The sequence below is a fragment of the Castor canadensis genome, chromosome 7 (assembly GCF_047511655.1).
Source record: "Castor canadensis chromosome 7, mCasCan1.hap1v2, whole genome shotgun sequence".
Lineage (NCBI taxonomy): Eukaryota > Metazoa > Chordata > Mammalia > Rodentia > Castoridae > Castor > Castor canadensis.
In genome coordinates this window covers 28,441,556-28,513,644 of record NC_133392.1, presented here as the reverse complement: position 1 = coordinate 28,513,644, position 72,089 = coordinate 28,441,556, and the positions used below count along the sequence as shown (strand labels likewise).

The 72,089-nt window shown below is 37.8% G+C and overlaps 1 protein-coding gene and 1 long non-coding RNA gene across 6 annotated transcripts; one reads left to right on the top strand and one right to left on the bottom strand.

Annotated features, from left to right (window-relative positions):
- Window positions 1–12,389: 12,389 nt before the first annotated feature.
- Window positions 12,390–67,074, top strand: Slf2 (SMC5-SMC6 complex localization factor 2). Of its 5 annotated transcripts, none has more exons than XM_074078507.1 (20): window positions 12,390–12,499; window positions 26,788–26,831; window positions 27,304–28,040; window positions 29,750–29,807; window positions 34,083–35,050; window positions 36,118–36,188; window positions 38,627–38,749; window positions 39,131–39,298; window positions 40,556–40,658; window positions 46,346–46,421; window positions 47,511–47,652; window positions 52,035–52,137; window positions 52,739–52,915; window positions 54,087–54,184; window positions 54,783–54,870; window positions 56,142–56,273; window positions 56,443–56,520; window positions 59,349–59,435; window positions 60,825–60,896; window positions 63,785–67,074. In XM_074078507.1, exons 3-20 carry the CDS (start codon window positions 27,312–27,314, stop codon window positions 63,818–63,820), a joined length of 3,309 nt encoding a protein of 1,102 aa, XP_073934608.1. In that variant the 5' UTR covers window positions 12,390–12,499; window positions 26,788–26,831; window positions 27,304–27,311; the 3' UTR covers window positions 63,821–67,074. The 5 variants fall into 5 exon arrangements, with proteins under 5 accessions (XP_073934608.1, XP_073934607.1, XP_073934606.1 ...); XM_074078506.1 differs by lacking the exon at window positions 12,390–12,499 and adding an exon at window positions 24,161–24,300 and having other exon boundaries at window positions 34,086–35,050; window positions 60,825–60,893; XM_074078505.1 differs by lacking the exon at window positions 12,390–12,499 and adding an exon at window positions 24,161–24,300 and having other exon boundaries at window positions 34,086–35,050.
- Window positions 21,991–24,211, bottom strand: LOC141424755 (uncharacterized). Its single transcript, XR_012449652.1, has 3 exons — window positions 24,080–24,211; window positions 22,263–22,415; window positions 21,991–22,167 (listed from the first exon to the last, which is right to left on the bottom strand). It is a non-coding gene; the product is annotated as an uncharacterized lncRNA (long non-coding RNA).
- Window positions 67,075–72,089: the final 5,015 nt, after the last annotated feature.

Genomic DNA, 72,089 nt, shown 5'->3' with positions numbered 1-72,089 from the left:
TGAATCCCATGTATCCTGATTGGATTCCAGCCACAAGTAGTCATGGTTTAGCAGCTGGGTGTAATCCCTTCTTCCCAGCCCCATCACACCCCAAGTGCTGCTCAGCTTTCCAGGTGAACACCTTTCAGCTTCCAAGATAAGAGCCCCAGGTCTGATTAACACTTCTGATACAGTCCCTTCCCATTGTTTATAGTCCTGGGGGTCATCACTTTTTTAACTTGTTTGTTGACTTTTGAGTAAAGCAGGGTGGAGAGAGCTGGAACCCCCCACCCCAGTCTCTATGATGGAAGAGCCCAGGTGGGAAGAGCTTAACAACTGCAGCTGCTCCCATTTCTCTCTCTCTCTCTCTCTTTCTCAATCTCTTCCTCTCTTGAGATTTCACCTCTTTCTGCCCTGGCTCCACCAGTTATTTCCTGCAAATTCATCCGAGACAGCTGCAGGCCCCACCATGCTAAATTTCCAGGGGCCCTGGAACCCCTTGGCTGTCTTGGCCCAAATGTAGGCAAATCTCCAGCATTTAGACAAGGCTGAAATTGTTCAAAAAGCACTTCACTAGGAAACTGGGGGGAAAGCCAAAAAAGTAAATTATAACAGCAGAGAAACAGACAATTTACGGAGCACAGATTGCTTCCCTAGAATAACTCACATCTAGTACCAGAAAAGTTTGTTGTAAGAATAAGAGACTAAGAAGGGAGGGAAGAAAGGAAGGAAAGTAGAGCTTGTTGGACACCCAGACCTCCATGCTCCTCACTCTTTTCTCATTTCCTTAGGTCTTAGTTATAGAATCAACATGCTTGCACTTTACCCCAAGATAGAGGTAAACCCTATTGTCATGCCTAATTGAGCTCTTAGTAGCTTTCAGAACCCCTGTCTGCATCCAGTTCCCAGACCTGAACAATGCTGCATGTCTGCTCTGCCCACTGATTGGGAGGGACCTGACCAGGTCTTGGGATGGGTAAGCTATTCTACCTACCTTCTTCATACACAGGATCCAGTGTGCTTCTTCCAGAGAGCTCAAAAACTCTAGTTCACCCACAAACATGCCACCTCCTCTCCAAGGCTGCTTCACTTTTCCTTAAAGCCAATGTCTTGGGGCTCTTGGGTTGGTGGATGCCTGGCAAGATTGTGGTTAATCCATCTTCCCTTTTGCTCAGAGCCCATAGCCCTGGCAATTCTCTTGAATACTAGTCCTACCCCATTCAAATACCTACTCAGGCCAAGTGAACTTCCAGTATTCTTCCACTCCAGTGGGATTAACAAGCACAAATATTTACCAATTGTAGCAAGAACTCAGAATCCCTTCTCTCAGAGCACCTTCAGGAAACTGAAGCATACACTAGGCATACACTAGCCTATACACTGTAGCCTATACACTAGCTATAGGCTCAGCCAAGTTCCACTTCCACATCTCCCACTGTTCATAGGAATTCCCATCTGACTGATTCACCAGCACCTCACATCCATTATCCAAATTGCCTCCAACCATCTTACCAATGTCAGGTAGCTGGGATTTATTACTCAACTATGAGCTTTGAATTCAAATCCTGATTCTGTCACCTAATAGCTAGATGGCCTCAATTAAGTCTTTTTACCTGAACTGCTTTTCTTGTGAAAATGGGGTTAAGTGCTTCATAACTCTCTCATAGTTGATATGAGGAATTAATAAAATGACATCTGTGCATCATCTAGCATTTTACCAGGCAATAGTAAGAATGTTAAAAAAAAAATAGATATGGATATACAAAGGATATATAAACTTCCTTTGGTAATATAAACAGGTGTCCCATACCAACTCCAATATGGGAGAAACAATGATGCCTCCATAGAGCAAAGGTGATGCCTGCAGGATTATCCCAGATCCATGCAATAGACTTCTCATTATAAATTAATAAATTCAGTCTTCCAAGATTGATTAATATGCTCTTGCCACTAGGACAAGGATCTGTTTCTGGTTCCACAAAAAATGAGTTTTCTGGGCCCATTAGGCTGAGGGGCAGACCTTGCACCAGGAAAATATTCTCCAAGTTAATGGCTGTCCCCTGAGAAACCTCCCAGGAGATGGCCTGCCCATCATCCCTATAACACTGGTCACCACCTCTGTATCTGACACCCCTGGATTTGCTGCCTTTTGTCCCATTTGGAATTGTTTTATGCTGGACCTAGAGTATACAGATAATAGGTGTTAAGCGCCTACTTGTTTTGTCAGATGGGTGAGTGGATGGTTGAGTGGGTCACTGGAAATTTGTAACTGTTTTTGAGGCAGGGAAGAAGCAGTGGTGGCCTAGCAACAAGGGAATCTGCCTAGCAACAAGGGTAGGAGGCAGTGTCTGCTGGAATCAGTTAAAGTGACTGATGAATAGGCAGAAGGAAAAGACACCTTTCTGGATTTTGTCAAGCTGGGATCTCAGACCAAAAAAGAGAAGGGAGAACCCTAGGGATCATGAAAGAAGTGTGGGAGGCAGAGCAAACACAGACAGCATATTCGCAGACATTACAAACCCAGATTGGAAAAAGCCTAGTGCCTTTTCCAAACTGTGCTTAAGCAAAGAGGTGTCCTTCCTACCTCCTACCAGAGTGAGCTGATGCCCTAGAGCGGACACATTTGAAATCTCCCAGCTTTCTTGCACTTCAGTTTGCAAGGGTTCAACAGGATATACTTTCTCATGTGCTGCTGAGTTTGGAATTTGTTCAAATCAGAAAGCCCCAATCCCTCGGAAAAGTTAAAGATCCACATTCACTTAAAATGAACACACAGACTGACTAAGTGACTTTGTAACACAGTCCATCTAGGACAAGAAACCATTAAGAACTGGTCTGGCTTGAATCGATTGCCTCCTTCCCTCCTTTCCTTCTATCACAGGACAAGAGCCTGGACACACCTCCTGTGAACTCTCAAGAACCTCCCCTGAAGAGAAGAAAAATTGTCATCAGCCTTTGACCTTATTAATAATTAAAACTGCTGAGTTTGAGCTGCCCCTAACTGCGAGGTGCCCCAAAACCCCAGCAAACTTTAACAAATAACCAGCCCGCTCAGGGGAGAGAGGAAGCTTTTTTCACTAGACAAACTGACAATTAGCCGCTATTCAAATCCCCCTCTAGTCTTAGCATATTGGTTCTCCTTTGAAAGTGGCTCGGCATGGGGTTGAATTTTTGGCCTTGAGTTGAGAACTACTGTGCATAAAATCAAAGCAAGGAAGCCAGTAGTTGAGAGAATAGAGGCTATTTGGGGATTAGTGATTTCAGAGTTAGATTTCTAATAACTTTGTGAGTGGTGGGTTAGGAATGTCCTCCAGGAGCATCAGGCACTCAATACCGTGGGACATGTCCTCACACTGAACTGGAAAGCAATGAGTCACTACCCTAGAGAGCGGAAATACAAAATGGCATGAAATAACTGCAACTCAGCAGCACCACATGGTAATCTGCCTTTTGTAACTGCTGCAGGCTACAGCCCATGCTTATAATCTTGGGGTTACATGTGAGGCCCCAAGTTGAGATACAAGTTTCCTCCCCAAAGAGCCACAAATATATACACCCCCACATTAGGGAACACACTGATGAAGAACAACGGGAGGAGAGTGGATGAGATGGGAGAAGGGAGAAGGAGGGGGCAGGCATTCAAACTGCTCATTTTCCCCTAGGAAGCATAAGGCCCAGCCACTACGGTGGGTGAGCAAAGCAAATTGGTAATGGGTGATCCAGATTGCATTGCAGAGTCTTGCCTGCTTTCCAGACACTTACTAAACTTTATAACTCTTTTGGGGGTAAGGCGAAAGAGTTGGAGAGAGGGAGTCTGAGCAGGCTGGTCCAGTTCTGTTGATTCTCCACAAGATTATACCGTAGTTCATCAAGAGATTTTTTTTTTTTAACTGAGCTTTTTAAAGGTTGGGGAGGGGCTAGAAAATCATGACATGATCAGCAGCTGCAGTAACTTCAAGATTGCAATATTCCAGCCTCAAAAACACTAGAAAAGTGTTTTTCAGAGATGGAGGCGGGCAGAAGGCAGACTCACACATAGCCACTCATCCTAGGCACCTTGAAGGGCAAGGAAGCAGTTTTGTGAGCGTAAGTTTCCCTTTTATTCTTTTTTGTTTTGATTGAAGTATAACGTACAAACAGTAAAATGGACAATTCATAAGTGTATGGCTTGATGAATACATATATATATATATATATATATACACACATATATAGGTATACAAACACACTCATGTAATCACTAGCCACATTTCACACTAGTCATATGAAACATGACCACTAGCCTAAAAGGTGTCCTTGTGTCTCTTCAGTCTCCAAAGTAGCCACTATTTAACCCTAAATCTCCCAATGACTTTCACCTGATTTTGAACTTCATGTAAGCAAAATCATTTAGCATGTGCCTTCTTATGCCCAACATATCTGTGAGATTTATCTATGTTATTGTGGGTATATGAATAGTTCATTTTTTTTTCACTGCTGTGTGGTTTCTCACTGACAAATATACCACAATTTATTTATCCATTCTATTGTTGAGATATTTGTGTTACTTACCATTTTTGTCTATTATTCATAAAGCAGCTATGAGTATTCTTGTACTGTCTTGGGGTGGACATCAACACTCATTTATTTTGGCTTATATATGCAATGGGCCATTTATTTATAAAAGTGAACTCAAAGAGGACAGAGACCATGTCTGTCTGCTTCACTGCTTTATCCTCAGGGCTTATCACAAAGTTGGTACTCAGTCAATATATTGGGAAAGAATAAAAGAATATTGATAAAAATGTCAATTTTTCCAAAATTAATGTACACATCTGATGCAATTCTAATTGGATAATAACAAATTTTTACTTGGAGGGAAAATTAAGTAAAATGATATTAAAATTATGCAGAAGAAATTCTTTAGAATGGCAAATAAAAATGTGAAAAAGAAGAATAAAGGGTAAGACTTGTCTTCCACAGATATCAGACTATACTATAAAATCACTGTAATTAAATCAATTTGGTATTGGCATGGGGATAAATGGATCAGCAAAATAAAATAGAGAACTCAGAAACAGACTGAACATATATATATACATATACATATATATACACACTCATATATACATATATATGTATATGAATTTACTATATGATACAGTTGGTATTTCGATTCTATGAAAAAAGAGATTATTTAATAAATGGTGCCAAGACAACTCCCATCTGGAAAAAAATAAAACTGGACTTCTATTTCATACTACATACAAATTTAAACTCCACATAGATTAATGACAAATGTAAAAAATAAGACAATAACAATCTTGAAAATTTAGGAGGCTACATGTTCAATATAGAGGCAGGGAGGGAGTGCTTTATAAACCAAGATTGGAAATCCAGAAGCTATAAAAGAAAATATAGACATATTTTCCCTTGTAACAATTTTTAAACAGTTTTATATGGCAAAAGATAAACAAAGTCAATAGACAAACAATAGATTTTTACAGGACAGATGAATAATTAAAAACAACAATAAACAAAAAGGTTTTATGACTAGGAAAAAGGAAAACAAACAACCCAATAGAAAAATGATCAGAGGATCTCAGAGGCATTTCATAAAAGAACATACTTAAATGAGCAACATGCATAGGAAAAGAAGCTCAAAATTATTAATATTCAGAGAAATGCAAATTAAAACATGAGATATTATTTTATACCTTACACACTAGTAAAAATTAAAATGAGGGTAATTTCCATTGCTGGTGGGGATGAAGGAAAGACAGTATTTTACATTGTTGGCAGAAATGTAAATTTCTACAACCCTTTGTAATATGGCAGCATCTTTAGAAATTGAAAATATGTATTCCTTTGATTTATCAATCCCACTCTTATATACCATAGAAATGAAAACTCAGTATATAAGTACATATCTATATATGTATATATCAGTATTGTTTGTACTGATCATTCTCCCCACTATCACCCTGGAAAATAAATAGTAATAAATTAAACTCTACTTTTAGGAACTAAGTGGTGTGCTAGTTAAAACCAGGAAAAATGTTAGCATTTAAGAGATTTCTATGGTGTAAATACACGCACCATGCCCAATTTCAAGCTACTAGCCTGATGTCACTGAATACGGTTCTAAAAAATTAGGCTCCAACATATTCACACTTTAAATAAATTATAGCGCAGCCACACCTCTGTTAGTCAGCTGTTAACAAGAATGAGATGTTCCTGTAGAAGTCTATTTGGATCCTGGTGCTGGTGGCTAACATCTGTAAGTCTAGCCATTTGGGAGGCTGAGACTGAGAAGATCATGGTTCAAAGCCAGCCTGGGAATATACTTCAAGAGACCTCCATCTTCAAAATAACTAGAGCAAAATGGACTGGAAGTGTGGCTCAAGCACTAGAATGCTTGCTTTGCAAGCTCAAAGCCCTGAATTCAAACTCTAGTCTTACCAAAAAAACAAAAAAAAGTCTACATGGTACATTTCCAAGACATACTGTTGAGAGAAAAAAGAGAAAAGTTTGTAAAACAATGTAATCATATTTTTGTAAAATATACATTGACAAAGCCTATATGTGTGTCCATCATTTGCATATGATTATATAAATTTGAGAAGAGGAAGAAGAGAGAGCCAAGGGAAAACAGTCAACAAAAAAGGCACATTTATGCATTATATGCATGTGTACATAGAAGTAAAACTTTTTAATTGAAAAAAGAAAGAAAAATATATTGAGCTTCTGGTACAGTTCTGTATCAGGCTGTTCTGTGCCAGGAACCTGGGAATATAGGAGCATGTGAGACATGGTTTCATTCTTTGATTCAGCTGGAAATATACAATCAGAGGGCAATTTATTACCTCCAAGTAGGTATCAATTAAGCACCACAACAGAAGGACTACTAAAATCAAGGGAGGACTTTTTGTTGGTTTGTTTGTTTTAACTAAGCCCCACAAAGCCTTCCTTGCCCCAAGCTTGTTGCCAGGTCAGATGCTTCCATATTCTTGCAAGAGGCCTCAGAACCAGTCTGCTTTCTTCTCCTTGGTGAGGTGACTTTGCCAGCCTTCCCAGCAATTTGTCCCTTGCTTCCCCCAAAGACGAACACATTTTATTTTAAAGCTTTTCCTGCTTTTATTCCTACTGGTTAACTGCTAATCACCATGGAAACAGATGTGGAAAATATAAAGAACACAATTGAGGAGTTACACATGGTGAAGAATCTTCTGGTTGACACAAGGTTTGGTTCCAGGGCCTGGCTCTTGACTCCTTTCTAATATGGTTACTGGAAGTCCTCACTGGACTCCAGTATACTCCCCTTTCACGGTCTCTCTCAGACAGTCTCTCCTTCCATCTTTTCTCTCTCTCTCCCTACTCTCTCCTGCCTCTCTCCTCCCATACCTACTCCCTCCTCCCTTTCTCCATCTCTTCTCCTTTCTTCTCTCTCTGCTTTGGTGACCAACAATTCATCAAGCAAGGCCTGCTCTGAGTTGTCACCAGCTTTCCCTTGGGAAGGCTCCTTTCGCCTCAGAGGGCTTCAGTTCTCATAGGCCTCACTTTTATTGAGTCTTTGTCCTTGAATAGCACACCAATCAATAGGTCAGACAGGTAATCTGTGTGTCTCCAAACCAAAGATTAGCTAATACCCAGTAAATCCCAGTTGGCCCTAACTGCTTTTGTCTCCAGGTAGCTTCCTCCCCTGATGAATTCTCTACCCAGAGAAACCTCTCAGCTGGTCAAACATGCAGTCTCCTCACTGCCAGAGGGCCACCTTCTGTCTAGTTCCAGTTATTTAGCCTTCGTCCCTACAATGTCAGGAAATTGATGAGCATCCTCCACCCTGAAGAGGATGGCTTATTACAAGTTTAAACACAGATTTTTGAAAACTATCCATGTTCAATAGCTTTCAATGATCATATCCAGGTTTTACATTTATATAGCTTCGCAGAACATTTACATAAAGTATGAAATCACACAAGAAAGTAGTTCAGAAGGCCTATTTACATAGGAAAAAGAAGTGGTTTCATTAGCAGGTTAGAAGTAATATCAATTTCAGGGAATCAGGACAAACTGGAAAAGAGAAAAACAGAATTTCGAGTCTTTTTCTGTTTTCCTTTCCTTCTTCCTCTTTCCTTCCTTACTCACTCTTCTTTTTCTTTGTTTTCTTTCTTTCCTTTTTCCCTCCCTTCCTCCTTCTCTTCCTTCTCTTCTTCCCTCCCTCCCTCCCTCTCTCCCTCTCCCTCTCCCACTGCTTCTCCCTCTCCTTGATGTGGTCTCACTATATTGCTGGCCATAAACTACATAGCAATCTTCCTTCCTCAACCTTGAGTTACTTGGACTGTAAACATATTTGCCCAGCTCAAAACTTGAAATCTTAATAGTCAGATGAATGCCTACTGAGCCTAGCTGGACTTGAGGGGAGTGCTGAGGGAGACAGGCAGAGTGTGGCCAGAAGAAGGAGGTGGCAGCAGGGAGAGCACAGAGGAATCAGAGGATACTGCCATGAATCAAGGGTGAACTTTTAGGTGGGGCTGTGGAAAACATTTCATCCCTGTATTTGGAGGGAGTATCTCGGTAGCCTATAAGCAGAGGTGAGATCACACATATCCTCCTGATATTCCTGGACAATACCTAATTGCCCACTGCTGACACTTTATCTTTTATCTTGATTTTAATCTTCAGTTTTCCTGCTTACAAAAGTAACTCATATGCATTGTAAATGTGAAAAATTACAAAAATATGCAAGATGGAAATGAAAATTCTACCCCTCAGAGACATAAACACTTAGAAGATGAGGTGCATGCTCTAGATTGCTTTCTCTGCAGATATGAACATTTAATATATATGCATTGTATATATAAAGTTTTACAAAATTACTATCATAAAGTCATGGCCACTTACAACCTAAAAATTGTTACTATGTTTCCTTGCTTCATCCATGTGTAATTTAAAATAAAAGTACTAAATAATAAAACAAGCAACAAGTCATAGTTTTCATTTTTCCTTTAATAATTATTTCAGTGCTTTTAAAAGAGAATGCATTCTTGAAAAAAATTCTTTTTCTTTCCTGGTGCCTAAAGCATAATCCTGGTTTGCAAATGAGATAACCTAACAATGCATACAATACAAACTGCCTTGCAACTTTTTTTCCTCACATAAGATTTCTTGGGCATCTGTCGATGTCAATATCTAAGCATTACTGTGACTAGCAGGTGTGGGTTCCTCTCCAGAGAAAAAATAGGGTTCTTTGAATGCCAGTGCCTATAGCCAGGAGTTAGGCTCTTAGAGGAATTTTCATGGCTTTAATAAACTAATGTTATAACCACTGGCAATGAGGGTTTCTCCAGATTCAAAATTTCATTCACAAGCAACTGAACTGCCTTCAAAACTTCATGGAAAGAGGTGAGATATAAATGAACTTGTCCATGTAGTCATGGGTACTTCAACCCAGGAGCAGTGAATATTCTCATTATAATTAGGGGGGAAGGTGAAAGCCAGAGAAAACTCATTATTACTAGTTCCTTTGTTATCTCTGTTAGAGTCTTTAGAATTGGATTGTATCTTAACATTGCTTGTTTAACTATTACTTTAATATGATACTTTGCCAATGATTACTAATTTTATTGTTTTGTGAACAGAAAATATTATTTGTATGCTGCCAGTTTATTGGTATCTCATCAAATACTGCTATGGCTTAGAATATGATCATCCTTTGTAAATACTCTACATGTGCATAGAAAGATGTAAACTAATACTGCAATTTTGTCCACGATCCTCAATGAAGGAAAAAAAAATCAGAAAACTAAAGTTCATATTCTTGTTTGAAATTAGGACTAGGACTATAGCTCAGTGGTAGAGCACTTGCCTAGCACGTATGCGGCCTTGGGTTCACCCAGCACTACAAAAAGAAAGCATTGGCAGACAATGGTTTCTCAGAATCTCTGAGAGACTGCTTCCAGGGTCCCTCTCAGATACCAGTACCTGTGGATGCTCAAGTCTCTTGTATTATTTACATATACCTTATGCAATCCTCCTATATACTTTAAATTCTCTCTAGACTACTTATAATACTTAATATAATGTAAATGCGCTGTAAATAGTTGTACAGTTTAGAGAAAAACAAGAAAAAAGTCTGTACATGTTTCAAACACACACCAAGTTTTTTCCCCCAAATCTTTTCAGTCCACGGTTGATTGAATCCACAGATATGGAGGGCCAACTGTATTAATCCTAAAACTCACTACATTGAAAACATCAAAGGCTCTTACAAAAAAAACCTTTTTTTTAAACTACAAATGGAAGCTGAGGGCAGGCTCAAGTGGTAGAATGCCTGCCTTACAAGTACAAGGCTCTGAGTTCAAACTCCAGTACCACTGAAAATAAACAAATATGTAAATAAACATAAAAAATAAACAAGTAAATAAATAGTTCCTAAAACTTTCAGGACAAATAACAGATTATGAAGTTGGAAGCAATAATTCCCTGATGCCTCACTTATATCCTAATCTTAGAGGACTGGGTAGAGTGAAGCACTATTAACAGTTGGTGTGCAAACAGTTCCTGACTCACACTGGTTGCACTTAACAATTCTTCAACTTCATGATACTATGAAAACAACACACATGTGGTAGAAATCATACTTTGTGTTTTGAGTTTTGATCTTCTCCAGGCTAGCAGTACGCTGTATGATACTCTCTAGTGAATGCTGGGCAGTAGCAGTGAGCTGCAGATCCTAGTCAGTTATGAGGGGAAACAACCAATACTCTAGAGTGTACTGTGTTGCTAGCCTATGATGTCCAGTGGGTAAGGGTACTGAATGCATTTTTCACCTAACTGTATTTTCAACTTAGGATCAGTTTATCAGGATGTAACCCCATTGTAAATCAAGGAGCATTTGTAGTTCTTACGGACATTGTCTATGTACATACAAGAATATATAAGTCAATATCACATGTCTAGCCTTAAGAAAACCCACATACAAAAGGGATTTCACTATATGCATGATTTTGTGTACTTTGCTCTTTTCACATTATGTATCTCAGGTATCTCTTCATATCAACATATTTATATCCTCTCCAATCTTTTAAATGATTGTGTAGTATTCCATCATAAAGTCATTCCATACTTTATTTAATAATCCCCTTTGATAGACACTTGGATTATTTCTAGTTTGGCTATTACAGACAATACAGACCAGCAACTTTCATTCACACATGAACTTTGCAGTTGCTTGCCCAATCCTTTCTGAGGATCACCCACTACCTCTCAGCATACCTCACTCAAACCTTTCCTCTTCCTCCTTTGTGCAGCTCCAGGTACTCAACTTGGTTCCCCTCCTTTGGAGGCTGCCATTAATCCTTTGGCATACTCTGCATCTAAGCCTGGCAAAGAGCAGCCTATGGCAACCTGAGTTCCCGTGTTCCTGCCCATCAACACACAGGACATTTTGGTGTTAAATGTTTTTTGCCATCACTCCATGATGCAAACAGGGAATCATAATAAGAACAAATGAGATGGGGCACAAAACTTACAAAGTTTTTTACACTAGTAGTCCCTTGCTCTACTTTCTGTCTACCTTATGAAATAGTAAACAAAATGCCTACTTTCCAAAGTTCATCAACCCCATTCATAATTCTAATACAGGAAAGTCAGGTCAATTCTTTCTTCCATAATATACTTTCTTTCTCAGCCTGAAAATGTCTTTGTATTTTAAGACAGCACTTTATGACTCTGAAGACACTAGCCTTAGGATTCTCATTCAACAGGTCTCAATCCTGTCAATCCTGGTTGCCCTGAGCATTTGCTTAAACCAATACATACTTTTTAATTACTAGGCAAGAAGGTAGGCTGCAATGTTCTGTGACTAACAAACAACCTGAAAATGTCAGAACTTTGAGTCCCGAAGCCAGCTAATCCTGGGTGAATCACACATAACCTCCTGGCACCTGTAACATAAGGCCAGCAGAATCCATAATTTCCTGAGCCCTGGGGAGACTGGGTAGTGAGGGCCACACAAAGTGAGGCCGGATTTCATAAGAGAATTCAGTCCCCAAACTGAGCTTTGGGTATGAGTGCCTCATGGGTCAGTACATCTGTGGACACCTGTTGTTTTGTCATTTGTTCTGCTGAATTGGAGACACTCAGAATCCCTAAGGCTGATCTCTTGACTTCCCACCTGTCCACATCTGAATTTTTCATTTGTGATCTAAGCCAACAGCACTCTAAGGGCCTCTAGAAAATCAGGCGTGGCACTTCCTGGCTATGCTCTACAAAACAAAAACAAAGCACATTTTTCTGCCCCTGACTACCCAGTAGAGGGTGGTTTTGCTCTGATCATAAAAGAACACAAAATGAGAATTTTGTGCTTGGGAGAGTTCAGAAACAGAACATTAAAGTAAGGAGCATGTGAGGCCGCAGCATAGGAAACTAGCTTCTGGGGGAATCTTGGCGCAGATGGTTCGGGTTTACCACACGTTGATACCCCAGACTGAAGCCTGCTTTAAGAGTGAAGAGAAGAAAGAAAGAAAAGCCAGATTTGGTGAGTGGCCTGGAGAGGACTGGGGTAGAAGTAGCCGAGTGGCTGCTCAGGGCCTTTACAATGCAAAGAAAGTTTCTCAGGTTCATTTGATGCAATATATTTTTCTCTGTCTCCAATTACTTCTTATAGGGAAGCTAAGTACCTGGAATAGAGGGCTGGGGAAAGACAGGAAAGAAAGCACTGTGGATCAAGACCAAAACAGGGAGTACGTGGTCAGTGGGTACTCCTGAAACTTTAGTTGGGGATGTCCAGGTGTCACGTAGGCTAACACCATTCCTGTACCATGTACACCCCTTGCCAAGTCCCTACTATAACGGTATGAATAAATGATAGTTATTAGTAACCAGCTAATAAAGAGATTGTCAGAATGAACATTGAGTACCTACTAGATGCTAGACACTATTTGATGACTTTATATGTATTCACTGAATTAATACAAGCCAATGAGATTGGCACTATTTTACAAATGAGGAATCTGAGGCATAGAGGGGTTAAATAACTCCCAAAGGAAGCCAGCACTGGTGGCTCATGCCTGTAATCCCAGCTACTTGGGAGGCTGGGATCTGGAGGATTGCAGTTTCAGGCCAGCCAGGGGCAAAAAGTTTGTGAGAACCCCATCTCCAAAATAACCAGACCAAAATGGACTGGGGGTGTGGCTCAAGCAGTAAAGTGCCTGCGTTGTAAGCACAAATCCCTGAGTTCAAACCCCAGTCCACTGAAAACAAAAACAAAACAACAACAAAAAAACCTCCAAAAGAATAACTGAGCTAAGATTCAAACCCAGACAGTCTGGCTTCAGATTGCTACCCTGCCTTTTAAGATTAGTTGTTAGAGGCTTTTCCAACTAAAGCTTTCATTCTAGAGAGAAATTTATATATATAGTATTTATATATAGCTTTTAAATTTCTAAAAAGAATCAAAAAGGAGTGTGTGTGTGTGTGTGTGTGTGTGTGTGTGTGTCTGTAAAAAAGAAGAAACAATACAAGTGCTTCTTAGAGTACAAAGTCAGTAAGACTTAGTGACTGATAACACATGGGTACTGAGGTTGACAGAGGAAGGGGTTAGGCAGTGAGGCACACTTAACCACAACACATCCCGTGTATCTAACTAAGACTTTCTAACTGCATGATATTCTCCTGTGTTGATACATTACCATTTATTTGACCAGTTCCCTACTACTGGATTAGTTAGTTTCCTTTCAGTTTTTTGCTACTGACAATACTTCAATGAATACTTTTACATCCATCTTTGTGAACATAGAAGTATATCTCAAAGACACATCAGAAAGCAAATTGCTAGTTTAGAGGATATATGCATTTTTCATTTTTGATAGATATTAGCCACTGGTCCTTTTTAGATGCCCATAGGTACTGATTATAGATAATACAGGGTAATTTCTTTAAGTAAGAACACTTGAGTAAGAATCTTGCCTACTCCCTATAACACCAAAAGCACACATTATTTTTTCCTCTTTTGGCTCCAAGAGACAATTGCTTTAAGAGAACATGGTCTCATAGTTGTATAGAAATAAACAAATGTTAGGGTATATGTCAAAACATGGAGTGGCTGCGTGCTTTTATTGCAGGTCTGTCATGTCTCACTCCATTCCTCCCCAGGGTTTGTGGCTGACAGGAGAGGAGACAGGCCTGCATTCCTACATGGAAATTATGGTCCAGAGAGGCTGCCCCCATTTAGTTAGGAATGTGCCCTCCAATTCTTCCAGTCCCACCTCCCTCCACACTGAAGTTGTGTACCAGGCACCACTATCATCATGCTTGTATAGACAGTGGACAAAGGCCACTGTTTTCTAATTTGTGGGAATGTGGTGATTAAATGGGTCAGTATTCAAAACTGCTTAGAATAGTGCTTGGCCATGGAAACGTCCAATATGTGTTTGTAATCGACTCTTGTTAAGAAATATTCTCTGACTACAACTCTATAAGAGGTAGGCAAATGGACTGATTCACTTATATTACCTACCTAGTCCCTGTAGACTTAACTGTGTGACCCTTAACTGTACCAAAGCTAGAAATCTAGAATTTTGTGTGAATTCTTTTGATTTATAAATGTTGCTCTCTCTTTAAAAAATTCTATAGGGCTGCTAGGCGCTGATGGCTCACTCCTGTAATCCTAGCTACTTTGGAGGCTGAGATCAGGAGGATCATGGTTTGAGGCCAACCTGGGCAGTTTGTGAGACCCCCCATCTCCAAATTACCAGAGCAAAATGGGTTGAAGATGTGGCTCAAGAAGTAGATCATCTTGCTTTGCAAGTGTGAAGGCCTGAGTTTAAATCCCAGTCCCACCAAAAATATATATATATATTATTTGGGACTTGGCATGGTAGTAGATAACTGCAATTCCAGAATTCAGGAAGCTGAGGAAAGGGGATCATGAGTTTGAGGCCAGCCTATGTTACATATCCTGACTGCTTCTCAAAAAGATAAAGACTAAAACAAAAATAAACAAAAAATTTCTGTGGGGCTAAAATGTACATATCTTCAGGAGACCATCTTATCAGGACTGATGGCTTAAGAGGCTCAGCATTTTGGTGTTGTTGAAGAATTAAAGCTTGAAGGCAGGGACTGTAGGCAGTGACCCTGCCTGAAAGAAAGGCCACTTGGGCTGTGGATGTAGCTAAGTGGTAGAAAGCTTGCCTAGGCATGTGTGAGGCCCTGGGTTTGATCCCTGGCACCACAAAAAATAAAACAAAATAGTAACAGCAAAATGCATAATGATAATTATGTACTGAATCCTGGTATAAACTATCAAAGATACAAGATCAAATGTACTTTGGATTTTTTTTCTTTTGGCAGTAATGGGGTGGGGGAGTGAACTCAGCACCTTGTACTTATGAGGCAGGTGCTCTACTACTTGAGCCACTCTGCCAGTCTGCAAGACCAAATGTATCATCCCTAAAGTCTCTCTCCATTTCTAGCAAGTAGTTTTATGTGAGATGCAGGTTGAACAAAAAATATGAGGTCTTTCATTTTCTGCCTCTTTTGTATCATTCTTCCTTTTCTCTCATTTCTCACCTATAGTCCCTAGATTACTGATGACACGCTGGAACCTGAGAGGGTCACCTTAGACACTCCTCCCCATCTAGAAGCTATTACATCATGGGAAGGGAAAAAGCAAGTTAACAGGGAAAAAAAACAAACAAACTCAGTTTCTCCTACTATACTCTCAAAACACAGAGTATAAATGTATAAGAATTGTGTATCAATTCTACAGAGATACCAACTGGGTCCCCTATCCCTAACTCAAATCAATTCTGCCACTAGCACCAGATCCCACAGATTGAGAGCTCAGTCCCCTAAGACTGCCCCCCCCAACCCGGTTAGAGGCCAGTCAAAAGTCTGAGCCTCTAGAACTTCTAACCCACAAGGTATAAATAAGTTTCTGGGCCAGGTGTGTTGGCTCATGTCTGTAACCCCAGCTACTTGGGAGGCAGAGATAGAAAGATTGCAATTCAAGGCCAATCCAAGCAAAAAAAAAAAAAAGTTAACAACACCCTACCTCAAGCTGGGTGTTGTGATACATACTTATAATCCCCTAGCTACATGGGAGGCATAGGTAGAAGGATATCTGTCTGAGGCCTTCCCAGGCAAAGAGCCTGAGACCCTACTCCAGTACCAGAAAAAAAATCAGAGTTCTGTCCTTGGATTCTATTAATTTGCTAGGGTAGCTAACAGAACTCACAGAAACACATTTACTGGTTTATAAAGGATATTTTAAGGGATATGAATAAAACACCAGATGAACAGATACATAAGGGTGAGGTCTGGAAGGGTCCAGAGTGCAGACTTTCCATCTCTGTGGAATTGCCCCTTGGTATCCAAAGGGGATTGGTTCCAAGATTCCCAGGGATACAAAATCTGCACATGCTCAAATTCCTTACATAAAATAACATAGTATTTGCATATAACTTATACAGCACCCTCTACACTTTATTTTTTTAAATCTTTATTATATTCATATGTGCATACAATGCTTGGGTCATTTCTCCCCCCAGTCCCCACCCCCTCCCTCCCCCGCAACTCCCTCGATACCCGGCAGAAACTATTTTGCCCTTATCTCTAATTTTGTTGAAGAAAGAGTATAAGCAATAATAGGAAGGACCAAGGGTTTTTGCTGGTTGAGATAAAGATAGCTATACAGGGAGTTGACTCGCATTGATTTCCTGTGCATGTGTGTTACCTTCTAAGTTAATTCTTCTTGAACTAACCTTTTCTCTAGTTCCTGGTCCCCTTCTCCTATTGGCCTCAGTTGCTTTAAAGTATCTGCTTTAGTTTCTCTGCGTTGAGGGCAACAAATGCTATCTAGTTTTTTAGGTGTCTTACCTATCCTCATATCTCCCTTGTGTGCTCTCACTTTATCATGTGATCAAAGTCCAATCCCCTTGTTGTGTTTGCCCTTGATCTAATGTCCACATATGAGGGAGAACATACGATTTTTGGTCCTTTGGGCCAGGCTAACCTCACTCAGAATGATGTTCTCCAATTCCATCCATTTACCAGCGAATGATAACATTTCGTTCTTCTTCATGGCTGCATAAAATTCCATTGTGTATAAATACCACATTTTCTTAATCCATTAGTCAGTAGTGGGGCATCTTGGCTGTTTCCATAACTTGGCTATTGTGAATAGTGCTGCAATAAACATGGGTGTGCAGGTGCCTCTGGAGTAGCCTGTGTCACATTCTTTTGGGTATATCCCCAAGAGTGGTATTGCTGGATCATATGGTAGATCAATGTTTAGCTTTTTAAGTAGCCTCCAAATTTTTTTCCACAGTGGTTGTACTAGTTTACATTCCCACCAGCAGTGTAAGAGGGTTCCTTTTTCCCCCGAATCCTTGCCAACACCTGTTGTTCGTGGTGTTGCTAAAGATGGCTATTCTAACAGGGGTGAGGTGGAATCTTAGTGTGGTTTTAATTTGCATTTCCTTTATTGCTAAAGATGGTGAGCATTTTTTCATGTGTTTTTTGCCATTTGAATTTCTTCTTTTGAGAAAGTTCTGTTTAGTTCACTTGCGCATTTTTTTATTGGTTCATTAATTTTGGAGGAATTTAGTTTTTTAAGTTCCCTATATATTCTAGTTATCAGTCCTTTGTCTGATGTGTAGCTGGCAAATATTTTCTCCCACTCAAATATTTTCTCTTCACTTTTAGAGACCATTTCTTTCGTTGAGCAGAAGCTTTTGTTTTATGAAGTCCCATTTATCTATGCTATCTCTTAGTTGCTGTGCTGCTGGGGTTCCATTGAGAAAATTCTTTCCTATACCTATTAATTTTAGAGTATTTTCTACTCTTTCCTGTACCAACTTTAGAGTTTGGGGTCTGATATTAAGATCCTTGATCCATTTTGAGTTAATATTGGTATACCCTCTATACTTTAAATCAGCTGTAGATTACTTATAATATCTAACACACTATAAATGCTATATACTCATCATTCTGCTATCAATTAGGGAACCATGACAAGAAAAAAAGTCTGGACATATTTAATACAGACACAACTACTATAGGCCTAACTACATGGCACATGCAAGAGATGAGAGGCAAATAATGCCTGGAGAGACATGCATCATGGCTGGAGGCTACAGCAGGTATGCCCACACATCACTTCATTCACATCGATTTAGTGTAGTGCTTGCTTGGAGTGTGGTGGATTCAAGTTTTACTTTTGGGAACTTTCTAAAACCTTTTTGGGAATATTTTAAATCCATGATTGGTTTTAGAACTTGCAGATATGGAGGGCAGATTGTACATTATATTATCATGGGAATCTTCCTTGGATAGGCTGGGTAGTCATGATTTTCCTTCCCCAAGTCTTCCTGCTCCAGGAGGGTATGGTCATAAAAGGGCAGAAAGAGCACCCAAGTTATGCCCATTTGCCCCACCAGCTGGAGTGACCAAATGAAGCCCAGCTCTTTCTCCAAAACAGCTTACACCATTCAGCGCCACTCAAACATGGAAGTATGAAACATCAATATGAGTTACAGTAATAACTTTCATTTTGATCAGCCTACAGCAGGGACTACAGAAATGCCTTTTGCATAAGTCATGGAAACTACATACATAACAAGAAAGAAAACTTCTGTAAAACGATACATACATGCTTATATCTTATGTGCAGTGCACCGATATTCTCTATTCCATTGTGGGGTTTGTTGTTGCTTTTTAATGTGGTCAGTGACCCATTACATCAATTTCAAAACTTTTTAATGGGACTGGAGGTGTGGCTCAAGCAGTAGAGTGCCTACATTGCAAGCATGAAATCCTAAGTTCAAACCACAGTCCCACCAAAAAAAAAAAAAAAAAGAACCAAAATCCTGCAGTGGCTTGCTAAAACCAAAGTGTGAAAAACACCTGACTGCAGGCTGGCATCCCTCATACCAATATTTCCCAAAGAGTCTCTTAGATTTTAGATGCACAAGTGATATCTATGCCTACCACCACTGATAAACAAGATGACTACATAATTCTATAAATCACAAGGGAAAAAAACCTTACAATAACTTTGTTAATATATGGGTTTGCGTGTAGTGTATATGCACATATTTAAAATGAGAAAAGCAAGCTGGGCGCTGGTGGCTCATGACTGTAGCTAGGATTACAGGAATCCTAGGAGGCAGAGATCAGGAGGATCACAGCTCAAAACTAACTTAAACAAATAGTTCATGAGACCCTATCTTAAAAAAAACCATCAGAAAGGGCTGGTGAAATGGCTCAAGATATAAGCCGAGTTCAAACCTCAATACTGGAAATAAATTTAATTAAATTAAAAATAAAGTGGGAAAGCAGTAGAAACACAAAATAGAGATTAAACTCTATTTCAGAGGACGAAGAGCCTTTGAGGCTCCCTGCCATTCTCGCTAATATATTGAATGTAAGTATATTGCAACTCAAACCTGTACGTACACACACACACACACACACACACACACGCACACAAAGTATATATATTCTCTCTCTCTCTTCTCCCTATCTCTATGTCCATCTGAGTGAGCCAGGAATGGTGGTGTATGGGACCTAAGTACCAGCACTCAGGAGGCTGACACAGGAGGATTCCAAGATATAATACTTTTACTAGTCACTCATTATTTCGTTATATATTACTTACAGTTATCTTAAATTTTAGGAACGTGATATTGATTTTTCACTTTGGAAATGCCTTAAATTTTTCTTTTAAATTAAATGTTTAAGTTTTAGAAGTTACTTAAAAATAGAACCAGGCATGGTGGTATACACCTGTAATACTGGCACTTGGGAGGAGCAGGCAGAAGGACCAGGAGTTTGAGGCCACTCTGGGCTACATAGTATGACCCTGTTTCAAAAAAAGAAACCTAAGGTTTGGGGATGAGTGCTTGCCTAGCAGTAACAAAGTTCTGGGTTTGATTCCCCATCACTGAAAAGAAAAAGTAATTAAATAATAGTATAGGAACTCATCAGATATGCCAAAAATCACAAATATGTTTCTGGTGTGTCTAGGTGTGCAAAACTGTCTTTCACCATTCCATAATGAAATAACAACCGTCTTTCCTTAACAAGTCAAATCTGCTTTTGCAGTTTTACTAAGTACTCCCAGGAAGTTTGGATTGCATGACGATTACATTGTATTATACTTGGCTTTCCCAGTAACCTTTGAAACTAAGCTGGTGCTTTTCTCAAGCATTTGTTCAGCAGTTTTGAGTTCAACATCTGTTTGTAAAGTTTTTTTTTTTTGAATCTTGAGCTTACCTTCCATTCTTGAGACCCCCGTGTGGTCTTTCTTTCTCTGTCCAGCTTTCAAGTTAATTATTTCCTGTTTTTCTGTGCCTGTTCCTTATCCCTCCTCTCAGGCCACCCTGCACATACTCTTGCCCCTGCCCCGGAGCCCCACAGCAAATGGGCCTTTGTCTCTTGGTCTGCCCTAGAGTAGTACCCTCCAAAACCCTTGAACTTCATTACATTCTGTAGCAATCTAACAAAATATTTGCCATTCTTGTAAATTACTTTTTGAGTTCCCAGCAGTTTTAGTACCTTTCTTTGTAACTTTTCTTTGTAACTTACTGTCCTTTTGTTCCCTGAGTGTTCAAGATATTGTGTAAGCCAATGTGCCCAAGATGTTTTCTCTCTTTGTGACTGCTTAGGTTCTCTGGCATCAGTTATACTGTTACTTCTCTCAGAACTCCCTCCCACCTTGAACTTGACTCTTCCAGCAAACTTAATCTGTTGTTCATGTAACAACATTGTTTCAGCAGCTGTCCCATTGTGTCTCTTCAAGGCCAGAGCCCAATGACTTGTTTTTCACAACTTCAAGGTGCTAAACTGAGCTGAGCTATACCCTATGAAACTTTCATGCACTGAAGCCATTCCAATCTTTGCTTCCTTATCCCCATTCCCAGAAATCTTCCCAAACTAACTTAAGGTCATCCAGTCTTAATCACTCCAAATTATTTTTCCAACCCTGGCTGGGGTTTCATGTTAACCCTTTAACTCAGTTTTGCTTACATTATTCATCATCCTTTCCCTCCAGCCCTACCTCAGTTTTTCTCCCCCCTTTAGTCTTCCCAAGTGAACACAACACATGCTCTTTGACATCTTTTACCTAGTGCCCAGTTTTCTCACCATTTATTTCCAGTCTACTATAAACTAGAGCATAAAAATCTCTTATAGGGCTGGGGTGTCACTTAGCAGTAGCATGCTTGCCTAGCATGAGCAAGGCCCTGGGTTCCATTCCCAGCACTGCAAAGAAAAAAAAAAAGCCCTTACAGTAACTGTGTTAGTGTTTGTGTGTGTGTGTGTGTGTGTGTGTGTGTGTGATGTATGTGCACATTTAAAGTGGGAAATGGAGACAAAATAGAGATCTCTATTTGAGGGGAAGAACCTTTAGAGGCTCTCAGCCAGTCCAGTTTGTATGTTGAACTTATCTCGCCCAAATCTGCATCATTTTCTTGCACAGCTTAAACAAAAAAAAGCCTTGATGCTTATTGAGGATTTAGATAACTACTTTCCTGTTAAGAAGAGATTTTTAAAATTGTGTTTTCATTATGACTCCATCTCCATTTATTGATCAAGAGATTTCTTGCCTCACTAAACTCCATAATCTGTTGCCCAGATTAAGAAAATATGAAAACTATTGTTTGGTAGCATGAGTACATTCTTGAAGTAATACCTTGGGAGGATGGATAATTCAAGTGCTATAATCCAAGAAAAACAACTAACTGATCAGGCAGAACACATTTTTTATACATTACTCTTTTTATGGATTGAGAATGCAATGAAATCGGATTAAATGTTTTGTAGATATGCTCTGTTATAGAAGCAAGAACTTCGTAATGTAGAAACATAAAACACAAAGCACTAAGTCAAAGGATAGGAAATAATGCGTTAAAAAAGGCCTTAACAAACAAATGTAGAACTCATTATTCATTTCAACACATTTTCAGCATTATGTTCTTTTTTTTCTTATATAAGGAACAATGTTCATATAAAAACCGTAAGTCTCAGTTATTAGAAGCAGAAAAATTATCCTTTATTTCAGTATTACCTTTCTTGCATTATTACTACTTAGAAAATCTCTGTGCATGTAAGTTTTCTGAATGAATGGAGAGATGTATGTTCACCATTTACCTTCTTCCCTCTACTGTTGTCCACTTTATTCTCATTAATTCTTCTTCCTGAGGGCTGTCAGGGAAGAGAAAGGAGGTAAACTTTAGGTCAGTCTGGAAGGCTTAGCAACAGGAACAGTTTGATTTCAGTACAACAAACTTGAGACTTGCCCAAATTCTTTTGTCATTTAAGGTTTTGTCCAAACCAACTGATTGAACATCTCTGTTAATTAATACTTGGACATCCTCAAGATTGATATTTTGGTCCTGGCTGGAGGTGTGGCTCAAATGGTAGATCACTTGCCTTGAGTTCAAACCCCAGTACTGCCAAAATAAAAAATAAATAGCAGCTATTAATAGTTATTATAACAGTATTTTCTCTGTCTCTGGAAGGTCTTATTTTGAATTTTGTTTGTTTTTGAGGCAGGGTCTCATTATATAGGTCAAGCTGGCCTCCAAATATTTACCCCTCCTGTCTCACTCTTTTAAGTGCTAGTGTAGCAGGAAGCAGGACCAGAAAAGAAACAAGCAAGTCTGTGTTCTGATAATGCTGGGGGGGGGGGTGCGGTGGAGGGGATGACATAGCAGGTAGAGAAAACTTCAGACTCTAAACGTGAAGGTCACATATCACTGGGGAGTGAAGTAGCCAATAGAGTTGCATGCATCTATATATGGGTTAAACCTTGCTTCTTGCTTCTGTAACCTGCTTGCAAGAGTATATAAGGTAAGGCCCCTTGATTCTCAGGGCTCAGCCTTTGGATATGAATCCGCTGAGTCTATGACAGCACAATAAAACATTGCCTCCTGCTGAACTGCCTTGGTGTCCATGTCCCATTTCCCTGCTTGAATATCCTGCAACAGTAAGATTACAGGCCTGTGCCACCACAACTTGTCTGGAAGATTTTTATAAGACGTTAAATTCACTGCAAGAGTCTATCTGGAGAACAAAGAAAAGGCAATCATAATTTTCTGAGTACCAATTACAAAAGAGAATTGAATTCTGTATTTACATTGCTTATTTCTTTTATAATTTATGATTACCCATAAAAGTAAGCAATATACCCATTGAATAGACGTGGAAACTGAGGCTCAGAGACATTCTGATGAGTCATTTATAAGAAAAACCCAACCTAACAGTCTCTAAAGCACAGGCCCTTTCCAAAGGACTGGGGACTGCTGGCAGCTTTTACAGGCATATGCTGTCCCCCTTAATGTGGGTAATTGAATGCTGACCCTATGTTTCTTCCAAAAGTCTCCAAGGAAGCATGCTGCGGGAACTTCATGAATAACTCGTGGGAAACAAAACGCTTCTGTGCGATGAAAACTGTCTTTATTTCTATGGGTTTTTTTCCCTTCTAAAAGGAAAGACAATCCCTACCACTACCACTTAACGAAAGCCGTCCGAGTCTTCAAATTGGCCCAACAGAGTACTGAGGAAATAGTGACAGCACTATGGCACTTTGACCTAAGATGCTCAAATGTCGATGTAACGGACAGCTGGGGATTTCTGAAGTACAACTGTGACACAGGAGACCAACTGTTGGCCATCCTTATTGAGGGCAGCTGCAGCCTCGAGTCTGCTTCTGTAAACGCATCCCTAGCCTTCGATCAGGCGGGTGTCGCCAGCTGCCACAGCGCCCACGGTGGCCCGGTCTTCCCTCCCTCTCCCCACCACGCACCCGCCAAGGCTGACCCTGCCGCGACGCGAAGGCGCGCGCCCTAGGCGCACGTGACGGCTGGGGAGGGCAGTTTTCTTCATCCCCACCCCCTTCAAGAAACCCCGCCTCCTCCTGAGAGGCTACAGCTTCCTATTGCACCTCCACCAGAGTGGCCTCCATGTCATCCAATCAGAACGCGAGCCCTCACGTAAGACCCGCCTCCTGCTGGTCCTCAGGTTCCTTCCCGCTCACACCGGAGTCACTTCCGAAGAGAGAGAACCGCCATGAAGAGAGAAGGGGGTGCCGCCCACCTCTGCTCCGACAGCCTACCCGAGTCTCAGCAGCAAGACGGCAACCACGCACCCAACTTCTCCAGCCACAGCTCATGCCGCCGTCGCCAGCGGCGCCGACATGACAAGGCGCTGCATGCTCGCTAGGCCAGGTTTCCCCTCGTCCCCAGCCCCGGGGTCGTCGCCCCCGCGCTGCCATCTGAGACCCGGTAGTACCGCCCCTGCTGCAGCGAGAAAGAGAGCAGAGAGTCCCGGGGACAGGTACCGTGCAGTGGGGTTCAGAAGGGGCCGGGTCGCGGGGGCAAGGGTACGAGGGGAGGACTGTGGACCGCCGCTCTTCAGTTCCCGCCATCCTCCGCGAGCTCAGGCCTTGGGTTCCGGGGCCTGCAAGCCCTCGCCCCGCCTCCGCGCGGGGCTTCTGGGAGTTGAAGTTTCTTTTTCTATAGCCTAAGAGCTGCTCTGGTTCTGCTGACCACGGCCTGGGTGGCCATGGAGAGCTCACTTTAGGTGGAACGTGATTTTTTTTTTTTTTGTCCTCTTGGAGAGCTTTACCTGGGGCCCTTCGTTCTTGATGCATATTTAGATTGTTTTCTGTACATTTTCAGTTCTGATCCTAGGGGTTTAGTAGTGTGAACCTTTTCTAAATGGTAGGTCAAATTACGTAAGATGTAATGCGGGAAACACATGAATTACTTAAAAGTTTAATGTCCTTGATAACTCATACATAAAAGAACGTGCAGACTTAAACTATGATTGTTTTCTCTTGCAGTAACTTTATGCCTCTCCAAGAGCCCAGGGGTTTTTTTGTTGTTTTTTGTACAGACTTTTGTGGGGGCTATGTAATGAGATGGGGCGTTTCATCAAACTATATCATCTTACAATAAAACATGTTTAAATTCTCTACTCACTTGGTACTGTCTTTTATTTTAAGTTTAAATGCTTGTAACATGTAAATTCATGTTCTAATATTGTGGGTGCAGGTCCACAATCCTTTATCTTAATTCTGAAAGCCAGGAAGCTATGAAAGCCAAACGTTTTCAGTAAATTTAGCACAAGTTTTGTAGGAGAAATATTAATATGTTTGATTACAGGTTGCAGTACCAAACCCCACTGGGAGCTTTACATAATATATTCAAGTTATCCCCTTTCTAAAAATCCAGTAAATTCAAAATAAATTCAGAATTCACATTCAGCCCCAGAAGTTTCAGATAAGGGTTAGTGAAGCTGTTATAATTTCTTTAGCCAGTTGTAAATAAGTAATGGACATTTCTGTGCATATGAATCTGGGAAACTAGCACCTCCAGAATGTTACATTCATGGTTATTTTTACAGGTTACTTACGTGTTTTACCTAAAGACATTTTTCTGTTTCTGATGTATTAATTGAAAAAGAACCTGAAATCTAATATTTTGGGAGATACAGTGTTAAATTTAGTAGTTAATGTAAAAAACATTCAGTGTAGTTTTATTTTGAATTAGCTGCTTCTGGGTTCTTTTGCCTCTCTCCACCAATAACAAGGCACCATCTTTCTCCCCTTTGCACGTCCTCTAGCATTTTTTCCTTTGCTCTCCTGTAGAGTTAATTTACTGAATTAATTTATTTCCTGTAAAAAATGTATATATTCTTTCCATAACCTATCACATCCATCTCATAACTGCTTAGGTTTTCTGCCAACATTTCAAACATGGTGAACTCTCAGTAAGCCAGTAAAGATGTTCATTGTTCTTCTAATGTGACCTGTAAAGTGTACAAGATGCAGGAGGAGCTCATCCTCGAATTTGGATTGTTTAGGTTTTCATTGAGTATCTCAGCCTCATAGTGTTTAGAGAAACTGGTAGTCTACAGCTTATTCTTTCAGCAAAAATTAATACATTTTAGCAAAAATTGCCAGAAAGTTAATTTTTTGCTCTCTATCTCTCTTTTTATAGCTGGCAACTCTACATGAACAAATAAAAATACAAGTGCTGGTCAGAAGTCAAGCAATTTGGGTTTTGTTGTTTTTTACTTGTTAACTTATCTCTTTGGTTTTTGTTTTGTTGTTGCTTTTTTCATTTTTCCCAGGTAGTATGTTATTTTTACCAATATCTTAAAGATTGTTAGATACAGAAGGAAACATTTGAAACACTAGTGAAAGACTCATTCCAATTTTTGCTGTTACTGCAGCATCTTACTATAGTATATAAGAAGAGTAGTGTGAGGTTGATATTTAGTTTTCTACCTTTGCCTACCACGTTCCTCTTGAACTGTCTCCTCAAATCAGCCAGATCACTCATACTGACATTCTGTCATCTGCTATTCTTGTTATGAGAATCTGTTCAAGTTTTGCTTCATTTTTATAACTTCCATTGTTCAGAAAATTTCTATTTCAGTGCTATTTTATGCCAGTCACTGGAGATATCAGTAAACAGAATCAGTTGCCTATCCATTCTACCATGTATTCTGTGAGCATTTTGGTATTAACAAGCACTCTGTATCAATTCCTTGGATTTACACACCAGTTTTACTATTTTAGGATTCTAAATTATGTAAGTCTCAGTTCTGTTGTCATATACGTACAGAAAATGATGAATTACATTTCAACATTTTTTACAGCTTACCAAAGCATGATTACCATTGTCAGAACTTGGGTAAACTAGATAGTGAAATTCAGCTTATATTCCATAGATCTAACATTCTCCATTTAATCTGAATTATTGAGGTTTTAATATTTGCTCATGTGATACCATATTAGTATGCTTTTATTTTCAGGAAGCAGTCAATTATAGATTTCTTCAAACCAGCTTCTAAACAAGGTATGTGTACTATTAATACTTTTTTTTGGTGGGCTGTTTTAGAGTTGAAGAGAGAGATGGCTTCAACCTTTAAACCTACCCTAAACTGTTTGAGTAAACATAGTGTTCAAAATTGAAAATGCACTATTTAAATAAAGATACAGTATTTATTTTTATAAAGCTAACTTAAGCTATAAACAGTTTTTAGTATTATGCATTCTTACATTTAAAATATTCTAGTTTATAATACTTACGATTCATACTGTTTTGATATTCTAATACAGTAACTTATAAGTAGAGCCGTAAGGAGGCTGTGTGATGTAGCAAAAGGGAGCTTTTTGAAAACAAAGCTATTGCCAAGTAAACCATGTCTTAATTTTTTTGTGGTAGCTTTAATACAGTATTTTAAACATTGATAATTAAGATAAGTATTCATATACAGCATATGTTTAAATAACTTGCAATTTGTATGTGTTTTAATTGGTTATTTTAGATAGACATATGTTGGATTCTCCACAAAAATCAAACATCAAATATGGAGGAAGTAGATTGTCTATCACTGGGACAGAGCATTTTGAAAGGAAACTATCTTCACCAAAAAAATCTAAACCCAAAAGGGTGTCATCAGAAAAAAGCCCTATTTTAGAAGCTTTCATGAAAGGTGTTAAAGAGCACCATAAAGATCGTGGTATGCATGAGTCACGTCGGCCTTGTGTGTCACTAGCCTCCAAATATTTACCCAAAGGAACAAATATCTATGTTCCTTCTTCATATCACTTGTCAAAAGAAATGAAGGCACTAAAGAAAAAACACCGGTCTCCAGAGAGAAGAAAGTCACTGTTCATGCATGAAAATAGCAGGGAGAAGAATGACAGAGATCGAGGCAAGACCAATGCAGACTCCAAAAAGCAAGCCACAGTGGTAGAAACTGACATCTTGAAGAATGGCTCCCGAAGTCTTAGTAGCAGGAGCAGTCTATCCAGGCACCAGCCAGGAGAAAGCCCACTGGGAGCTAAGTTCCAGTCATCACTAGCTTCTTACTGCAAAGAGCGAGAACAAAAAAGGTTGAGAAAGGAGCAAATGGAGCAGAGAATCAACTCAGAAAATTCTTTCTCAGAAGCAAGCAATCTTTCCTTAAAATCTTCTATTGTGGGAAGAAAATGTAAACCAGGACAGGAACAAAGTAAACAGAATGATGTCATACCTGGAAAGAGTAATCTTTCAAACATGGTATGTGCAATAATTACTGAATTAGCTTTGTCATTACTGTGTCATATTTAGAATATTAAATCTAAAAGTGTATCATTTTCTTATCTTTAAAGAAAGACTAATGTACAGTTTTTTAGTCAGGAAAATAAGCATTCGTTTAGGCAAGTATGGGTCCTTTTTAAGGGAGATACTTACGGAATGGAAAATCTTAACAGAAAATGGTTTAGAGCAGTGGTTCTCAAAGGGCTCTTAGGAATTTGTTAGGAGTACAGTCTCAGGTGTGGTGGGGCACACCTATACCTGCTACTAAGAGGTTCTTTATGAGAACATTGTGTGTTTGAGACCAGCTCAAAGTTAGATCTTCTCTCAAAAATAAAAGGGCTTGGAGTGTGGCTCAACAGAGTGCTTTGCCTAGCACTAGATTCAATCCCTAGTACCACCAGGAAAAGAAATGCATTCTCAGGTCCCACCCTAGACCCACTGAACCAGAAATAATGAAGGTAGAGCCCAAGAATGTGTAATTAATAAACTCTCCAGATGTTTCTTATGCACTTTAAAGTTTGTGAGTCACTGGTTCAGATTATATATAAATCTTAAATAATTGATTATGGGTCTAGAAAAACTTAGAAGATAACTATGACTTAGAAAACTGTCCAAACATATCTTAATTCATCACAATTTTCTTTTCAGAATATAGACTGAACTTAGATTAGCATAAAAGCTGTTCTTCTCCCCTAGAAAGTGAAATTAATTTCAAAGTGCTTCTCTGTGTACAGAGCAAATGAAGATCAGATGTCCAGAAAGCACACTGTTAAGCCAGCTATGGTGGCGTACATCTCGAATCCCAGACTCAGGAGACTGAGGTGGAAGGATTTCGAGTTTGAGGCCAGCCTAGTATATAGCCAGATCTTTCTATGTCAAAAAGAAAAAGAAAAAAATGTTGCACTGTTGATAAGGTACTATGAAATTCTAAAGCCAGATAGACCAAAAATAAACCAAACTATGACAGTCTAACAGTAAATATATGCTGTATCATAGATTACTGGAAGATTCAGGTTTTTGTTTTATATGGTACTGGGGGTAGAATTTAGGGTTTTGTTCATGCTAAACAAGTTCTGTACCACTGAGCTACATATCCCAGCCCTTTATTTTTGGGAACAAAGTCTTGCTAAGTTGCCAGGCCCCTTCTAATTCAGCCTTGCAAGTGGCTGAAAATACAGGCATGTACTACCACACCCAGCTATAAAATATATTTGTAAATCTTGAGGCTTGTTTGCAAGAAGTTTGGTGCCTTTGCCAGTGAGATTGCTGATGATCAATAGAAGTTAGTAATATTTGGTCCATATAATAATACATTCAAATAAAGTATTAATTTTTTAGTTATATCTAAATTATAAAAACTTGACATTGTTTTTATGACATTTTAACATTTTTATGATACAACTGTTCTTTATTTATACGTAAATTTATTATTATTGTGTGTGTGTGCAGGGCTGGGCACTGAATGCCAAGGCCTCGTCCATGTTCTAGGCAAGTACTGTACCCACTGAGCTACATCCCCTATAAATGCCCTTCATTTTATATATTTTATTTTGGAACTGAAACTTTACTTATAAATCCAGGTGCTTGCTTTATTCAGTCTAGAAATCTATATATAAATGTTATAAAGGAAAGTTCATACTCTTTAGTCCCCAAAGCTCCTAATTAATTTTTTCTCCTTTTTCTAATAGGAAAATGGACATTTCTCAAGAAAAAGATCCTCTTCTGATTCATGGGAACCTACTTCAGGTAAAATCAAAATTAAATATCTGAACTTCTAAATAAGTTCACTTCTTTTGTTTTGGTTTTGGAGACGGTGTCTCACTGAATAGCACAGGCTGGTCTTGAAATCATGGTCCTCCTACCTCAATCTCTGTATTGCTGTGATTGTAGGCATCTTAATGGCACTGCTCTTTTTTTCTTTTTTTGTTAGTATATATTAGTTGTACAAGGGGGTTTCATTGTGACATTTACATACGTGCTTATAATGTATCTTAGAGTTACCCCTCCATCGGTCTCCCTCATCCCCCCCTTCCCTCCAGCACTGCTTTTTAAAACAAATTTGTACAGATATGTAGTTCCCCTCCTACAGATAAATTGTTTCACAGGTTAGTTAAAAATTTGGCAAAATTATTATTTAAAAAGAATAGTTCTTAGAGATGTGGTAGTACATAGCTATAATCCCTGTCTCAAAAGAAAAAGAAGGAATAGTGGCTTATGTGGTAGAGTGTCTGCCTAGCAAGCAGGTGCTTATTATAAACTTTTTCTGTAAATAGGTTTTATCTCCTTCTGGATAAGCAGGAGGAAAGGAATTTTTCATCATTCCTAACTGTATGTAATATTTCAAATACAAATATGTCTTTCTAATACAAATTTCAAGATTACCTACAAGATATTAATTTGTACTTCTAATATCTTGGTTGAGAATATATAATAGATATCTACCATTAACTCAGTAATTCCTAGTATCCTTTTTTAAACTAGAAAATAGAACATTAAAGTTAAAATGCTGTAGAAATTTATTACACAGAGAATGAAAGTTACCCCAAAATAATAATTCTTCATATTCTGGTTTACCAGTGGTTTTTCCTTCTGTTACCACAAACTTTGAAAAGTGGAGTGTACATATTTCAACATTCAGTAAAACACATTGGACATGATAATGCTAACATTTTTTTGAGTGGTTATTATGTGTCATGCTTTGTCCTGTATGATAATAAAACTGCAAATGATATCTTAACTGCTGTTACCAAATACATGATCACACAATTATTAATCACTCAGAAGCTCAAGAATTTTAGAGATGTTAGTAAGAGTAGGTATTTAGTTCTTTGGTCTTCCAAAGCTTTATCCTTTGGCTGCATTCTGAGGTTTTGAATTCAGAGCTTGCTAAGTGGGTACTCTACCACTTGAGCCACTCTAGCAGCCCCTGAGGTAAAATTTAATCCATCACAGTACATTCAATAATTTATTAATAACCAGTCCCCTATTAATGAACATTGAATTTTGTCCTTTTAAAGGCTCCTTCTTTTAGCTGAATGTTTGCTGTTAATATTTGAAAAACTAAAACATTCAATCTATACAAGGAGTGCAAAAACCATGAAAATTTGCAGTTCTTCTGTCGCCCTCAAGAGGCTTACATAAGAGGAGCCTACCATCAGTACCAATTCTAGAATTCTAGATATTAAAAAGCTCTCACTCCCTCTCTTTCTTTCTTCCCCCCTCCTTCTTCTTTTCTGAGACAATCTCACTGTGTCCTCTAGGTTGACCTTGAAATAGAAATTCTCCTGTCCCTCCCCACCCTCATGCTGGGATTATAGGCATGTACCACCACACCTGGCCTAGATATTAAAAGCTCTTCTAGGCATGGTGGTACATACCCATAATTCCACCACTTGGGAAGTGGAGGAAGGAGGATTGTGAGTTCCAGGTCAACCTGGGCTACATAGCAAAACCCTGTCTCAAAAACAAATAAATAAGTAAAAGCTCTTAATAAACAGTCTTGTCCTAAATTTTTTCTGTAAATAGTTTTTGTCTCCTGAATAAGCAGTAGGAAAGCAATAATTTTTTTATTACTCCTAACTATATGTAAATTATTTGACTTCTGTAGGAAATTGGAACAAAACTGCTGTATAGTTACCTTCTTTGTAAGCCTATAGTTAAAATTAAGGTAGTTTAACTACTCCAAGTCTTCTTTGTCATTTGTAAGTGACCCCTGTCTACCTCCTTTTTTCTTTTCTTTTCTGTGGGTGTGTGTGCTAGGGATTAAACCCAGAGACCTGAACATGATAAGCACTTGCTCTACCACTACCCGAACCCTGCCCTATTTTATAAGACATTTAACCCCCAAAAACTGAGCAGGTATGGAATGGTTTCTTTAGGTAATGATAGATAACTGTGAAAAATTGCTTTATGGGACATTTGTTTATTGATTGTTTTTATAAATTGAATTTTCCACATTATGTATTGATAAAACTATCCAATTAATAGTTGCCTAACTCTCAAGTTTGGCTTTGGGAATTTTTTTCTTTTTTGTTTTGTTGGTTCTGGGGATCAAACCCAGAGCCTATATATGCTAGGCAAATGCCCTACCACTGAGCTGTAGTCGGAGCCCCTCTTTTGTCTTTTTGAGACACAGTCTAGCTATGTAGCTTTGGAGAGTGAAGACATCTGTTTATAAACAGAAATTTAGACTTAGGGAAATTTAATTTTGGAAATACTGGTGGTACACATATATAAAGGTAGTCTTTTGTTATTGTTTGCAGTGCTTGGGATCAAACCTAGGGACTCATATGCTAGGCAAGCACTCCATCACTAAGTACTACTGAGCTATATGTCCAGCCATAGTGAATTTTTAATGAATAATTAAAGAATAATTCAATGAGGGCTGGGTGCATGGTTCAAGTGGTAAAGTGCCCAATTAGCAAGTGTAATTTCAATCCCCCAGTACCACCAAAAGAGAAAAAAAAAAAAGATTTATCACATTTTTAAGAACATTGTGAATTTTTAAAAATTGATTAACTCAAATATATTTGGTTATTAAAGTGCTTTTGGATGCAGCTTTGTTTTCTAGGGCTGCTGTAGCAAAATTCCAAAGCCAATATGGCTTTAAATAGAAATTATTGTCTCACAGTTGTGGAAGCTGAAAGTCCAAAATCAGGGTGTTTGTGGGGCTACTCTCTGATAACTCTAGGTCAGAATTTCACTGTGCAGCCAGACTGGCCTCGCACTATGTAGTCCATGCTGGCCTCAAACTTACGATCTTCTGCTTCTGCCTCCCAAGTGTTAGGATTATAAGCATGTTACCATGCCCAGCTGAATTTATTTTAAAATGAGAAATTTATCTGCTTTCAATCACTTATGCTGTATGTGTTTGTAGATACTACATTTGTGAAACCAAGTAGTCCTGGGATTACTGTTTTTTGGCATTGCTAGGGTTGGAACTCAGGACTTTGCCTTTGATAGATAGGTGCTCTGCAATCTGAGCCATGCAACCAGCCCTAAACTTGGCCTTAAAACGAATAGCCATTTCAAGAGGAAATGCCTTTGGCATCCTTTCATACCAATGAAATACCTCTTCTAGCTTCTGATGATTGCCTTCAGTCATTGGCATTCCTTAACTTATAGCTACATAGAGTCACATGGCCTCTTATGTTTCTTCACTGTCTTCCCTCTGCATGTCTTTGTGTCCAAATTTCCCATTTATACACGAGTCATATTGCATTGGCACAGACCTTAATGACCTCACTTAAATTAAAGACTATTTCCAATTAGGATCACATTCTGTGGTAGTGAGGATCAAACACTTGAACATGTTAATTTTGGAGGACACAATTCAGCCTATAACATAGCTGAAGACTAGAGGGATATATGAGAAAAAGTAATGGTAATTGTTAGGGAGAAAAACTTGGTTGAATTCACTTTATTTTTTTTGTTGTTTGGTTTTGTTTGTTTTTTTGTTTGGGAGACAGGGTTTCTTTGTGCAGACAGGCTGGCCTCAAACTTATGATCTTTTCGTCTGCCTCCCAAGTGCTAGGATTATAAGCATGTAACCATGCCTGAGTGAATTTATTTTAAAATGAGAAATTAAAATTTATCTTCCTTAATTACTTACCTTATATGTGTTTGTAAGTAATGCATTTAAGCCCAGATAGTCCTGGGCTTTAAGAATATCCTCTTTAAGGGAAAGTACCTTTGGAATCCTTCCACTGGCACAGATAAACAGTTTTTTTGTTTTAGGGTTTAATACCTAGTATCTATCTAATTCATGTAAGGTAGTAAATTTCTAATAGCTTTGGAATAAAAATGAGTGTTTGTCAATGGCTCTAAATTTCTTGGACACCACAGTTTATCAGTTGATAAATCGGTTGACAACATAATCTTTCCTCATTTTACTTTTAGTGAATAATATCAGCCTAAACTTTCAGATTTTAAACTTTTTATCAGGGTGTTCTAGACACTCAGTGAATAAGCTTTACACAGAACAATATACTTTTCACTAATCTAACAAAAATTAAATTTTAGCAGGCTCTAAGAATAAATTTTCTGACAAAAGAAAAAGAAACTCTGTGGATTCAGATCTGAAAAGCACAAGAGAATCTCTGATACCAAAAGCAAAAGAGTCCTTCCTTGAGAAGCGTCCTGATATACCACATCAGAGGGAAAAATTTATAAGACATATTGCACTGAAGACACCTGGTGGTGTGCTACGTTTGGAAGATATAACCAAGGAACCAAATGATGAAACTGATCACTCTGCAGACTTGGTACCTTCAAATTCTGGCCACCATTCTTCTAGGAATAGTGACCAAATCCGAGTGGCAAGTACCAAAGAGACTAAGATACAGAAACCCCACTTACCTTTACCTCAGGAAAAATCTACAATTAAAAAATCTAGCAACCTACAGAAAAATAAAACTGCTAGCTTCATGACATCAAAAGAAGAGACAAAACTTCTACCTTTACTTTCCCATGTTCCAAGTGCTGTTTCCTCTCAAATAACATTAAATGCTAAAAATTGTGCTCTTCCAATTCCTAAAAAAGATAAAGAGCGTTCCTCATCTAAAGAATATTCTGGGCATTCTACAGAATCCTCCAAACACAAGGAACACAAAGAAAAGACTAATAAGGCTGATTCTAATATATCTTCAGGGAAAATTTTTGGGGGATCTTTGCGTTCAGAGTATGGCACTCCTACAAAGTCTCCTCCAGCTGCTTTGGAAGTTGTGCCATGTATCCCAAGCCCTACAATACCTTCAGATAAAGAGAGTTCAGGAAATTCTAATGCAGGTAGCAGTGCACAGAAAAGAAAATTCAGGGGTGATTTTGATAGTGATGAAGAAAGTTTAGGTTACAACCTAGACAGTGATGAGGAAGAGGAAAAATTAAAATCATTGGAAGAAATAATGGCTTTGAACTTCAATCAGACTCCTGCAACTTCAGGAAAGCCTCCCCTTTCCAAGGGGCTTAGATCTCAGTCATCAGACTACACAGTAAGTAGTTCTGTGATACTTATCTTTACTTGAAGAGTAAAAACACTGATTAGTGAAAGAGGATAGATTGTTAAAACTTCTTTTTAAATTCAGTATTTATTACAACTCAGTGGACTGAAACTGGTATAATTCTTGTTTGAGGGCTGGCAGAGAGTCTCAAGTGGAAGAACACCTGCCTAGCAAGCCTGAGGCCCTGAGTTCAAACCTCAGTACTCCACAAAAGAAAAAATACCTTGTTTGATAAATGAGTTTCCCTTGTCTTTAGTTTTATTACTGTAAATCAGTGGTCTCCAAACTTTCCTGATCACACACACTTTTTTAGTAAAAGAAATTTCAAGCATGTATTCCAATTTATGTATACTTATAGATTATATACATGTACCACTATAATACTGTGCACTTTTTAAAGCGTATGCAAAAACAACTTAAAAAGAAAAATAAGTATTTTCCTATAGAAGTTATATAGAAGTTACTGTAGTTCTACTGGAGTTCCTACAGAAGTTCCATATAAATAGAAGTTCTATTATTTTCTTCCTGCACCCCAATGGATCACCTTGCACACCCCCTGCTTTGGAGACCACTGCTGTAAATGAAGGTAGAGTGTAGAAATGTTGTTAATTGTGGTGTGCAATTTTATTTATAAAGTGCTTCATTCTATCTTGGGATTAATCTAAATTAAATTCTAAGCTGTTTGTAAAATTTGGTGGGGAAGGTGTTAATATTCCATGATAACACCTAAAAAATTGGCAGTTTGATTCCAATGAAATAGAACTAAGAAGTAAAGGATAGGGTAGCCACAGAACCCTTGGGTGTTTGCAGTCAGATTCTAAGGTTAGCAGGGTTTTTTATAAGTAGTGACTTTCCTAATAGATGGTAAAATGAAATTGCCTGCACAAAATTCTAGATTTAAAGCATGATGGTGAAAATTCTTCTATAAGAAATATATCATCCTGGCCCAGGTTATTGAAATAGAAAATAGTCTTTAGTACTGTGAGTTACTTAAAACATATCTCAGTTGTTCTACTAAGATATGTCATAAATATTATTTTTTAATTTTCTTGTTTTAGGAACATGTTCATAGTGGAACTTATACAAATACTTTAGAACGTCTTGTGAAAGAAATGGAAGACACACAAAGGTTGGTTAGCATCATGATTTATTAGCTAAATTTCACATAACTGCTTATTTGTATGGCCAGCTTGTAAGACACATTAATAAAAAAATGGAAAAAGATAATGAGAAATTAGTATGCATTTTGCATTAGTACTTTTTATGACAGTTCTTCTGTTGTTAATTGTTAGAAATAAAATGTGTTCTCCTGTTCGTAGACTGGACCAAAAGGTCCAGGTTTTTATAGTATGCTGTGTTACATTAATAATATAAATTCTTTTCTGCTTACCACAACTAATAATCTGATAACTAAAGTGCTTGGTCAAAAACATGGGTAGAATTTATTTTTGAATATGTAGTTCATTTCAGTACATTGACATCATTGTACAGCCATCACCACCATCCAGCTCCTGAACTTTTTCATCTTCCTGAACAAAACTCAATACCCGTTAAGTAGTAACTCCACATTCTTCCCTTCCCTCTTGTCTTTAGCAGCTGTCTTTCTACTTTCTGTCTCTACAAAGTTGACTACTCTAGGTACTTAATATAAATGGGAACATACAGTATTTGTCCTTTTATGACTGTCTTATTTCCTTTAGTGTCTTCATTGTTCATTCATGAGAAAGAATGTGTCAGAATTTTTTTCATTTTTAAGGTTGATTGTTACATTGTATTATGTACATACCACATTTCATGGCCACTTGGATTATGCCCACTTTTTGGCTCTTATGAATAATTCTGTTGTGCACATGAGTGTCCAAATATCTTAAGTTCCTGCTTCAATTTTTTTTTGGGTATATACTCATAAGTAGACTTGCTGAATCACATCATAAGGTTATTGTTTTATTTTGGGGAGATTGCCACAGTATTTTCCACAGCATCTGAAGCTTTTTACATTCCCACCAACATCCTAAACTGGGTGCTAAGTGGCTCATGCCTGTAATCCTAGTTATTTGGGAGGCTGAGATTGGGAGGATCACAGTTCCAGGCCAGCCCAGGCAAATAGTTTGAGAGACCCCAGATCCAAAATAACTGGACCAAAATGGATGGAGGTGTGGCTTAAGCAGTAGAGCACCTGCCTTGCAAGTGCAAAGCCCTGAGTTCAAACTCAAGTCCCACCCAAAAAAAAGAAAAAAAGCCATTCTGATGGGTATGAAGTGATTCTTATGGATTTGATTTGGATGTTAAACATCTTTTCATATACTATTTATTAGTCCTTTACAAAGCTTCTTTGGAGAAATGTCTGTTTAGATCCTTTACCTGTTTTTAATCAGATTATGTATTTTTTATTGTTCACAGAGGAAGAATGTTTTTAAACAGTTGTATGGTCACCAAGTCCAAGTTTTGAAATCAGCATAAGCAGCCATGGTACTCCTATATCACTTAGTTTTGAGGAAAAAGTTCAGAGTTAGTTATGAATACTCTACCTCACGCACATACACAGAAACCAGGAAATTCTAGAATAAATTTTCCTAATGAAATTTATGTGATTAGTTGCAGGCTGTTTTTTCCTATTGAGCGGGAGGAAATATATTCCTTACTAATTCAAGGAATATCCGTGAAACTAGCTTAGAGAACTTGAAGTTAACTGAATTTTACTTATTTAAAATTGAGCATTGTTTAGACCAAAGATAGAGATGTCAGTTTGATGTGATGATTGACTTTTTTTTTTTTCCCTTTGGCAGAACTGGGGTTTGAACCTCAGGGCTTTGTGCTTAATAAGCAAGCGCTCTACTACTTCCACACCCCAGCCCTTGATGATTAACTCTTCTGTAGTGATAGAACAATACATTTACTCACCCAGTGTTTGGGGTTGGAGCTGGGAATAAGAACTTTGGTTAAACTAACTTAATCTTGGAGAGGCAGTTAGAAGGCAAAGACTCTGGAGCAAGATTATAGCTTTAGATCCCAGATTTTTGCATTGTGAGCTCTTGTAAGAGCTTTTCTAATAATCTGCTTCCTCATTGAGAAAATGGATAATAACTACTACAGGGGGTTGTGAGAATTGAGAGGTGATAAATAAGCCCTTAGTACAAAGTCTGTCACATAGTAAGTGCTCTGTAAATGTTAGGTGTTATGATGATGATAATGATATGACCACATCGACAACAAAAATTAGCTAGAAAGCCTAGCTAATACTGTCAGGTAGTTGTTCTACAAGTCAAATGAGATTGGAGAGGATAAAGTAGTGTTCTGTATTCTTTGAATAATTTAAATAAGTAATACTTGAAGTCCTAGCTCTAAAAAAATACTCAATTCTTGTATGTAATGGAACACTATTCTAATACTATACTGTTAGCTGGATAAAAGCCTAATACCAAAATAAACTTTCTCTGTTTTAGTACATGATGTTTAGAACATGATGATGTATTTGGGAGACACAATTTGATCTATAGTATAACAAAATATCACCTAATTTTTTTTTATTTTAAGAATAAATTATCATGACATTCTTTCAATTCTCAGGCTAGATGAACTACAGAAGCAACTACAAGAAGACATAAGGCAGGGCCGAGGCATTAAGTCTCCAATTAGAATTGGAGATCAAGATAGTACAGATGATGAGGATGGCCTCTTGGAAGAACACAGGTATAGCATTTTTTTTATTTATATACAAATACACCCTATTAAGGTTTTGTATTTTTTAGTTTTGTTTTTACAAAACAACTGGGCCGTTGATGGCTGTTTGCATAGTGAATAATGTATGTTGAGTTTTGTTGAAAGGCAAGTATTAGAGCCAAGTTACATCTTTTTTCCTTTTTTCTGGTTATTGTTCCTTTCCATATAGACACATTTAATGACTTGATTATTAGCATAAAGTGGGAGGAGCAAAACTTTTTCTGATGCTAGGCTTTTAATTTGGGATTGACATTGATTCTAAAAAAATGTTTTCTTTGTACCCATTTTTTAAATACAAAACCATATGTAGCATAATTATATTCAATATTCAGTGACTTTTTTGTATTTCAGGGAATTTCTAAAGAAATTTTCAGTTACAATTGATGCTATTCCTGATCATCATCCAGGTGAAGAAATATTTAATTTCCTCAATTCTGGAAAAATTTTCAATCAGTATACTTTGGATTTAAGAGACTCTGGTTTTATTGGACAAAGTGCTGTAGAAAAACTTATTCTGAAGTAAGTAGAAAGTAAATGTTTTGCTTTTATTTCTGTATAAAAAAATTGCTCTAGGACTGGGGACATGGCTCAAGCAGTATAGTGCCTGTTTCGCAAGTGTGATGCCCTGAGTTCAAACCCCAGTACTGCCTCTCTGCCCCCCAAAAAAATTACTCTAAAAGACTGACCAGTGTACCCAGTGTACCCTAAAACCATAACTTTTATTATGACCTATTTTCCTAATTCTTTTATTACTATTGCTTTTTCTGTTTTCTTAATTATACAAAGCAGTGTAGGATAGTTGTTTGGCACATCACGCTTTTCTTTTTTTCTTTTCCCTTTCTCTTTTTTAAATTGTTCACTGTGCTGGGATCAAACCCAAGGCCTCATGCATGGCACATCACATGCTTTTGTTAGTATGTAAAAGTTGGGCATGGTTGTACACACCTGTAATCCCAGCATTCAGATGGGAATATCACAAGTTTGAGGTCAGCCTGGGCTACAGGGTGAGACTCTGTGTCTCAGAAAAAAAAATCCAGCATCACTCACTCACACACTTAACCCACACAAGATCAGTAGCTTAAACAATAAATATGTTTCTTACTTATGTGAAAGAAGTACAGGAAGTCTAGAGCTGATTTGTTGTTTTCAACATATACTGTTTCTTCCCTACCATTCTTAGCTCCTCATTGCTTCAGATGCTATTGGAACTCTAGCTTTTATGTACAAATTCCCAAAAAGCCCACACAACATTTCTAGTTATGGTTGGTTGGATAGAGTTTAGTCAACATAACTACATCTTGGCAATAAGGGAGGCTGAGAAGTGATTGTTATTTCATATAGTCAATGCGCATGAGAAAAGCAAAAATAGATGTTAAGATGGACAAGTGGTAATCTTTCCCCATGCCAAGCTAATATGATTTCTCTCAGTACATGATGTCTTAGGTCTAGGGAGACCATATTAATTTTGGCATTGAGTTTTTGAAGTATATCCCCAAGTTAGATGTCCTGAGATTAATAAATTCTCAGCACTACCAGCAAGTATAGCTTTGTCCACCGGGTAAATGTGTTGCTCAGCCAACAGACTGAGTCAGCTTTAAGCCATCAATTGAATATTTTTATGAGTAACTTATCCACATTGGTATAGAGCCTATATAGACTCCTCCCTAGACTGCGAATTTGCTTGTTCATTTCACTGATTATGTCAGATGTGGTCATGGTAGCAGAAATGTTTTGTCATGGAGATAACAGTTATATTATTTTATTTTATTTTTTCAGATCAGGAAAAACAGATCAGATTTTTTTGACAACACAAGGGTTCCTTACCTCTGCTTATCACTATGTCCAGTGTCCTGTACCTGTGTTAAAGTGGCTGTTTCGGGTAAGAGAAATGTTTGAGGGGTTATAGTTGGCTTCCTACTGTATTTTCCTTGAATCAAAACCAAACTTTTTAAATACATTTTTTTTTGCACATTACTCAAGAAAAAAGTAATCTAGTGTGTCAAATAGGTGATTTTGTTGGGTTAGAATAAGGCAAGAAAGAGATTCCAAAGAAAATGATAATGACCAGGCATAGTGGCTCACATCTGTAATCCTAGCTGATTGGGAGGATTGCCAATTCAAAGCCATCCAGGACAAAAAGTTGGTGAGACCCCATCTCAATCAATAGCTAGGCATGTTGGTACACACCTGTCATCTCAGCAACTTAGGAAGCACAAATAAGATGATTGAGGTCCAGGCCAGCCCAGGCAAAAACACAAGACCCTGTCCCAAAAGGGCTGGAGGCATGGCTCGAGTGATAGAGCGTCTGCCTAGCAAGTACCAGACCCTGAGTTCAAAATCCTAGTACCACCAGGAAAAAAAGTGATAATGCAGATCAGGTGCAGGATAGTCAATAATTTTCCATATTTAGATATTTATCACATAAAATGTGATATAATTGTTACTTATTACATTTAACTATTATAGATAGTTTTAGAAGGGGTTTTCTAATACTTGCATCCTAAATTTCTTTTTTTAATGTTTATGGGAGTACCTTCGTACATTTTTCAGGAGTTAATTATATATTATTTCCCTACTCATGTATGTATTTTTATGCAAATACAACTGAGTATCTTTTCCACATTTTATGTTTAACACTTAAATCCACATAAATTAAATAATCATCTAATTTTTGTCTTATATAATTGGCAACTTTTAAAATGTCCGGTATCATTGGTTTTATACAGAGAGTCCTGGTGTTGCTTTAGATACTTAGGACCTTCAGGCAGAATACATTGTCAGGTTTAGATTTTTTTTTTGGTAGTCCTGGGATTTGAACTCAGAGCCTCACGCTTGCTAGGCAGGCACTTACTACTGGAGCCACTCCACCAGCCCCATCGTCAAGTTTAGAAGTTTATTGTTCTTGACATTTGTATCATCCAGAGGACAGCAATGCAGGATTAAATACAGTGTATACTGACAAAGATGGGAGGCTGTGGAGAGGACTTTTTACACTACACTAGGTTATCTACCAATGAGTACTAGTTTAATAATACCCAGCTATAGATTGAAATTATCTTCCTTTTGTAGATGAGAAAAATTATGCATGATGAAAAGTTTTTCCTAGGTTACTGGAGTGTTCCACTTTAATAAAATCCTAAATGTGTAAAAATATACATTGGGGAAGATGATTCATCATATAAAAGGATCCTTTACACATGTAAAAGTTTGCCCTAGAAATCCTATTTTTAAAAGTGTTACTGGTTTCAGAAAACCATAATTGTATATGTGAATTGAGAAGTAAAAAAAACATAGGGTGTTTCTATTCTGGACTTAAAGAGAGCATTTTAAAGAATCTCATATTTGGCAAGAACTGGAGAAATATTCCAGTGTAGCCCTTTGCTCACTTTTTCACATTTTGGGCATTTTTGCATGCCAGCTGTGCTAGGCACTAGACAGAACAGCAGTGAAAAAAATCAGTGTCTCTTAATTTCATGAAACCCACATTCTAGTATAAACAAATGTGTATGTGTATGCAGTTACAAAAGTATTATGTCAGATGGTAATTGTTGTGAAGGAAAATTTCAAAGTAGACTAACGTAAAAACAAAGTAGAAATGGAGGGGAGGAAGATTGCTTTTTTAATTATTATAAGGTAGTTGATGAAGGAGTTTTTGCTAAGGTGGGATGTGGTTAAAGAAGTAGCTTGTTAGTTCCCTTTCCCCCTCAATAAGTGGCTATATGCTCCAAGTAAGCTCTGTCTTAGCAGCATTTTTCAGTGAGACTTTTACCAAACTCTCTGAAGAGAGTGATGAAATGAGCCTTATTGCTATGTGAGAAAGGAGCATTTTAGGCAAAGAGAACAACAGGTAGTGGAAAGACTACAGAGAAGAAGCATTTGCTTTTAGCTCACTACTTGGAATCCAGTAGTGTTTTGTTTGTCTGTCTGTTTTGTGGTACTGGAGTTTGAACTCAGAGCCTCACACTTGCTAAGCAGGTGCTCTACCACTTGAGCCACTCTGCCAGCCCTCTAGTAATTATTTAACCGTTATAATTAAGTCAAAATTCACCTCCCTGTGGTTTTAATCTAGTAGTACTAATTATCTTTTCTATATTTTCCCACAATAAGTCTCATCTAACAGTCCTTCAGTTCTTTTAAAATAACTGGCATGACTCGTGGCATTTCCCACACTAACCATTCTCCAGTCCCTTTACTTCCCTCATCTTTCTAAGTGGCCTTTAGTTTGTCAGTGTCACTTCTGAATGTACTGCCTCCCCCTATGAAGGGACATATGTTCCAGATAAATGCTCTTACCAGCAGAGCTTCCAGTAAGATTTAATCATCTATATCACTTATGTATTACTATCTGTTATAGCTCAAAACTTCATTTGATGTCATGCCTGGGCTTCATTAGTGTCTAATTATATATGTTTTTTCTTAAATTTACAAGTAAGATTTTGCATTTGTCTGTATTTTCATCTTATTAATATGGGCCTATCATTATAGCCTTTAAAATTATAACTATGACATATAAGTTATATCTTTGTCCAAACAGATTTTTATATTCTTCATATTCATTCTTTGAAAACTAAACTAATAATTCATTTATTAAGTATATACTCTATATAAGACACATTGTCTGTTTTCTCCCTTTCAATTCCATTTTTTGTGGTGGAGAGACTTTACCAACTTATAAGTACTTTCTGGAAATTATATTCAAATTCTTTTTTTTTTTTTTTTTGGTGGTACTGGTGTTTGAACTCAGGGTCTCATGTTTGCTAGACAGGCACTCTACCACTTGGGCCACTCCACCAGCCCTGTTTTTGTGTTGGGTATTTTCAAGATAGGGGTTCAAGAACTGTTCGCCCAGGCTGGTTTTGAATCACAGTCCTTCTGATCTCTGCCTCCCGAGTAGCTAGGATTACAGGCATGCACCACTAGAGCCCAGACCAAATTCATTTTGATGTTGTAATAGTACTACTATTTGTTAAATATGTTAAAGTGTAATAAAAATGAGCTGATCATGGTGGTACATGCCAATAATCCAAAGTAGGAGGCTGAGGCAGCAGGATCTCAAATTTGAAGCAACCTGGCCAACATAGCAAAACCCTGTCTCAAAAGGAAAAAAAGAAAATAAAAATATTGGTATTTTTGCGATTTTTTTTTTTTAATCATAAATGTCCAAGTGTAGTAGACCAGAAAGTATTTGCTACTTAAAGGGTTGTTTTTTGCCCTTTTCAGAGAGAAATCATGCTTCATTATGAAAAGTTCAAGTAAATGTAATGAAGATTTAAAATTTTTTAAAAACTCATGCTGAATTCATCCCAAGTCCTGATTTCTAGGAGCTGTTAACATTTCAGTCCATGTTTTCTAGTTTCTCTGCACACAAAAAGTTGTAACTTAACATAAAACATGAATACATTTTATAAGTTTTTTGTTTCAGATAACAATACTTGAGTATTTTCATCTCAGTGTATAGTTATATTATGCTTTTTAATGACTTTAGAGTATTATCTGAAATTATTGTATTGCTTACCCTGTAATCCATCACACCCCCACAAAAAGAGTATTACATAAACCTTGTTTGTATGCAGCATGTCTGTGAGTGGTGCTACCTCTTAGTGGCAGAGCTTAACAACACAAACATGACAGACATTTTTTCACATAGATTGTAAATTACATAGGCCACATACCTGATTGCAAGCAAAGTTTGAATTATTTCCACTTAGATTATAGATTTAAATTTTATTATAATCATAATCTTTGGCTCTCAAGCAAAACAAAAAGATAGCAGTTGAAAAACAATGCATGTTCCTCCACAAATCCACTTGAAAATTACTTTCAATATGTTATATGAGTTTTAACTCTTCTGGTACTGGGAATCAAACCTAGGCCCTAATGTATGCTAAGTATATAGTATATAGTCTACCACTGAGTTTGTTTTTAAATGTTTGTATTTTATTTATGGTTTTTGTTATTTTTGAGATGATCTTGCTATGTAGTCCAGGCTACCTCAAGCTTGTGACCATCCTGCTTTAACCTCCCTAGTAGTGCTGGGATTACATGTATACACTACTGCTCTCAGTTACAATTTTTTTTCTTTCTTTTTTTTTTTTTTTTTTTTTTGTGGTACTGGGGGTTAAACTCAGGGCCTACACCACACTTTGAGCCATTCTACCAGCCGTTTTTTGTGATGGGTTTTTTCAAGATAGGGTCTCGTGAACTGTTTGCTTGGGCTGGCTTTGAACCATGATCCTTCTGATCTCTGCCTCCTGAGAGGTACCCAGCACAAATTTTTTTAAGCTTGAGATTTCCAAAAATATTGTACTCTAAAAATTACATTGTCTTTGCATCTAAATTCCTTTATGTAAAAGGCTGACTAAATCAAAGTATAAATGCAATGACTTTGCATAAGTATTACTAAGTTACTTTTAAATTTTTACCAAATTACACTCACACTAGACATAAGATTGCTGTGAACACATTATTACCAATATTCTTGAACTTTGCCAAGTTTGACTTTGCCAAGTCATTTAACAATATCTTTTCTTCATTTTTCATTGCATTGATTTGATTGCTAATGATATTGACCATGGAAAGGTAGGTATGGTAACATAGCTCTGCAGGCCCACTAATTTGGGAGGCTGAGGCAGGAGAATCACTTGAGCCCAGGAGTTTGAGCCTATCTCAAAAAAAAAAAAACCTGAAAAATGTCCAGTGTGTTAGTCTATTTGTATCTTTTCAAAGACTTTTTACTATTTTATGGTTTGATTTTGCCTATGTCATGATCAACTTGCAGCTTCTTTTATGGTTTTTTAGTTTCATGTCATGGTATATCCTAGAAAGGCATTTTTGATAGTTTCAAATATTATATCTAATTATAAATGAAAGTTATTTTGTAAAATAAACAACATGTTATAATGGAAAGAACAACCAGTATGGTGGAGAAAGCCTGTAATCCTAGCTTCTTAGGAGACAAAGATCTGGAAGAGTGCAGTTTGAGACCAGTCCAGGCACATAGCACTTGAGAACCATCTCAGCCTATGGCTAGGCATGCACTCCTGTCATCCCCAGCTATGTGATAGGATTTCTGTCCAGGCTCTCCCCAGCATAAAGTGAGAGCCCTTATCTCAAAAATAACCAAAGCAAAAAGGGCTGACTGAGTGGCTAAGTAGAGGGCAGAGAGCACCTGCCTAGCAAGTGCAAGATCCTGAGTTTCACCCCCAATTCCTGCCCCTCCAAAAAAAATGAATGAAAGGAGCCCTGACTTTGGAATCAAATACCAGATCTGAATTTAAATTCTACCTCTTCCATGTGTCACATTGTGCTGGGTATTTAATCTGAGTACTTGCTCAGATGCATAATGAGAACTATTTTAAATGCTAAATGAAGTGCATGTAGATTTTTTTTTTTTAAACAGCCTTGCTGTGTTGCCAAGTCTTTCAGTCCTCCTGCCTTAGCCTCCCAAGTGCCTGATTACAGGCATGTACCACCGCACCAGGCTCAGAACACCTTTATATGTACCTAGAAAATAGTAAGTGCTCATATTTTCTTTCTTTCTAATAGTTATTTATCTGCTTTTGACAGATGATGTCAGTTCATACAGATTGTATTGTGTCAGTGCAGATTTTAAGTACATTGATGGAAATAACAATTAGAAATGGTAAGTATAAAAATTTACTGTGATTTATATAGCATGTATTATTGGTTGTTACTACATGATCTCTTTCATATTGCTAAATGTTAGGAAGTGTAGGATAAATTATTTTTTGTGATCAAGTATCTTTAATAATGAAATGAAATGCTACTCAAAAATGAGTATCTACATTTCTCTAATTAAATTGAAAAAAGGGTGTAGATCTTGCAAATGGCAGCCCTTAGCTAATACTTACCAAATCATGACTTACTTTGCAGAAAACGAATAGTTGGAAATAGTTGGAAGTTTATTTATATATTAATTCAGCCAGTTAATTTCATTTGGCTTGTGAGTGGGCAACAATACTGATAGCAGACTAAGGCAGATTTGAAGCATCTGTTGTAAAAGTGTGACCATTGCTTTCTCAGCTTTGAGAGCCCTTTTAATGTAAAAAAAAAAAAATTGTGGTTTACCAGATCACTTGTTTGAGGGATTATAAATTCTTCCTGTGTTAGCCGGCACCAGTGATTCATGCCTGTATTCCTAGCTACTCAGGAGGTAGGGACTAGGAGGATTGAGGTTCCAAGCCAACCCAGGCAAATAGTTCTTGAGACCCTGTCTCAAAATATATCCAACCAAAGAAGGGCTGGTGGAGTGGCTCAGGTGGTAGAGTACCTGCCTAGCATGTGTAAGGCCCCGAGTTCAAACCCTAGTACCACCAAAAAAAAAAATATTCCTGTGTTAACTATAGTTGGGATTTTACTATTGTTATTTACAGTCATTTTAAAGTGTACTACTTCTCATTTATAGTCTTTTATCCATCAGTCTTAGATATTTTCTTCATAAATATCATTTCATCATAAACTGCATTGTTAACACCATGAATAGTTGTCATTTCTATAAAATAATTGGAATAATAATAAGGCTGAGCATAGTACCACATGTCTGGAATCCCAGTACTTGGGAGGCCGAAGCAAGAACATCTCAAATTCAAGGTCATCTTGGGCTAGATAGTGAGCTCTTGTCTCAAAAAAAAATTCTAATAATCTGTTTCATATGCAAATGTGGGTTTACAGACCAATAACATGGAATAAAGTATTTTCTTGTATTAAACAGATACTTTCAGTGACTCACCGATTTGGCCCTGGATCCCATCATTGTCTGATATAGCAGCTGTGTTCTTCAATATGGGAATTGATTTTAGATCTTTGTTTCCTCTGGAGAATCTTCAACCAGACTTTAATGAAGACAGTCTACTGTAAGTTTTCTTTTCATAGTTAATTCCAAAAACATCATTTAAAACAACTTACATAATATGATGTTAGTATTGATTTAATAAGTTCAGTATTTATTCCTATTTTTTAAATCAAAGTTGAGATTGGTCTTGAAATAGATACCTTTTTAACATTTGTGCTAATCTAAAAACTATCATGTTTCACACAGAAATAATGGAAACATTCCTAAAAAAATTTTTTTTTAAATTAAAGTAAGACTTCACATTGTTACTTAACATTGTCTTTCAAATATTGGCCAAAGCAATCAGACCAGAGGAAAAAACCTAAGACATAAAAATTAAAAAGGACTTAGTAAAAGACTACTTGATAAGTAATTTAATCTATACACAGAAAACCTCTCAGTTGAAAAACTTATGACAAGTAAGAATTTAGTATGGGTGCCAGGTACATAATAAAGAGAAACTAATAACCCGAAAATATCTGATCTGTAACTAGTTAAAAGCTAGACTGTAAGGAAAAATGTCCATGATAGTAATCAAGAGAAAGAAAAAAAAAGATGAATAAACTTACCTAGAAACATATGTATATGAAATATTACTAAAGAATTAAAGGTATCTTAATGTGAAGGCCTACCATGAAAATTCAGTATCATAAATAATGAATCCTAATAATTGCCAACAGGATTTAGGGGGTTACAGGAGAGTTGAGACTATAAAACTGATTCTAAAGTCATATGAAAAAAAATAGTATCTAAGAAAGTTACAAGGCGGGACTGGCTTCAACAGATAAAAAAACTGCATGGTACAATTGGGAGGATACAAAGTTCCACTAGTGGAACAAAATAAAAAAGTCTAAAAATTGATCCAAATACACACAGGTATTTAGTATGTGCTAAAGGTAGCATTTCAAAAAATGAGGGGAAAGTAAGCCGCTCATTGTCTGGTATAATCTAGTATCTGGAAAGCCAGGTAGCAATGTGGCTTTCCACATTGTAAATCTGAGGACTCATTCCTCAGATTTGCAGATCAAAGATTTAAATGTATATAATAAACACATATGGAAGTAGCACCTGGTGTGGGGGCATATACCTGTAATCCTAGCATGCAGAAAGTAGAGGTGGAGGAATGAGGATCACTAGGTGAAGTCCAACCTGGGCTACATATCAACACCTGTCTCCAAAAGACAAGGGCAGAGCCAGGTGTATAATCCCAGGTACTCAGGAGGTGAAGACCGGGAGAATCAAGATTTGAGGCCAGCCCAGGCAAAAAGTTAGCAAGACCCCACTTCAATAAACGAGCCAGGCATGGTAAGACACAGCTGTAATCCCAGTATGCGGGAAGCATAGTAGGAGGATTGTGGTCTGAGGCTGGCCCTGGATAGAAAAGCATGAGACCAATCTGAAAAGTAAAGCAAAAAATACTGGGGAGGCATGACTCCAGTGGTAGATAGCTTCCAAGCAAGGGAAAGGCCCTGAGTTCAAACTCCAGTAAAAAAAAAAAAAAATCTATGGCTGAGGAAGTAGCTGAGTGGTAAAGTACTTGCCTACCATGTGCAAGGTCCTGGGTTCTATCCCAAGCACCATCATCACCACCACAACAACAACAAAACTCAAAAGTAATAAAAGATTCTGGCAGAATTTTTTTTTTAAATCCTAGAAGAGGGGAAAATAGAAGGGCAAAGGAAATATTAATTTATTTGACCATATTTTTTAAAAAGCTACATAACGATAATCATCATTAATAAAGCCAAAGAAAAACATCAAAATGGAGGGGGAAGAAAAAACTTGTGTATAAGCTTAATTTCAAGTCAATAAGTGAGCTGAATATGGTGTTACATGCCTATAATTCCAGGACTTGGGAGGCTGAGGTAGGAGAATTGCAAGTTTGAGGTCAGCCTAGGCATAGTGCGTTTCAGGCCAGCGTGGACTGTATAGCAAGACCATGTCTCAAGGCAAAAAAAAATCAACAACCTATTAGAAAACAGGCAAAGGAAATGAGTACAGAAAAGGAAGTAAAAAACAATTCTTAAATATTATAATATATTCAACTTCACTTATAAGAAAAATGCTAATTCTTATTATAACTTGGCTTGTCGAGAACCAAGCTCTTCCATTTCTACAGTTTTCACCCTATACAGGAACCCCTGTTAGTCAGTTGTAATTTGTATCTGAAAATATGTTGGCTAGCAAATTTTTAGAGACTATATTCCATCACTTTTTTTTTTACCTGGCTGACCTGGCACAGGAAATGTTCTGCCAACAGAGAGAGGCCCTGGGGACCCCACAATGGCCCAAGAGTAGGACCATACCCACCCAGATCCATGGGCACTAGGCTCTGCAGACCACCACAAGATGCTGCCCTATACTGCCTCAGAGTCCGTAGCAACCCTGCCATCATTTTAAATAGCAAAAATAATGCCTTCCCAGCTCATCCAAAATATATTACCAGAATGTTCTTAAACAACTATTTAAAAGTTACCTTATAAGTCTGCATAGTATAAAAAAATTTAAATACAGACTACTTCATTATTTAACATTTAACAAACTCATTAATGTAATTTTTGTCATATGCCATGGACTTGAGTTTTTATTTATTGTAGTGAGCATGTACAGTAGAGGAAATAGTGAAATAAAGATATATAATATTGCATTAATATATAACAAATTCAAGTAACATTTAGCAAAATAAATTGAGTTCTTATTAATTACTTAGCTAATTAAAGAGTTGCCTTAGTCTTGTATAATGACTAGAAGTTTATAGAATGAAGATGGTAACAGGTAAGCAAAAGTGAAATAGTGAAGGCATGAGTGCAATATAATGAAATGGCTGTTTAAATAACATGAGCATGAGTCTGGATCCTGTCTGAGATAGGATCACAACTCACTCTTATCTAACCAGGAATGTCAACACATCTGTCTTTGCTGTTGTGTATATATGCATATTCATTATACCAAGTTCTCTATACAAATAGATTTAAAGTAAAAACATTTGTAGATTGTTAAGAGTAAATATTCAGATATATTGAGGGATACTGGTACACTGGTTGACCATTTTTGCTAAATGCACAAACTTAAATTTGAGTCCTAAACACCTTATAACCTTTTTGATTGTATATCCTATTCTCATATCCTTGTGTTCTCTTCCTCTGTGTATCTTGTAGCTATTTCTTCCTTTTTATTCCCAAGTAGCAGTCTAGCTCATATCTTTTCATGTGTAGCATGGCAAAAAATACTTTCTCCAGCATCTATCTCCAAAATAATCTTTTCACTGATGAGCTTCCCTGTCCTTTCTGCATCCCATATTTTTTGCAGTTTTACTCTTATTTTTCCTTTTTTTTTTTCAAGATGGGTCTTACTATGTTGCCCAGACTGGGCTTAAATTTGTTTTCCTCCAGCCTCATGCTCCCAAGTAGCTGGGATTATAGACATAAGGCACTGTAGTGGACCTCTGATCTTATTTTCTTTTTGCTTTGAGCTTTTTGTTCTAACCAAGTCAATCTGCCTATTGTTCCTCTACATCGTAACTACTAGTCCTTAAACAGTGTTTGATATATGTCACATGCTGTTCTAAGGGTTTAACATAGTACTTCACTTATTAGTAGCTACAGATATTAATAGCATTTCATTACCATTTTACAAGTACAACAGGCACAAAAAGGTTAAACTTGCCCAAGGTTGTACAACTAGGAGGGAGCACAGATACTCCTAAGCAGCTATTTTTAAAAAGAAGAAAATTCTTCACAAGCTATATTGTTAAGTAACAAAAGGAAGGTGCAAAACAACATATATGGTATGTTACCATTTATTAAAAATGGATGGAAGGAGGGCTGGCAGAGAGTCTCAAGTGGTAGACTGCCTGCCAGTAAGCATGAGGCCTTACTGCTCAGTACTGCCAAAAACCACTTAAAATAGGTATCCTTCCTTTTTATTGTATGTAAATTATTCCTCAATACAATATAGTTTTAAAAAAGTAGTTGTTAAGCCAGGTGCCAGTGGCTCATGCCTATAATCCTAGCTACTCAGGAAGCAGAGATCAGAAGGATCTCTGTTGGAGGCCAGCCCAGGCAAATAGTTTGAGAGAACCTATCTTGAAAATAACCATCACAAATAAAGGCTGGTGGAAGTGGCTCAAGTGTAGGCCCTGAGTTCAAACCCCAGTACCCCCCCCCAAAAAAAAAAAAAGTAATTGTTAAGCTGAGCATGGTGGTATGCATCTGTCACATCAGCTACTCAGGAAACTCAGACAGGAGGATTGCAAGTTTGAGGGCAGTGTGGGTAACATAGTTAGAATCCCCCATCTCAAAAAAAAAAAAGCAAAACCAAAAAAAACCCCAAAAAAATAGTTGTTCAGCATATCATACAGTAATTATTTTGTGCCTAATTCATGCTTTATTCACTTCTTAATAGTTCTGAAACACTGACAACATTGCGGGGGAAAGGATGTGAAGATTCATCTTGTATGCCAGTTTTTTCAACTCTTCCTGAAACCAACATTTTAAATGTCGTTAAGGTAGGAAAAGAATCTTTTTTGCATGTCTTTAAGGAGAGAAGTAGAACCATTTTAGTTTTGTTTTTAATGGTTCTTTAAAAATCCACTAGTTTCTTACCAGGTGTTATTTCTTAGCAATATTTATATTAAAGGTGGGTTTTTCTATTATTTTTGTTTTAATGTTAGGTGTGAAAGCCACCTTTAGGTTAGTTTCATCATTAAATAGTTTTGAAACCAGTAATTTTTAAGAATTGGATATATGAGGAAAAAAGTACTACTTGTAACATAATTCAGTGATCAAGAATTAATAATAGTGTGAAACATTTTTAGGGTAGACCAAATCAGTGATACTGAACACCATTAAGTAAGTCTTGAACCAGGGGGCATGACTCATGTGGTAAGGGCCTAAATTCAATCCCTAGTAGGAGAGTAGCGGGGGGCTGGGGAGGTAGGGAGAATTAAAAAAGAAAATCTTGAAAATGGAAAAGAAAATTTCTGGCCTTTTCTAGACAACTCACACTTGGCTATCTGTATAGTTCTCTTTTGCATCTTTTGTCAAAAGATTTTATAATTAAAACTCTTGAAGTAAATCTCTTTGTTACTTTGTGCGTTTGTGTCAAAGTTTCTAGGCTTATGTACATCTATACATCCAGAAGGTTACCAAGATCGGGAAATAATGTTGCTGATTTTAATGTTGTTTAAAATGAGTTTGGAAAAACAGCTGAAACAGATTCCTTTAGTAGATGTTCAAAGCCTCCTGATAAACCTGATGAAAAATATCAGAGATTGGGACACAAAGGTAACATCACTTAAAATGTCAGTACTGTTTTTTTGTACAGCATTAAAATTTGACTTCCATAGAGCATACAGAATTACAATTGTTTCCAAGCTCAGTTAAGATCTTTGATAGATGAAAAAGTAGAATATGTTTATTGGGGATTTAGTTTAGCATTCATATAAGTGCTAGAGCTTCATCTGTAAAAAAGACAATGCCCTTGCCCTTTAGGAGTTTTCATCCTACTCAGACTGTTAGATGATAAGCAGGTAAATGTAGATTGTAATAACATGTCCGGTTGTAATTAAGTGCTGCAAATTAAAATAAAGTAGGTCATGGGCAAAAAGAATTATAAAGCAGGAATGCTGTGCTATTTTATGAGGCAGTCAAGGAAGGCTTTTCTGAAACTACCTCTTAGCAGAGACACCTGAATGAAATGATAGAGTGAGTCATACCTGTAGCCAGAATTTGAGTTGAACTTAGGTAGACATGTAAGGGTGAACATATATAATTTTCATTTGGTGTTTTTATAAATTACATTTTTTCAATCATTTTGGTACAAAGTTTAAAACATATACAGAGGCAAGGAGTAACTATCACTCAGATTCAGAAATGACCAAGGCTTGATCAATCTTGTCTAGTCCATTAATCTTACCCTATACTTCTTCCCCTATTCATCAAGTTATTTTGAAGCAACTGTTAGCCTTTTAAATACACTAGAATAGAATCCTTAAAATGGAAGAAATTCCAAGTCAGGAACATATGATTTTGTGTAAGTCTCACTGTACACTTTGGAAACTGTTAATTAAGTTTAGGTTATTTTATTCTTCCTAGAAGGACTGTTTATTTAGAGACAAGAGATACAGTGTACCAAAAAACATGCAAGCCAGCACTAAGCTCCCTTGCCTAGCTGCCTACCCTTTTCTTTCCTTTTAATGGACATCCTAATAAATTGTGCTTCTCCTTATTAAAAAAAAAAAAAGTAAGGCCAGTGAATTTCTACTTAATGTATGTTTTCAGCCTAAGATAATTCAAGGTAAAACAATCCATATTATGTACTTTTAACAGATTCTGAACTGCATTTTCAAAAAAACAGGTGCTCTAATTTGTTAGTGCTTCCATTAAGGCAAGAAGGGATGTAGATTTGATTCTGCTGTCCTGTTTGAAAAGAAATCTTACTTACTCTTTTTTTCAGGTGCATGAACTCTGTCTGGGCATAAATGAACTCTCCAATCATCCCCATAACCTTCTGTGGTTGGTACAGCTAGTCCCTAACTGGACATCACGTGGAAGGTATTGAATTTTATGTTTACCTCAGTGAAGTGTTTTTGGGTCCTTTCTTTCCACTTATCATTTTTTAGTTTTGTTTTTTTCTTTTTTTCCTGAGAAGGGTCTCTTGACATAATCCATGCTGGTTTAGAACTCATGATCCTCTTGCCTGTAGTCTCCTGGGTACTGGAATTATAGGCATGTGCCACCATTCATCATTTTTTGAATGTTAAGCCTTTTATTGCATCTTCACTTGAGGGAGAGGACATTAATAGCCTGATTCTGGTTCTCAATTCAGATCATTCCATTGGTTTTTTTTTTTCCTCTCTCTAATAAAATGATTATTCCAGCAATAAAATAGGTTGTTTCCTATCAGTAATTCAGCAAGATCACAGATAAAGGGTCTTGCTGATTTACTGAGCTTTAGGCACTTCTAACTTTATATGCACATATTTTATATGAAACCTTTACTGATCTATAATAGTTTATTAGCTCTCATACAACCTTTTCTTGAAATGCCTGTATTTACAATTAAAACTAGAACTCCTTTTGACTTACTCATTTGCTTCTTAAGTAGTATTGCTTAAAACATATTCTAAATGCTTTTAAATTCTAATTACAGGCAATTGAGACAATGCCTAAGTCTAGTGATTATTTCAAAACTTTTGGATGAGAAACATGAAGATGTCCCTAATGCCAATAATCTTCAGGTATAAATACATTTTTGTTTCTAATAAATGGGAGAGGTAGTAAGGTATAAGGAAAATTGACAAGTCCTAAGTCAGAAGTCCTAGGGTTAGATCTCAACTCTTAGGCATGATACTGTTTGTGTAATCTTTTGCATGAAGGATGGAGATGATATTATATCCTTCTACCATAAAAGATGACTATGGACAGTCAGATGAATTAGTGTACAAATAATCTATTGGGAAAAATCACGTTATTAAAGATGACATTGAATTTGTTTAGTTTATCAAGGTTAGAAATATTATCACAAGATTAGAAATTATAGACCTATTATACATTAATTGCATTTTATACCTTTTTTTCTTCATATTAAGTGGTCTTTTTGGATCGTAGAGCTTTAAATGTGGTTTCCCTCCATATTTGTTCAGTAGTGTATATATCAGCTATATATGAATGTGTATAAATATGTCCTATGGAAGCTCTACTCTCGCAATGTTCTGATGGCTTTTTACATACATTTTTTATTATATTATATTGGGGATACATTGTAACATTTATAAAAGTGTTTACAATATATCTTAATTAAAGTCACTCCCTCCCCTTTTTACACACTGATAGGACTCCATGGGCTAGTTAGATTTTAAAACACCATAGAATCTGGTCTGGGTGAATTGCTATTCAGTACTAGGTACTCTCCCTAGTCCTAGAATTAAAAGATGGATCAGATTAGAGAGTCTGCCCTCGAAGGCATGATCTAGAGGGTGAAACAAACTAAACATTGTGGGTTAGTAGTGTGAAAAGGACAGTGATAGAAGTTATGTATGAGGTGCTCTGGGACAGATTGATGGGAACAGCTGGTTTCTATTTTTTTCCTGGCGGTACTTGAGTTTGAACTCAGGGCCTCATGCTTGCTAGGCAGAGGCTCTACCACTTAAGCCCTCTGCCACTTCTTTTTTACATTGGATATTTTCGAGATAGGGTCTTGAAAACTATTTGCTTTGGCTGGCTTCAGACTGCAACTCTTCTGTGAAACCTGTATTATATATACTGTTTGGTCACCTCCTAAGCATTTTTCCTAAATTACAATTATTAACTCTTTAACTTAAAAACCCTTTTTAATTAATTGAGGATTTTTAAGTAAAGAGGAAATAGATATCAATGGATTGTAAAGAAAGCTAGAAGGGCAAAATTAGAGAAGGCAAAATGAACAGTGGACACACTAGGGAAAAGTAACCCAAGAAAAAGCAACTGTAACTACTTAGTATTGTTCAGTGTCTGTTTTTTCTCTTAATAGGTATCAGTCCTACATCGCTATCTTGTGCAAATGAAGCCTTCTGATTTGTTAAAGAAAATGGTCATGAAGAAAAGGGCTGAACAACCAAATGGCACTATTGATGACAGTCTTCATTTAGAACTTGAAAAGCAGGTATCTAGGGCTACATCTCAAAGCATACTTAGGATCATAAAATGCATATATTGTTTTTATTTATGCTGTCCTGGAATTCTTCAGTAAACTGGAGGTAAAAGGATGGTTGTTGGTAATTTAACTGTGCTAGTTAATTCATGGGTATTAATTTTATTCATTTCTTTAATAGGCATATTATCTGACCTACGTTCTTCTTCATTTAGTTGGTGAAGTTAGTTGTTCTCATTCTTTTTCTTCTGGACAACGGGTAGGTAATGTTTAGTGTTATTTCATATAGGTGTTATTATTGATAGAATAAATGAGCATGTTTTAGTTAGGAGAAAACGTAATAAGAGTTAAGTGTTTTTGCACAGGAAAGAGGGAAGTAATAGTGGCAGGCAACCATATCATATTGTCAAGAATTACTTGTCAGCAAATGTTAGTTCTGTTTGTTGGAGTTGAGCTTAACCGTCATAACTTGGCAGTAGTAAAAGATATTCATACGATACCAGGCTCACCAAATAGGGCCAATAGCTTATTTCTTTCAACCTCTTCCCACTCTTTTTTTTGTTGTTGTTGGGGGTGGGGTACTGGGGTATGAATGCAGGGCCTTGTGCTTGCTGGACAAGCACTTTACCACTTGAACCACACCTCCAGCCCTTTTAGCTTTAGTTATTTTTCAGATAGGGTCTCACATTTTGCCCAGGGCCCGCTTTCACTAGTGATCCTCTTACCTATCCTTCTGCATAGTTGGGTTACAGGTATGTGCTACCACTGCCCAACTATTTGCTGAGATGGCGGTCTCACTAACTTAATAACCCAAGTTGGCGTTGAACTATGATCCTCCTGATCTCTGTCTCCCAAGTAGCTGGAATTGCAGGCATGAGCCACCATGCCCAACTCTTCTTTAGAAATACCATTTGCCTTTAAAATTAAACTGATGTTAACTTAGGCTTATTTTAAAAATGCATTTCTGGGCTGGCAGAGTGACTCAGGTTGTAGAGTTCCTTCCTAGCATGCATGAGGTCCTAAGTTCAAACCCCAGTACCACCATCAAAAAAAAAAAAAAATGCAACCAGGTGCTGGTGGCTCACACCTGTAATCCTTGCTACTCAGGAGGCAGAAATCAGGAGGATTGTGGTCAAAGCCAGCCCAGGCATGTAGTTCGTGGAGTGGCTCAAGGTGAAGCCCTGAGTTCAAGTCCCAGTACCGCCAAAAAAAAAATGCATTTCTCAGCTGGTCAGCAGGGATTGCACACCTGTAATCCTAACTACTTGGGAAGTGGAAGTGGATATTGGGAGGATCACAATTCAAGACCAGCCTAGGGAAAAAGTTAGCGAGATCCTTTCTCAACCAGTAGCTGGGTGTTGTGGGGTACACCTGTCATCCCAGCTAGGGCAGGAAGACTAAAATACAAACATGAAGGTCCAGACTAGCCTGGGTAAAGAGTGAGATCCTATCTCCAAAATAACCAGAGCAAAAAAGGCTGGAAACATGGCTCAAGTGGTAAAGTGTCTGCCCAGCAAGTGCGAAATCCTGAGTTCAAATTCTAGTACCACCAAAAAATGCATTTCTGAATTCTCTCTCCATATTAAGATTTTTATTTTGAATTACTCTATTCTTCCTCTTTCATATTTTAGTTATTTCATTCTCCATTTTAAAATTTATCTGTAATCATGATAGAAAAAACAGAGCTGATCATGTGTGGTAGGGTTTTTTAGTTTGTTTTGAGGCAGGGTCTCCCTATGTAGCCTCAAATTTGGGCTACAAATTTGCAGTTTTCTACCTCTGACTCCCGAGTGCTGGGATTATAGGAATGCATGCCACGTTCATGTGTTTTTCTAAATGCTATTTATGTAACACTATTCGCTCTCACAATTAGCCCCTAAATAGTCATCTATTTGTAATGTATGTTTGTGGCCTTTACATTTTCATAATTTTATTTTCTGATTAAAAAACTGATTTGGGGTTGGAGATGTTGCTCAAGTGTAGAATACTTGCTAGCTCAAGGCCTTGAATTCAATCCCCAGTTTCAAAGGGAAAAAAATTTATTTTTAAACCTTTTTGTTTAATAGTTTTGTTTTGAGACAGTGTCTCAGTATATAGCTATTCAACTTGCAATCCTCCTCCCTCAGCTCCCCCCCCAACCCCTCCCCGCCCAAAGAAAAATGGTTATGGTGGTGCAAAGTTAGCAAGGCCCTGTGTCAAAAATAAGCCCAGTGTGGTGGTGCACCCTGTGATCCCCAGCTATTCTGGAGGGTGGCAGGAGGAATGTAGTTTGAGGCCCTATCTTAAAAACAGAAGGGCTCCGGAGCCTTGGAAGTATGAAGCACTGAATTCAACCCTAATACTACAAAAATAATAAGAATACCATTTAAAACCATAAAGTAATAATTCATTTTAGAAATAGTAAAACAAAAGCTTGTTTTCTTTATAGAGAAAAAAATAGGTTATCTGTAATTTGAATATTCCACTAGAGAATGTATTTAAGGAAGGACTCTTCATATTTTTGAGTACTACATAATCCAGTTTGAGCTCTGGGGTTTAATTTTCATTAATGTGACTTAATACATAGAAAACAGTTTTTATTTTTGTGTTTTTCATTTTTTTGTTTTGAGGTACTGGGAATCAAACCCACGGCCTCATGCATGCTAGGCAGGCTCTTTATTGCCAAGCAGCATCTGCTACTAACCTACATCTTGTATTTTTTGGTTTGTTTTCTCATTACTGGGGTTTGAACTAAGGACCTCATGCTTACTAAGCAGGCCCTCTACACTTTGAACCACTCCACCAACTCTTAGTTTGTTACTCAATGACACTGGGACTTGCTATGTTAGAGTGATCTCAGACTTCTGATCTGTAGGCATGTGCTACCATGCAATTAATTTTTTAAATTAATTGGCAATAAACCATAACTATCCTGTTTCTCATGGAAGTGGCTACTTACACTATTATTTTAGTTAATTAACATCAGAAATTGCTATCTGGGGACTGATAGATTTTTAAGTGATTTAGTTGTTATAACTCCTTAATCTCTGTTAATTCGTAAAGCTTCAGAGTTGTTTTCATCCCTTGTATTTGTTTTGTTTTACCCAGAAACACTTTGTGCTACTGTGTGGGGCTTTGGAAAAACATGTTAAGTGTGATATTAGAGAAGATGCCAGACTTTTTTATAGAACTAAGGTAAGTGTGTTTTATACCTATTGTTAGGATTGGAGGTATTGGTGGGTATTGGCAGTACTGCGGATTGAACTCAGCTCCTGGCCCTAGCTAGGCAGGTGCTACCACTTGGGCCACTCTGCCAGCTGTTTGTGTATATGTATATATGTGTTAGTTATTTTTGAGATAGGGTTTTGCTTTATGCCCTGGCCCACAGGGACTTCAATCCTTGTATTTGAATTTTCCTGCATAGCTGGAGATAACAGGCACACGCCACCACACCTAGCCACTGTTTGAGGTGGGGGTCTCCCATACTTTTTTGCTTAGACTGGCCTAGAGCTGTGATCCTCCCAATCTCTGCTTGCACCACCATGCCTACTGGATTTTTTTTCTTTTTGATCTTGGCTACATTGTATTGAAGGAAGAGCTGGATATGGTGGTACGCAACTGTAATCCCAAAACTTGGGAGGCTGAGGCAGGAGGATCACCAGTTCTGGTCCAGCCTGGGCTACATAATGAGACACTGTATTAAAAAAAACTTTTTTTAAGGAAGAGAAGCATATAAAAAGGAATATAAAAGTTAGGGATATAGCTTAAGGCACTAATCCTGTTATGATAGGAGGAGCACTTACCTAGCACGCTTAAAGCCCTACCTTCCATTTAATCTCCAGCACTGAAAAAAAGATTTAAAACTTAAAAAAAAAAGATGGGGGGGGTTGGTTTTTTGGCAGTATTGGGGGTTTAACTTGGGCCTTACACGTGCTAGGCAGGCATTCTACCACTTGAGCCATTCGGCCAGCCCTTTTTTGTGGTGGGTATTTTCAAGATAGGGGAGGAGGGGTGTCTCACAAACTGTTTGCCCAAACAGCGATCCTCCTGATCTCTACCTCCCAAGTAGCTAGGATTACAGGTGTGAGCCATCGGCACCCAGCTCTAAAGTTTGAGTTTTGCAGAGACTTGCTAGACCTCTAAACAACAAAAGCAGAGGAGTAGCAGTGAATTTTGAATCTTCTGATAATATGGAGAAGATGTGGTAAGGCAGGAAATAGCCAAAGCCTTGGGCCCTTTAGCTTTTCTATCTCAGTATTAAAAGCCAGCAAGTAGAAAATACAAATTCCTTTGAAGGCAGGGATTATATTTTTCTGAATGATCTTTAATAACTATTAAGAAAGTTGAGATCTAAGCATTCAATCTTCTAGATTATGGTGATAAAAGAAGTTTTATTAATTATTATAATTTGAAAGCCTCTCCAAAAGATGAGTACCTTTTTTTCTTCCTTGAGAAAAATCAAATTGAGCTGTTAGGTATGAGTCTGTCTATCATAACTACAAGATCTTTTGTATGAAGTCTTAAATTGATTGTAAATGAGAATGTTTTGATCTGAACTCTTTTCCTCTTTTTGGTATTTTTAAGGTGAAAGACTTGGTTGCCAGGATACATGGAAAATGGCAGGAAATAATCCAGAACTGTCGGCCTACTCAGGTGGCATTTTATTAAACAGTTTTATTTATTATTAATACTTTACTGAATGGGAGCTGGCAGGGTGACTCAAGCAGTAAGAACACCTCCTTAGCAAGCGTGAGGCCCTGAGTTCAAACCTCAGTGCCACCAAAAAAAAAAAAACAAAAACTTTTAATATATTTTGCTGAATGCTACTCCTCATATCGTTTGAAACAGCATGAAGTGTAACAGAATACTTGCCAATGCATCCCCAGCACAATTAAAAAAAAAATAGCGCTTGCTTCTAAATATCTTAAGTTGAAAACTCCAGTACTATATGTGATTTGTGTATGTTTTTTAGTTTTTGTTTACCTTATATTCATTAATTTTTGTGTGCATGTGTGTGGTACTGGGGTTTGAACCCAGGACCTGTACCTTGAGCTACTTCGCCAGCCCTATTTTCACAAACGGTTTTTCGAGATAGGGTCTCACGAACTATTTGCCCAGGTTGGCTTCAAACCTCATCTTCCTGATCTCTGCCTCCTGAGTAGCTAGGATTACAGGTGTGAGCCACTGACACTTGGCTCATTAATTTATTTTCAGAAATGTTTATGCCCACTTTAATTTTACATTACGGGGCTGGTGGAGTGACTCAAGCGATAAAATTCCTGTCTAACAAGCATGAATCCCTGAGTTCAAATCACAGTACTGCCTTCCTCCCCGCTGCCCCCACCAAAAAATTAAATGTTACGTTACGTCAGGTGGAGGTTATTTCATAACTATTTTCAGTAGTTCTCTTAAGGTAAAGTACACATGGTATACATTTCACCCACTTAAAAGTTTATGATGGTTTGTAGGGCTGGGGGTGTATACACATATACATATATATGGTGGTTTTTAGTATATTCACAGAGTTTTGATTATGACCACAGTCTTTTTTTTTTTTTTCATTTTTCTTTTATTATTCATATGTGCATACAAGGCTTGGTTCATTTCTCCCCCCTGCCCCCACCCCCTCCCTTACCACCCACTCCGCCCCCTCCCTCTCCCCACCCCTCAATACCTAGCAGAAACTATTTTGCCCTTATTTCTAATTTTGTTGTAGAGAGAGTATAAGCAATAATAGGAAGGAACAAGGGTTTTTGCTGGTTGAGATAAGGATAGCTACACAGGGCATTGACTCACATTGATTTCCTGTGGACCACAGTCTTAACATTAACAGTCATCCCTCCATTCCCCAACTATCCTCATTCCCCTTAAGCCCTTAGCAAACACTAATCTATTTTGTATAGATTGCCTATTCTTTTAATTAACTTAAGTGAATCCTTGCTATACTATTTATATCCTTTCTATTGGTGAACAATATTTGATTGTGTGGATATACATTTATTTATCCACTTATTAGATGGACATTTGAGTGACTACAAAGAAGGCTCCCATGAATAGTTGTTTTTGTATCGATACATGTTTCCAAGTTAAAACATCTTTAGTTTTATATATGTGTGTACACACACACACACACACACACACACACACACACACCCGAGAGTAGAATTTCAGGGTCATACAGTAATTCTATGTTCAGTGTTTTAAGGAACTTACAGACTGTTGTTGTTTTCCGTAGAGGCTACACCATTTTATATTCCCACCAGAATGTATGCGAATTCTGATTTCTCCATATTCCCCCTACACTTACTTTTTTGTTTTTCTTACTAAAGCCATAGTTGAGGGTGGGAAGTAGAATCTCACTGTCAGTTTGCTTTGCACTTCCCTAATGTTAAGGACGTTGAACATCTGGTGTGTTTATTGGCTACTATGTAGCTTCTGTACAGAAATGTATTCATATCCTTTGCCTGTCTTTTACTTGACCTATCTTTTTGTTATTAAATAGAATTCTCCATGTGTTCTTGGTATAAGTTCCTTATTAGATACATAATTTATAAATATTTCCTCCCATTCTGTATGTTATCTTTTCATTGTCTTAATGGTATCATTTTTGGCATAAAATTTTTTAATTACAATGGAGTCTAGTTTCTTTCTTTTGTCACTTACGCTTTTGGTATCATAATTTAAGGAACCCTTTGCCTGAGAGGGCTATTTTTTTTTCACATATCTGCTAATAAGTTTGCCGTACTGTTTGTTTACAAGCTATCTGATGTAGAATTGTCTGAAGTGTAACTTCTCAAATTTTAATGTACATAGGAATCAACTAGGAAATCACTGAAGTGTGGATTCTGATTCATTAGGTCTGGAGTGGGACCTGAGATATTCTCCATTTCTAACAAGTTCTCAGGTTGATGCCAGTGCTGCCAATCTGAAGATGAAACTTTGAGTAGTCAAGGCATTTCTGATCAGAGTATTAAGAAGACTGAATATTAACTAGGAAGGGCAACTTCACTATTTTATGACATTTTTATTCTTTTGCTGTTATAGTATCTTTCGTGAGATAAGCATATTTTTTTTAGAAGTCTTTGAGAAATCTTAAATTTATGCTTTGTTATTGTTTTAATTTCTAACTTGAGTAGACTTTTTTAAGGCTGGCCATATAAGCTGATGCCACATTAAAACACAAAAGAATTTAGGAGTAAAACTTTACATTAATCTCCTTAAATATGTCACTTTGTGAGTGTGGTGGTAAGAAAAATACACTGTGTTTATGTTATTCTTTTTGTTGTTAGAGCACAAAATGTAAACTTTGAATCTGATTATAAAAAAAAAATTTCAGGGGCTGGGATGTAACTCGGTGGTACAGCGCTTGCCTAGCATGCGCGAGGCCCTGGGTTCGATCCCAGAACCAAAAAAGAAAAGACAAAAAAAAAAGTTTCAGAGAAATGTATAACTTAATGATCTCATTACCAAAATCCTATCCTTTTATAAGGATTAATTAATGATCTGATTAAATTTTCCTTTACTCTTTTTTTCTTCTATTCTAGGGGCAGCTTCATGACTTCTGGGTACCAGATTCTTAACAGGAATTACAACAACAAAAATATGAACCAAGACAAATTCATTAAGAGCCTTTCCAAGAGAAGTAGAAAGGATTACTACAGAATCCAATGGGATGATAAGAAAATACACAACAAATGTACCACTTGAATATCTAGTATGAAGCTGGTAATGAAGAAATTGCCATTTTTGAAGCAGAAATGAAATATGATCTATTTAACTGTTAAGACAACTGACCTTATATAAAAGAGCAGAGTCTTCTGAAAGGAGGGAGGGGTAAAAGCAGCTAGTAGTTACATGTTTAACCTGCCCTTATTAACTCCTCTTGTTAAATTATAAGCCAATTATCTTTTTTTAAGTAGTATTTGTGGCACTTGGATAATCATAAGAACTAAGCAAGAAAAGAGTTTGGACCAATTTGAGGAGTCAGATTTAGAAACCCAGACCAAGTTCTAGTTGGGTTAATTTTCCCTTTTGATTGTTTTAGGATGCAAAGGGAAAGTTTAGAACAGAGTTTAGTAATAAAAAACATAGATCTCTTCTGTAACTCCTGTAAGCCACAAGAGGTTTCAGTACATGCCATTTTCCTTCATTATTCAAGGTTATAAATCTGTTAGGTTTTTAGAATACATTAAAACAATTGAGAAACAAGTTTGGTGTAGTATTTAATTCCCCTAAGAGGAAGAGAGAGATTAAGCTGTTAAATAGTGGCTCTGTTTCTAAAATGCCAAAACATTCATAGACAGTTTGTTTTGGATTTTTTAAATCCATATTTTTTTAAGTATTGGTTAAATCATAGACTCTTGGCTATATCTTAGAATACTGGCCCTTGGTAACTATATTATAGAATTGTCTGTTGTAAAAATTTAAAGATCTTGGAAAGTTTCCAAAAATCACATTTCCATTAATATTTAACTTTGCAAAGACCTGGATGGTGTTTATATTTTGGGACTGTTGGAGTGTATGGGGTTGTGTGTGGGGTATGTGTGCGTGTGTGCACTCATGTGTTTTTATCTTGAAGTTGTTGCACTTGAAAACCACAGCTGCTTTAAATTCTTTTAAACACTGGAAAGCCATCCTCTGGTTAAAATGGTTGAAGGATAGTAGAAGTACACTTGCTAGTTTTAGCCCAAGGGCCCTTTTGAAGCCTTGGATAGCAACAGACTTACAGTCAACTGAAAAATTCTTTTGTTAACCAAGTGTCCCTTTAGGAGGGTTTATTTCCTGAAGGAGAATACCAACTTTGTTGTTGTTCTTACAATACTGGTTTAGGTGACTTGCTCTTTCCAGAGTACTCTTGACATCTCTAGTTGTTGTAGGGAAGATGATGGAGGCGAAGGGAATAAGTGTATGGTTTGACAGGGAAAAACTAAATTTTGAGAACTAACTCTCTACCTCTAAATTGAGGCTTAGGAATAAAACCATTTTATCTTAAATTTATCATTTGAAATAGCATCAGTAATTTTTGAGCTCATGTCAAGCATTGGGCAGTTAGAGATTTTATAAGCAAGACTAGATAAATCCAGTTTCCAAGAACGCAGACTGAACAAGGCTGGAACAGTCAAACCAACGAAAATTTTATTCTGTGTTGAGTTTACTGGTAAGAATATTATCTTGATACTACCTCTCAAGGGTATTGTTACAAAATGCCACTTATGGTTAAAGAGATAGATACAAAGAGTTATATTTAACAGAAGCTTGAAACTCTGGCATCTATCTGCCCAACAATGGGGGCTTTCACTCTGTAATTTAATACTTTGTAGATACATTATTTGTGTGTAATTTTATAAGTGTTCATATTTTTCTCATTTTGCATTGTGTAAAGTGTACAAAATCTGAAAGTATAAAATACTGCTTATATTGCTTATAATTACAGTGTGTAAATATTTTCTAATTGTATACATTGACGGGAACAAGTGGGTTATTCAGGTTTTTTTTAAGTGACCCTTTTGTATTGCAGTTTCAACAGATAGCTGCCCATCAAATTTAAAACCACTTTGATACATTTTTATTTAGCAGTTCCACTAAGAAAAAAAAATCTATTTTTAATTGCCTTTCTCCATTAAAGAAAAATACTTATCTGTCCCTTTAAAATAAATGGCCAGACATCAGTTTAGGCCCTTGTATTTATGACTCTGGTAGAGGTCTTCAGCTCCAGGTCATAGTCCAATTAGTATTTGCATTTGGGCGCTCATAGAAATTTTGTGATTCTCTTTTTAGCACAAATAGCGCATGGTTTTCCCAAATCAAGTTTTTTTTTCCTCCCTCTTGAGTCCCCATCCTTTGTCTCCCTCCTGCTGTTGTTACTCAGTGAGTGGGATGGTAGCAAGGGAGAAAATGCTCATTGCACAGAGAATGTCAAGCCACTTTGGACTTGACAGACAAAGCTTGCACTGAGTGGTGGTGTGTTTGGCAGTATTTCTGTGCCAAAAATCACTTGTCTAATTTTCTGGATGTGTATGTCAGACTTATTACCCTTACTGCAAGCTGAAAATTAAGGTACTTGTGTTTATGCTTTTGTGTGTTAACTGTTTGCCTTTTCTAACTTGCTTTTCTTGTTATCTGAAAATATAATTGTTATGTCATGTTAAGTGAAGCAGCTCTCCATGCACAAAACGCATCTGTGTAGCAGTAAAATAACAGCATTTGTACATTTTCTGTCTATCTCCTGATGGCAGCGGTGCCTTTGTCACCTTTTAGAAGGTTGGCATTTTGTTTTTGCTTTCAAATGCAAGTACTAGCTTGCTTTTGACTTCACAAAAATCTCCCCAGTAAAGATAGATAATGGTGTGTTAACATCCAGGCTTTGTTAGAGCATTTGCATTTTTATTTTAATCAGAACAGATTACAGTTGGTGGGGACTGGCCAGTAATAATGTGTGGAGTCTTTAAACCAAGAGTAATTTTTAAATTAAAAGAAATTGTTTTTAAAAGAAGTGACCTATTAACAAGTGGCTGAGTTGGAGAATTAGGGGATGACTGTCAGGTTTGTCTCTAAGGAGGCAAGAGTAGGGTACAGGTGGGTGGGCATGTAGAGCAGTTAGCATGATTTTGGTGGTTATTTCCTACTTGTCAGCAGTATAGGTGCACCTCATTATCTGTGCATTTGTTTTCCCTGGGCAGTCCTGTTAGCCAGGTAATCCACCAGATCTTAGGCAGTTAAATGGCAGACTTCCTTTTTCTTTCATTTTTTTTCTTTTAAGATTTTATACTACATCTTGTTTAAAGTCCTCTGAATGTATGTGTGTGTTATTAAAACTGCTTTTTCTCAGTTTAAACGTGTTTGGTAACATTTGTTTGGGAGTGGACATGGTTAAGTATTTGGAATGCCCAGTTTCTTCACCTTCCCCATTCCCTAGTTCTTACACTGATTACTACCTTTGTCTTGCCCTGGATACTCCAGTTTTTTAGCTTGATGTTTCCTGTATCTGGAAAACATAAAGCCACAGCTGTACACAGTTCATTTTTATATAACCAGTTAATAATTTGCTGAATACATTACAGTGAGGAATCTAGTAATCTCATTCTTGTCTCATTTGCCATGTACATTCAATAAGTATTGAGTACCTACATGTCAGGTGATTTTTTTTTAGAATCAAGAATTTGGCAGTGAACAACAAAAACAATTCCTGAATCTTACCTGCTGGTATCAAGGTTAAAATAGGTTATTGGGACCGGGTGTGATGGCTCACGCCTGTAATCCCTGCTACTTGGGAAAATCATGCATGGTTCAAGGCCAGCCTAGGCAAAAAGTTGGAAGGACCCATCTCAGCAAATAGGGCTAGGGATTTGGCTCAGGTGAAAGTTTGCCTAGCAAGCCACAAGGCCCTGAATTCAATCCCCAGTACCACCAAAAAAATAAAGCAGGTTATTGAACAAAGAGGACTAGAAAAACATAACCTTGATCTTGATGTCTTGTTCTAGAGTCCAGGACTGGTGGACATGGCTCTGTGTATGCCACCTGGGGAGTCAGGTTAACATCTCCAGGAGAAACTTCTTGTGAGCTCATAGAAGGCCTAGCCAGAACCTAGTTCTAGAAGTGTGCCTGTATGCTTTTCTCCTTTCTGCTAGGCTGGGTTGGTAGAAACTACCTGTGAGCATTTTTCTCTGATAGCAGGCTGTATTGTGGGTAACAGGCCAGATAGAAGCAGAGACATTGTCCTAAGTATTTCACAAGACATAGGCAGCACAGCCTTATACGGTTTAAGGGAAAGGACTTGACTCTGCCCCTAGGCATAGACTCAGATCCCTTTACCACACTAGCTGTTTACCTTTAGCAAGTTAAATAAACTCTCTGAGCCTAAGTTTTTTCATCTATTAAATGGAATAATAACAAATACCCTTTTAAGCATTTCTGAGTACTGACTAATGCATGAAAAGTGCTCAGCACAGTGCCTAATGTATAGCTAGAACTCAGTAAATACTAGCTGATCATTAGCTCTAACTTGAGGCTTTTTTCAGATGACAAATTGATCTTAAGCAGGCACCATGGGGTATGCTGATACCTGATCAAACATTTTATCTCCAAAAAGCATGGTTGGAAGTATATTCTGTTTCTTTGAACTCATGGTGCTCCAGAGGCTTCTCTGTCCAGCTCTGTCTCTGGTGGTAAAAGTAAGTTTCTTTTTTTTTTCCTGGCAGTATTGGGGCTTGAATTTAGGGCCCTGCTCTTGCTTGGCATGCATTCTACAGTTGAACCATGCCTCCAGCCCAGTTTTTGACTTTTAAAAACCAAGCATGCATCAGATGTCTGGCTCATGGCTGTAATCCTGACAATGGAAGGCAGAGATCAGGAGGATTGCAGTTCAAGGCCAGCCCAGGTAAAAAGTGAGACCCTATCTCAAAAATACCCAACACAAAAAAGGACTGGCAAGATGGCTCAAGAAGTAGAGTGCCTGCCTAGCAAGAGGCCCTGAGTTCAAACCCTAGTACTTCCCCCCAAAAAAAGTATTCTAAAGGTGAGAAAGTGGGGATGGGTGACGGTTTTCCAGCATTTGTGAACATGTCCTCATGCTTCTTTTTCCTTGCTAGTCATTCCCTAGGCTGGAGTTGAGAGGACATACAAGACAACCCAGCTCTTGGTCTGGTTCCAGGCTCTCTGGCTGGGAAGAAAACTGGGCAAAGCAGGCTTCTGAGCCACAGTGGGACAGTGATTGTTGCACTGGTGATAGTCCCTACCTAACAAGCAGTTCTGTATGTGGCCAAAATAAAGATCATGCCATCTAAGGAAAAATGCTGGGCAAACCAGAGGTGGAGACAGCAAAGCAGGAACAGAAATGCTACCACAGTGAACAGGAAGCAGACATCCTGATAGGTCAGAGTTCTCTGGCCTCAGAGAACCTGTACTCAAGTTTCAGTGCCTATACCCCTCACCTAAGAGCCCAACTGTAGTTAAGTGCTCAGCAGAGCTTGGAGCCAAACCCACCCACCCTGGTGTTTTAGGTGGCTAAGAATCAGTGCTGAGGACAGACAGCATTTCCCTCAGCCACTTTCTTAAAACAGTTGGGGAAAATGAGCTAGCAAAAACAATTCATTTGTAAAGTATTCCAGAGGTTTCCAAATGGAATCCTCTCTCAGCCACCCTCCAAAGCAGCCAGTGTAGTGACTTCAAGGATGATTAACCTTCTTGCCTAGTCCTAGGGCACAAAGTAACTGCTAGATTAGGATTAATTTTTTGGTTTGATTTCAAGTCTCTACTGTCAGTTATTTCCCTTGTTCATATTTTATCAGCTTGTTTTGCAGGGAGGAGTATTGTCAATCAAAGGGGCTTCCTAGAGAAAGGTACATTAATTGCTTTCACATCTGACGCTTCAATTAGTTTCAGAGATATAAGTGGGAGGAGAACAGAAAGAAAGGGAATTGTGGACTGAAGTAACTGTCCAGTGAAATTCAGCAAGTGCCATACTGGTACTTGGCATTGAAATCACATTTTGCTCACTTAAGAAGGTGTGAAGGCTGGGTGTTGATGGCTCACGCCTATAATCCTTGCTACTTGGGAGGCTGAGATCAGGAGGATCGAACAAAGTTCCAGGCCAGTCGAGGCAAATAGTTCTTGAGACTCCATCTCCAAAATAACCAGGACAGAATGGACTGGAGGTGTGGCTCAAGCAGTAGAGCACCTCCTTTGCAAGCACAAAGCCCTGAGTTCAAACCCTAGTCCCACCAAAAAAAAAAAAAGTGTCAGGTTCTGAGTATGCCATCAGAGCACTATTGGCCTATTGGTGCCTGCAGTTTCTCTTCCTGTTAGGTACTGCAGTCCCTGCCCCAACCCTATCTTCCCTCCAACTTTCCCACAAGTACTACATATTTGCCAGGTGATGGTGACTCATGCCTGAAATCCTAGCTACTCAGGAGGCAGAGATCAGGTTCAAAGCAGCCTGGGAAAATAGTTCACAAGACCCTATCTCAAAAATACCCAATGCAAAAAAGAGCTGGCAGAGTGGCTCAAGTGGTATAGCACCTGCCTAAGTAAGTGTCGCCCTGAGTTCAAACCCCAGTACCCCCAAAAAAAGGACTACAGATTTATTGTCCATAGCCATAACTTTATCTACTTTTTTTTTTTTTTAACTAATAGTTCTTGTGTTTGAACTCAGGACTTCATGCTTGCAAAGCTGTGCTCTACTACTTGAGCTATACCGCCAGTCCATTTTGCTCTGGTTATTTTGGAGATGGGGTCTTCTGAAGTATTTGCCTGGGCTGGCCTGGAACCTCAATTCTCCAGATCTCAGCTTCCCAAGTAGCTAGGATTATAGGCATAAGCCACTGGCACCCAGTTTTTACTGCAGCATGTTCTCTCTCATATGCAGATTACAGACCTAAAACAAATGCATCGATATTACGGGATGCAAGTCACACTAAGGGGTCGTGCACGGGAGGGATAAAGCAAAGGAAGGATATGGTTGATGTGCTACTTTCTATACACGAATGAATATGGAACTCTTAAATTGGCTGGGGCCACCATGGGAAGGGTCCTAGGGAAAAGGACTAGAGATGAACCAGTTGGGATTGTAATACATATATGCATGGAAACAACACAAGGAAACTCCCTGTTTGCTATCTTTATCTCAAACTAGCAAAAACGTCATGTTTTTATCTTTTTTTCTACAAAATCAGACCAACAGGGGTGGAACGGGTTCTGCAGGGTGAGGGGCAGTTGGCACCAGTGGAAGGAGGAAGATAGCTGGGAAAGGGGTTAGGAGGATTAATATTGTGCAAATATTGTTAATACATGTATGTAAATGCAAAAGTGATACCTGTTGAAACTGTTCCAGGAATCGGAAGGGGGGAAGGAAGAGCAATGGAGGGGGTGAATTCAAGTATGATATTAATTGATACATTGTAAAACCACAGTGTACCCCCACCCAGCACAACAATAAAGGGGAAAAAATGACCTCAAATACTCAATCCATCAGCTCTTTCAGGATTTTCTTCTGTGGTCAGCTACTAGTTAACTAGTCGAATTTTCCCTTCTATTTCACTAAAAATGTTCCTGTCTTATCAAATCAAACTCATTAGCTTTTTGCATGCCCTTTCCCCTTTCCTTACTCCAGAACAGGTCTGCACAAATTTGTACAATTCAGCTTTTTTGCAGATGTGATCTGCTTCCCCCTTCTCAGACTTTTTCAATCTTGATTGTGCTTTGTAAACACAAAAATGAATTTCAAGGCAAGTTACTTAACTTCTTAGAGCCTGTTTTCCCATCTATAAAATGAAACTATTAATTCCTCAGGATAGGATGAGAGTACAGTAAAAGAAATGAAGCTGGGCAGTGTGTGAGCACTTTTTTTGGGCGGGTGGAGGGGGCAGTACTAGGGTTTGAATTCTCAGGGCTTCATGCTTGTTAAACAGCCAGGCTATCAGTTGAGCCACACCCCAGCTCTAAGTGCACTGTTTTTTGTTTTGTTTTGTTTTTTTAAGTACAGGAGTTTGAACTCAGGGCTTCATGCTTGCTAAGTAGGTGCTCTACTACTTGAGCCACTCCGCCTGCCCAAAACACTTTTGAATTCAAGCGTTTCTCCCAGTCACTTCCCCCACCCCATCCTACACACACATCCTGTTTGCAGAGTGCTGGGAGATCTTGTTTAATGGGGGATGGAAGTGTGATGTGGGCCCTTCTGTCTAGCAGTCTATAGTCACACACTGAGTCCAGAATGTGAGATTGTATAGAATCAAGTGCCAAACAGCTTCGGGGAATCTATAAAGAGGAATGAAGTGCCAGTCCCAGGATCCCTTCTGTTAAATACGCCACTCGAATCCTGTTCAAACTCCTAGGCACATGCAAGGGTCTATTCCT

Excerpts from the sequence above, each read along its gene's own strand:
- Slf2 (XM_074078504.1), top strand. The coding sequence starts at position 24,161 with ATGACAAGGCGCTGCATGCTCGCTAGGCCAGGTTTCCCCTCGTCCCCA. Across the intron at positions 46,422-47,510 it reads GGAAATAACAATTAGAAATG|ATACTTTCAGTGACTCACCG; the intron begins GTAAGTATAAAA and ends TGTATTAAACAG. Across the intron at positions 47,653-52,034 it reads TTTAATGAAGACAGTCTACT|TTCTGAAACACTGACAACAT; the intron begins GTAAGTTTTCTT and ends ACTTCTTAATAG.